This window comes from Panicum virgatum, chromosome 4K (genome assembly GCF_016808335.1).
Source record: "Panicum virgatum strain AP13 chromosome 4K, P.virgatum_v5, whole genome shotgun sequence".
Taxonomy (NCBI): domain Eukaryota; kingdom Viridiplantae; phylum Streptophyta; class Magnoliopsida; order Poales; family Poaceae; genus Panicum; species Panicum virgatum.
In genome coordinates, this window is record NC_053139.1 from 12,648,181 (window position 1) to 12,709,128 (window position 60,948).

Below are 60,948 nucleotides of genomic sequence, written 5' to 3' on the forward strand. Positions count from 1 at the left end.
CCTGCGGAGTAAATGAACTCGCCCGCTTTTCGCTAGCGCACACTGAACCGCCCGCTCTGCTCTCTTTCCTATTTTCTCTCTCATCCACGTAGGAACTCGCCCGCTTCTCGCTCGTTGTAATACTTGCTCTGATACTAGTGGATGGCCAGGTGTTGCTATGGCCTTCGTGCCAGTGTCAGAGAGTACTGCCGCCCTCGTGGGCGCAGTGGCCTGTGCGAACGGTCACCATCACCCTCGTGGGCGGAGTAGTTCCCATGTATGACCTTTTGACTGGTGGGGGGAGGGTCATTTCACTCCGAAACTGGAGAGGATATGTGTTGACACTATTTTTTTTGGCACGTGTCAATTTATTGGGAAGACGGTCGATGAAAAATGGGCTGGTGCTGGATCAAAAAAGAGGAAAGAGCATATCGGGCCTTTGGGCTAGGAAGATGCATTGCAGTTGATGGAGCTATGGAAGGAGCTGGTGAATGGAGTTAGCGAGTTATCTTTTAGATTCGATTTTGTTTAAGTTTGGCAAGTTTGTTTCGTGTGTTTCGAGTTGCGATCTCGCCTTATCGGCAAGGGAGGTTAGAGTTAGGCTATAAATAGCTGACCTCCATCATTTGTAAACTTTGATCAACCACATCCAATATACAAACCTTTACATTCAATGCATCTACTTTTCCACACGGTGGCTTCACCCTAGTTGCAGTAGCTTTTTCCCTTTACAAGTTCTTCTCAGCAAGTATGTTCCATCGCTTATTGAAAATTTTCGAGTAGAGTTGCGTAGATGTGGGTTCAGGTTGACGGCGCATCACTTCTTCCTCCATCTATGGCGCTCAAAGTTATCGAGCATGTCGGATCCGTCCGGTGGTGTGTCTGACTGTTCACCAGTTATCGAGCTCTCCGGATCCGTCCGGTTTGCTCAGCAGTTATCGGTAAAAGTTGGCGATCTATTAGATTAATTTGATCCGATTAGTCTAGCTTGTTGTTGCTTTTACCACCAAGTTATCGATGTATGCTTAGATCTTGCTAGATTGTTTTTTTTAATCTAGTTTGCTTTAAGTTTACATCATATTTATCCAACCTAGATCCGTTCATTATCGGCTATCATCGTGTCAGATTGGACCACAGCCGATCATGATGGGATCTAGGTGTTGTATGCAGGCTGCAACACTATGAGTGCATCCTAAAACCTCACGAATCGGCTGCACAATGGCCGATCCATACATGCCCATTGTTAGCCGATAACCCCCTGGAATTTAACGTCTACCTTCATTGTCAATTGCAGGTCAAATTGACTGGCACGCCTAGTGCACCGTATGCGCGACGGTTGGGTTCAGTACGTCGTAGTGAAGCAGATCTTTCCGGCCCTAGCGTAAGTGGAGCGTGAGAGTCCCCCTAAGGTGGGATTTTTGCGTCAACAGTTGTTTTCATCTTATTTCACTCTTGCTCATCTAAAATGGTCAAACTCAAAAATAACTGTGGAACTAGGTTAGTGATACAAAATATGTGAGTAAGGTTTATAGTTTTCCTTTATTATTGAGTCTAGTTGACGGTCAGATTTTGCACTTAAGGACCGTCAATAGTTAGTGTTCGCTTTTGTGTTTTATTTGAATGGATTTTTCAAATAAAACACCACCCAATTTCTAACAAAACCATTCAAATGAATTTGAAACAAGGTAGAGCAATAAATCCAATAGAAACCAAATATTTCACAGTAGCAATTAGGTCCTTGTATTTAGTTTGGTTTTATTTTATAAGAGTTTGAGAGAGATAGCATTAATACTTAAATATTCTATCCAATTTTACTTTCACACAAAAAGCTTCTGAAAATCCATATTTTTTAAGAATATAACATTCCGTAAAAATAGGAGAGGTTGTACTCATTTTCCCATCAAGTGATAATCAGAGACTCAGGTATACCGTTAGTTTTGCACTTCCACCTTCCTTGTTTTCGCCATCGTCCCATAGTCCACAATCAGCCCTGGTTTCTCCACTGTTTGTTTTCCCCTGTCATATATCCATTGTCTTTGGCCTTTTGCATAATTTAGTTTTAGAGTCCGTGGTGTTGAATTTGTATCCTAGATCGAGTTTCGTTACTAGTTTAGATTAGTTTCATCCTTCAATTCGTTGATCCATACATCCACTACTATCCTATCCATCAAACTCTAACCACAACTCCTCTCGGAATCCTGATTTGACGATCCTTTCATAAAATAGTCATAACTTTTGCATATGGACTCGAAATTGGGAAAACCTTTTTTTCATGGACGTTTACAGAAAATTTTCCATTCTTTGGTGACCAACGCTCTTAGTTTGAAAAAAATAAATTCCTAAATTCGTCCTAGAAGATTGAGTTTTTGAGTAAGCAAGTTCCCGTTCAATTATTGGAGCATCTACTTGTTTTTCTATAGACAAGATCTTACATCTAATTGCTGTAAAACATTTTGTGGTTCATTCTCTTGTGCTCCTAGTTGAAAGAAAAATATTGAAAAAAATAAAAGAAAAAAGTGTGATGAGAAAAAAAAGAATGAATAGGAGCTCATAAAAGAAGATACATAGCAAGCTGAATTGTTCGGTTTCGTTGCAATTGTTTGTGTTGCCGTTTCGTTGCAATTGTTTGTGTTGCCTTCATTTGTTCACTTCCTTTGCAATGATCTGATTTCATCCTAGGAATAAATTTAGGCCATCAACTAGGCAAGTGCTTTGGAAATTTATTCAGCATTACTATATGTTTCAAAATTGTGTTCTACATACATATATATTGTTGCTTTCCCAAGCTCCACATATCTCTCTGGTTTCTGCAAGAATTGAGCTTTGCAATCGTTGTCCCTCTCTCTCAAGGTAAGAACCAGCCATTAGTTGTCTATCATGTGCTTTGCGACAGTAAGAACATTGTAAGAGCTTGGTTAGACGTTTTCTTTTGCTAATTGGAGAGTTTCCGCTACCCACTTTCATAGTAGTTGATAGGGATAATACTTTGTTGTCCTTTCTCCTATTACTAACTTTTTGCAGGACAACATGAGTAATGTAGCCCATCAAGTGCTCAGTTCTCAAATGGAGAAAGCAGAGCAAAACTAGTTCAACAACTTGTTCCAAACATACTTTGTTGTGAAGGAGCAACGCTATCTTGTCATCATCAACGGCGAGAGTTTGCAACAACCTTGCAAGCTTAGAATTGGTTGAGAAGCTTGTCTTGACCACAAGACCACACCCCACATCCATACTACATCCAATGGATAAATTCTTATGATAATATAAAGGTAACTGAAAATGCACGCATTGAAGTTTTCATTGGTTCTAAAGGATAGTGTAGATTTTGATATAGTACCTCTGCAGGAATGTCAATTGTTGCTAGGCAAGCCTCAGATATCCAAAAATAATATTGTGCACAATTCAATTGCTAATAAATATTATTTCAAATACAATGGTAGAAAAATTACTCTTATACCTATGAACGCTACTGAAATTTTACAAGATGATCTTGAAAGGGCTGAGAGAAGAAAGACTGAACCGTCTAGGAGAGAATGGGCTATTTCATATGTTTCAACACTTTCATCTAAATCTGATTTTTTTTACAAAATGAAGATATTGCTTTGTCTTTTGTTGGAACTAATATTTTACGGCATGTATCCAAAAAAGAGGACAAGGTGATAGAGAAAGAATAGGTAATTGTCTCAAGTAAGAGCTCTCTTGATGTGCTGAATTTGTCCACCAATGATGCTAATAAAGGTACACTAGAACCATCTATTGGTTTTCCTTTGTCATACGATGAATGTTTTATTGATCTTTGTGATAAAGAAGAATTTTGTGGTAGTGCTATGATTATTCCCGTGCCACAACTTGTGGAGGAAACTGATTCTTTTAGTTTTTTACCAAAATACTTGTCCTGAAAATAAGAAAATGCTCCCATTGCCTCTGAAAAAGATGAACTGAAATTATTGTCTTCTTTAAATACTCTGAGTTATATTGAATTTGATGTTCTGTGTAATCTAAGTTGTTTAGAGGACATAGTTTTTGCAAATTCTGAATTGCCATGGTTATATAGATGTACATATCACTTTATTGCTAAATATAACTTCAGAGGAGAATATATGGTATACATCAAGTTTATATTTGTTCAAATTTGAAACTTCCTTTAGTTGTGCGATAATGCGATCAAGTAGAGGTATGCAATACCACTAATCCTATCATGTCAAGTTCCTCTAGTTTTGTTTTAAAGAAATAGGATAAGTCACAAGAAGGAGAGCACTATTGGTTACAACCTACTACATTTCCTCCAACTAAGACCAAATCGAGGGCGGTTTGCTGTCAAAAAGTGGAGGATGATAAAGGTATGACACCTTTGGATACAACCATTAATTATAAGGTGAGCTCGTTCCAAATAAATTTATCATGTGGATTTGAGAATAAATTACTACCTAATGATTTAATTATTGTTAGGAACCATGGAAATGATGAGGACGTTGGGCAGGAGCTTGGAGGCATGGTGGACCAGCAAATGGCGTCCAAGTCAAGTTGGAGGCCTAATCCATGTCAAGTTCAAGTCTGCCTCGGAGTCCAGGATCAGTCTACGCTAAAACAAATGCTCAAATCGAATATAGACTCGGTTTTGGACATTCTGCATATGCACGGAAAGCTAATAAGATAAACTTTCCAATGTCACTGGTCTCCTGCAAAAATTAGTCCGGAGTCATCAGGAATAGTTGAAGCAAGTTGACATCCAGAATCTATCTCGGTGCTCCATCGCCGTCTTTTGGGCTATTGGGCCGGTATTGTTTTGTGTCCATTAGGGACGTGACCAGGGGGTTGAGGTCGTTCCCAACCCTTTATATTCATTAGCCGTCACCCTATTTAGGGTTTGGGTTTTGCTTAGATCTGTCAAGAACAGTTTCGCCATTCATCGGTTTATAAGACCCCAACTTCGTAAGTTAATCCAAGGATTTCTGCAATTGAGTTGTGTTCTTCGTTGCTTTTGGTTGTGTCCTTCGATTCGTAGGTAAGGATTAGCCTTCGTGGCGAGGTTAGCTGGGCAGCACACGGCTGATAACTAAGAGACGACATAGTGCTTCGATTGCGGGCTTGGGTCTTGTTGATCGGAAGCTGGATCGCTTGTGTCATTTTGTCAACAAATCGATAGTTATCCTCTTGACGGAAGATTGGGCACCCTCACGTTCCCATCATGAAACGGCGTTACCAGTAGCTACAACGTATCTGGGGGTGTTGTTCTAGAGACAAACCCCCAGCCGCCTCCTCACATTCACATAGACTTCGGGCTTTGTTCCGCGAGCATCTGTCCTCTTAGCAGCATTTGCACGGCATACAATGATTGATCATAAAAGAATGCCGCCGAGGACTTAAGCATCACATTTCCTAGTACAACGAATCACATTTCCTAGTATAACGAATAATAGCCATCCATACACTATTCCTTTATACCAGTGGCGGAGCTGGGATTCAAAGTGAGGGGGGCTCATTTTCCTTTCTTCTTCCTCCCTCCTTTTTTCTTATTCTTCTTCCTTCTTTCTTCTTCCTCTTCTTCACTCATGCTTGAAAAATGTTGGGGGGGCTTTGGGGAGGATCCATGGGTTGTGAGGGGGTAGGGGGGCTTGATCCCCCCCTGCACCCCCTGGATCCGCCCCTGCTTTATACATCACACAAATATACTCAAATAGTGTTATCGGTTTGCACATCATTCACTGCTAGTACAGACATATATATAGTACTACTGTATGTTTCTTGAAATCTATACTAGTCACAAGCACCCAACACGGTACGACTCCAACGAGGCAATGTGAAGTAAACAGTTACATATAGGAGTATAGAGTACATATATATACTATGTAGCTGCTCTCAATATAGGAGTATGGAGTACATGGTAGGTAGCTGCGCTCTGCAATGACTTTTATCATGATCCGATAATGGATGGTCTATCTGCTGAGTCTCACACGTCCAAGATAACGGTCTGGCAGTGCGGGCACCGTGGATCCACCCGAAGTGCTCCCTTGATGCACTTGGGGAGGAAGAGGTGGCCGCAGGGCAGCCTCGCTACCCGCTCTCCCCCAGTGAACTCAGTCAGGCAAACCGCACACGAAGCGTATGCGGACTCCGGCTCATATGCTGCCCCCTCTGGTGGGTCTCGACCATATCAAGCACCAGATAGTGGACAGCAATGAGTAACCGAATCCTGCGATAGACCTTGCAAAGCATGAACACAACGAGAGCCAGAACGAGTACACCTGTTATGCCTCCCATCACGATCGAGAAAATAGCTGTCGCTGACAACGGACGGCTGAAGAAACCACCACCCAGCCTGCTAGCAGTGTCGGGACGCTGCTGCGTATCCATCCTGACTGCGGGAAAAAAAACGTTAGATGCAGTTAGGAATATTTAATATGCTGATGATAAAACACATAAAATTATTACATTAATAAGGTCGTATGCCGTATAATTCAAAAAAAATAAATTGAATCACTCAGTTTGATCTCATGACTCTGTTTTTTTTTTCTGAGGGATCTCATGACTCTGTTAAGTAGTAACGCAAATCTCTATCTTTACTACTAAAAAGAGGATAAGGGTCACTTTTTTTTCCTTCGTCATCCCTTTGGTACGTCGTACGTCGCCCCGTCCTCGCTGGTCGTCCGTATTCAAGTCTATCCGCATCTACGGTTGTTGTTTGAATCCCCTCACCCCTCTCTCCCAATTAGTTCGAGATTGCCGGAAATCATGGAAGCCTTCCATATTCCCTTCACGGGACACGGGAGTAAACACTATTTTCTTTTAGCGACCCCTCACAAGATAGGGTAAAATTGATAACTGGTGAATACCGTAGATCGAGACAGAAGCAATGCGCCATTAGTCGAAGATCCAAGGTAATTGACAACTGGTGGATGCGAACTAGATTCAACGACTGTGATGTGCCCGGAATTTGGAATCTAGGATACCCAGTGACGGAAACTTGCAGCTTGCTAGAGGTTGGTGTCCATGCAGCCCAGCTCACCAGAAGGAAACTCGTCGAGAAGCTACATTACTCCTACTCCACTACCAGAAAATGGAATTGACTTGGCGGCCAGAAACCGCCAAGTAATATAGGAAAACCGCCAAGGTAATTGTCATTGGCAGCTAACCGCCAAGCAAAACCCGCAAAGAGTAGAGAGCCAAGGAAACTCGATATCCTAGGGCAAAAAGGTATGTGCATTAAAGTAAATGCGTAAAGGTAAATGGGTTTGATTGATCTAGAGGTGATAAAATCTTTTACGGAGGCTGTACATATTTATACCCTGGACTAACTAGTTTGACAAGAAAAATCTAAACTAAAAGGAAATACTAAGATACATGGACTCTAACTTCCCTTACATAGAATCCTTGCTAATTAAGCTTCCTCAGTTCTGTCTTGAAAGATCGATCTGCATGTATGACCGGACTCCTTCCTCGTGATGTACTTGTGACGTACGTGTGGCAAGCCAACGCCCACAACCTTGCCTTCCTTAATTTAATCATCTTTGCCTGCATGTGTGGTCTTCTCTCTTAATGCCAGCTTTGCCTTTCTTTATTTACTTTAGCTTGCTAAAGCTGTTGAGAATTTTGAAGACAAATGTCTCATGACATTCAGTATGGTCAGCAGACAGTTTTCCCACACCGCGCCATATCACCATCATATCACTGAGGATAATGTCAAGTTCCAGGATATGTTCGACATGGCCATGCATCATGCATTGATCAATCAATCTCAAATCATGTCAAACTCAGTCCACAATGCAATCTACAAGACGATGAAGAATAGCTGGACTCCTGGATACACAGGGCCGTGTTACTCCCAACCAGAGTCATCGGTCACCATAGCAATAAGAGCAGCGGCATCGGCTATAGCGGGCAGCAGCTCCCAGCCGATGGCACCCAGCGCGACATAGGAAGGCATCGGGTCTACTCCTATGCCCGCACAGTTTTATCAGCCGGCGGTGTTCCAATCAGTTGGAACTCTTGTGCAATCGGCTCCGACATATGCCACAGCATCACCGACGATCACATCGGCATCAAAAAATCAATTTAGCACATCGCCTGGATACGTGCCAACTTCTTCCTTTGGGATGCCCCCAAAGATGATGGCAGGCATGTGGCCGCAGGCTCCAAATTCTGCCGGCCAGATAGGATTCAACCATGGTGCTTCACCATCGCCTCAAAGATCATTGCTGCTGGTAAAGCACTCGCACGCTTCACCATCAGCTCCGCAGCTGATAGAACCACGCCCAAAATATGATCCGTATACTATCTGAGCAACAATGAATGCTATGGCGGACATGATGAACGAGCAAGCTCGGGGGGGGGGGGGGGGCAACGCATCTACAACAATTTGTCCCTGAATACCAACAACAAGCACCGACAGAGCAGCATCAAGTACCAGTTCAGACTTCTGCATCTCCAACTCCGCAACCGACGCAACATGTGCATACCTAGGTACCGCAGCCATTTGTTTCTCAACAAATTTCTACACCTCAAACTGTTGACTGGTCAGCACAGATAGTCGATATGATGAAAAATCAATTCAGTTTGAAGCCTAAAGAGCAATCTTTCATGTACCGTAAGACTTACCCTGAGGCTTATGATCATATTGTTTTACCATCACGGTATAGAGTTCCAAATTTTACCAAGTTCTCTGGATAGGACAACATGACCACCGTGAACACATCAGCTGGTTCCTGATCTAGTGTGGGGATGCTTCCGCAGTTGATGCGCTCAAGATTCGACTATTCCCACTATCCAGCTCTAGATCGGCCTTTGCGCTGTTTACTTCGCTACCACCTAACTCCATCATTACATGGGCCGATCTGGAGAAGCAGTTCCACAAGTACTTCTTCACAGGATTACATGAGATGAAGATCACCGACCTGACGGCGATCAAGCAAAGGAATGATGAACCTATAACCAATTATATTCAGAGGTTCAAAGACATCAGGAGCAGATGCTTCAGCTTGTCTCCCAGTGATAGCCAATTAGCTTAATTGGCTTTTTAGGGATTGCTGCCTCTCATCAAAGAGCAGTTCTCCTCACATGAATTTGAGAGTCTGAGTCATCTCGCTCAAAGGCTGGCATGTGTTGACGTCAGAACTCCGGTCCATACACGGGCCACGTTCCAGAAAAGAGTCAACTTCGCAGGAGATTCCTCTGACTCCAAAACGAAGCATAGATTGGCTTAGCCGAGTGGACCAAGAAGAAACAGCCTGTTTTGTGCCCGTTTGCAAAAAAAAAGGAAAAGGAGAAGTTTAGGTTCGACGTCACAAAGGCCGACCGGATCTTTGATCTATTACTACAAGAGGGACAGATCAAATTATTCGCAAATCATACAATTCGTCGGCTGCTGAATTAAGAAATCACAAGTACTGCAAGTGGCACAACGCCATTTCGCATAGTACTAGCGAGTGTAGAGTGTTCTGCAAGGAGATTCAGTCGGCAGTCGAAGCAGGAAAGATCAAGTTCGAAGCGCCAGAAAAGCCGATGAAGATCAATGGGCATCCCTTCCCTACCAATATAGTAGAGGTAGTGGATCATGATTCCAACATGGGGCCAAAGTTATTGACTTCTTAGCGAGCCAAGCGTTCGGGAGCTGTTGACCCCAAGGCACGAGTATCGGCCAGCCAGCTCGAGGGGGGGGGGGCAGGGCTGATATGAGCATAGAAAAGAAGCAAAGAAGCCTCACCGATGCGTGACATCCTAGATAATTATCAAAAAGTATCGCCGTCAGCAAGAGAGGGAGGAACACTGTCGGTAGAAACGAGCTCAGTGGGAAGAGGATCACTTACGATGTCCATTCTTCACATATTGTTGGAATGTAGGTCTGTGTATGTCGTCAGTTGATGACTGCACGTGGTGCCATAGAGAGCAAGGAAAGCGGCCCCTCTGTGATAGGCAGCTGGATGGCGAACGTGACCAACGACCGATTCATGTGGATAGGACAGAAAAGAGGCACACTTCTGTCCATGATCGGCTGGAAAAAGGAGCAAAGGATCAAAGAGAATCAGAAGTATGTGATAAACAGGCTAAACATCCAAGATCATTGGTCTAGCGATGCATACAAGAAAAGCCGATCCAAGCAGTCGGCTCTGAGGAGAAGTTACCTTAATGGATGACTTTTTGCTTGATGATGAAGGAAAGTTAGGACATGGGTTTACGTCGGCTAACAAACTTGAAGAAATAGATATTGGTGATGGTGACAAGCCTAGGCGAACGTATATAAGTTCCAAACTAAATCTAGAATTTAAAGAAGAGTTGATTTCTTTGCTAAAAGAATTCAAAGACTGCTTCGCCTAGGAATATTACGAAATGTCAGGTCTAGAGCGATCGATTGTTGAACATCAGTTACCAGTCAAGCCAGGATATCGGCCTTATCAGCAGGGTTCCAGGAGATGCAAGCCGGAAACATTGCCTGACATCAAAGCTGAGATTACATGTATGATTGAAGAAAAATTCATCTAACAATGCCGATATACTGAATCGATTTCTAATGTGGTTCCTGTGTACAAAAAGAATGGCAAATTATGATTTTGTATTGATTTCAGGGATCTAATTAAGGCTATGCTGATGGATGGATATCCTATGCCGGCAGCTGATCTTTTAGTTGATGCTGCCTCCGGCCATAAGATCATCAGTTTCATGGATGAGAATGCTAGGTACAATCAGATTTTCATGCCTGAAGAAGATATTCTGAAAACTGCGTTCAGGTGCCCAGGACACATTGATTTGTATGAATGGGTAGTGATGACTTACAGCTTAAAGAATGCTAGTGCTACGTATCAATGAACAATGAATTATATCTTCCATGAAATCATTGGCAAAATCGTGGAAATATATATTGATGATGTGGTGGTTAAATCGAAAGGTCTTCAAGATCATCTAGCTGATCTGCACAAAACATTGGAGTGCACTAGAAAACATGGGCTCAAGATGAATCTATGTAAGTAAGATTTTGGAGTATCACCAGGGCAGTTCCTGGGTTTCATGGTTCATGAGAGAGGCATCGAAGTTGGGCAGAAAAGCATTACAACGATCAAACAAGTGGTTGCCCCAATAAACAAGACAGAGCTTCAATCTTTGATGGGTAAGATTAACTTTATTTGCAGATTTATATCAAACCTGTCTGGAAAGGTGCAACCTTTCAATCCGTTGTTGAAGCTTAAGGCCGATCAGGAGTTCGTTTGGGGGGAAAGCAGCAGGAAGCTCTTGGAAATATAAAATAGTATTTGGTATCTCCACCAGTATAGGTTCCTCCCCAAAAAGATAAGTCGTTTAAGTTGCACTTATCGGCTGTCGAACGTGCTATTGGATCGGCCCTTATTCAAGAGTTTGAAGGAAAGGAACGCGTGAGTTATTACCTCAGTAGAAGACTCTTGGATGCAGAGACCAGGTATTCTCCCATAGAACGATTGTGTTTATGCTTGTATTTTTCATGTACCAAGCTTAGACATTATTTATTATCGGCTAAGTGCATTGTTGACTGCAAAGACGATGTGGTGAAGTATATGTTATCATTGCCGAAATTAAATGGGAGAATTGGTAAATGGATTCTGGCATTATTAGAATTCGATCTGTGTTTTGAATCGGCTAGAGCTGTTAAAGGGCAAGCCAAGGCCGATTTTGTTACTCAGCATTGTGGTCCAAAAATATCTATCGTGGAACCAGCTCCCTGGACATTATTTTTCAATGGATCATCTTGCGGAAAAGGGTATGGCATCGGTGTTGTTCTCATCTCACCTCAGGGGGTATGCTTTGATTTTTCATTGCTGATTTCTAGTACATCAACTAATAATCAGGCAGAATATGAAGCTATGCTTAAAGGACTCTGTCGAGGGATGTTAGTGCTGATGCTGTTGAGATCTTCAGAGATTCTATGCTGGTTGTCAATCAGATAATCAAAATATATGATTGCAATGTTGACATTTTGAGAATCTATCATGAAGAATGTCTTGAACTACTGAGAAAATCCAAGATGGTTTCTATAGAGCATATTCCGAAGATTCAGAACGAAGAACCCAATAAATTGGCTCAGAATGCCTCTAGTTATCGGCCAATTCATGAGATAACCACTTTGGAATTAGTGGCTGATGATTGGATGAGAGATATCATTGATTATCTAAAGAATCCGTCTCAGAAGGTTTCCAGGCAGTTGAGGTATAAAGAAACTAAGTTTGTTGTGCTGGAAGAAGATTTGCATTATTGGACGATTGAGGGCGTGTTGCTCAGATGTATTGGCAATAAAGAATCGAAAGTACTAAGGGGACAAATACATGAAGGAGTATGTGGAGTGCATCAATTGGCCTATAAGATGAAGTGTTGAATATTACAAAGGTTGCCAAGACTGTCAGAAATTTGGTAATATTCAAAGGGTACCTGCATCGGCAAAGAATCCTATCATTAAGTCATGGCCTTTCAGAGGATGAGGGATTGATCTTATTGGACAAATATATCCATCATTTAGTAAGGGACATAAGTTCGTGTCGGTGGCGACAGATTACTTCACCAAATGGGTCGAGGCAATTCCTTTGAGGGAAGTGAAATCGCGAAATATGATTGATTTTGTACAAGAACATATTATCAGTTTGGTATTCCTCAGACCATTATGACCGATCAAGGAACTATGTTCACTTTAGGGGAATTTGAAGAATTTACTACTGGCATGGGGATCAAGTTGTTAAATTTTTCGCCTCATTATGCCAAAGCAAAAGAGCAGGAAGAGACATCTAACAAAGGAATTATTAAACTGATCAAAAGGAAGATTGACGAATGTCCAAAGAAGTGGCACCTAGTCCTTCATGAAGCATTATGGGCTCATCGCATGGCTTGCCACGGTTCTACTGAGGTATCTCCATATCAGTTGGTCTATGGGCATGATGTTGTCCTTTGTGCGAAATGACAACTGGATCTAGACGTATTACTCTGCAAGATGAATTAACGGCCGGTGAGTATTCAAAATTAATGAAAGATGAGTTAGAAGATTTGGCTGCTCATCGGCTGAGAGCTTTGATCAATGTGGAGGCAAACAAAGCACGGGTTGCCAGATGGTACGATAAAAAAATGAAGGCCAAGGAGTTCGCCCAAGGAGACTTGATCTGGAAGTCGATATTGTAGATAGGAACCAAGGATCAGTAATATGGTAAATGATCGCCAACGTGGGAAGGGCCCTATCTGATAGTCCAATGTATTCCTGGTAATGCTTACATCTTGCAAACACTGGAAGGGGAAAGGTTTTCTCATGCCCTACAGGGGAAATTCTTGAAGAAATATTACCCAAATATATGGGTGGATACGTGAGCCGATTTTGTAAGAAATAGATCAGCTATGTCACGGTTGATACAACATGTATCGCCCTTAGTGCAAAAAATTACAAAAAATAGAAATTGCTGAGGGAAAAGTAAATCGAGCCAATTCATTGATATTGGAGCATTACAAAAATTGATATTACAATGGATTTGGTTATCTATTCGTCGGTGCTTAAGGTCGTCATGCTTCGTATGTTGACAGATTCTTCAATTTGTTTCTCGAGTCGGGAACTAAATGCAAGCACCGGTGGAGAAGGATGAAGAAGCCCTCTATCTAGAAGAGCCCTATGGGGAAAGCCCTGCATCCAAATGAAGATCCCTTTCTGTAATGTTGCTTCTGATGCTCGATGTGGGTATAGGGAGGGCCCATCTTCTAGGATCCTTGTCTGGGATCTTATAGTTGAAAGGATAAGGAGTCAGAATAGTTGTGGTATGATGTCAGGATCTTGGGATGCAGATTGAGAAGTGCTTACACCTCCCTACTGAGTGGGGACCCCATGTTTGGTTGCCTACCCTACTCGGCTACCCTGCTCAGACTATCCAGTGGACAGGTACTCGGCTGGATGACGGAAGGGTCCTCTACGGATCAGGATGAAGGCTCGGCCTAGATACCCAAATTATTAGGGATCTTAACTGACCTGCTTCCTTGTAAACAACCTGAGTAGATCTCATTCCTTACTTGTAACCCACGGCTCCAAGGCTATATAAAGGGGCTCGTGGGGGTACCCATTGATATTCATTCATCCACCAAAAGCCCTATTATACAATCAACATAGGACATAGGGTATTATGCTCCTGAGCAGCCCGAACCTTTCCAACCATTGCGTCACCACGTAACCATCAGACTCTTGGCTCTGAATCCTCCCTCACCTAAAATCTACCGCCGGGCATACCCCTGGTGGACTTGCCATATTAGCAATCCGATAGGAAGCTCCTATAGCTATTTTCTATCGTATTTTTCAAGTGTGTTGAAGATATGCTCCTTGAGCCCTTGGAGGATCATGTCGTTGGCGTGCTCGACTTGGCCGCTGCACCTAGGGTGCACCACTGAAATGTAGCATAGGTCAATGCACATATCTTGATAATAGTCCCATAATTCATCACTAGTGAATGAGTTTCAAGGTCCGTGATTATTTTGATTGGAACACCGGACCTGCGGCTGATTTTCTCTATGAATTTGACTGCTTTGGATGCTGGTGATTGGCTTGACCTCGTCCACTTAGTGAATTTGTCGATGGCGACAAAGGTGAGTGTAACCACTTAGGGCTGTCTTGAAGGGTCCAACCAAGTCCAATCACTAGCAAGCAAAAGGCCAGGATGGTCGTATAGTCCCTCAAGGCTTGTGCCATGATGTGTTGTTGTTTGGGGAAAGAACATGCATCCGCTATGGCCATCAGCAACGGCCATAGGCCAGTAAAACCAAAATTGAAAGCTTTACCCTTGAGGGTTGATGACACTGTGGGGTTTCCATAGACACCAGAATGGATTTCGTGAAGAAGGGCCACACCATTGTCCCCAGGATGCACTTGACTAGGGTCCCAGAGGACACCGAGTGCTTGAGGAGTTTGTTGCCATTGACCACATAATTGGAGGCTCACCTGGATAGCCTCTCATGAACATTCTTGTTGGGGTAGGATTTGTGGTTGATGATGAAGTCTATGATCAAGGCTCTCCAGTCCAGCTCGATGACTAGGATCTCCTGCCCATCTGCAGGGATCGGGTCGGGCTTGGTTGGTAGATCCTCCCCAAACTTCACCATGGGATTTTGGAGTGCTTCAACGAATATCCCAACCGGGACTAGAGCATGCTAGGACCAAGCTTGGAGAGAACATTCGCAACCACATTGTAGTCCTGGGGGATGTAGTGGAATTCAAGGGCATAGAATTTAGATTCCAACTTAGATACCTCCGAGCAGCAGGTGTTCATCGTTTCTTTGAAGTGATCCACTCTTTGTTAACTTGGTTTATCCCAACCTTGGAGTCGTCATAGGCGAGCAAACATTTGATGCCAAGGGAAGCAGTGATGCAGAGATAATGGATGAGAGCATTCAGTGGCATTGTTTGTAGCCTTATACATTAGATGGAGGACGTACTTGAGTTGTTATCATTTGGGGGAGCTGGGCAGGATGCCTACCACGTGTTCAATGTTGAGGGCGTCAATGAAGCACACTTTACAGTGTTTGGGGTCATTTTTTCAGAGGTGGGTCTTGTATATCCATCCATTCGGCAATGAAGTCAACCAGGTCCTGGAACTTGATCATCGATCAGGGAATGATGTCAGTGGTGAGAGTGCTAAGCTCTATTAACCATTTGAAAACCCGGCTGTTGGCATCTCGGTTGTGGAGGATGTTACCGAGTAGGAAGGAAGAGACGACCTTGACATGGTATGCTTGAAAGTAATGGTGAAGCTTTCGAGATGTGATGAGTAGTGCATAGATCAATTTTGGACATGTGGATAGTGTATGTTCGAGTCGCTGAGTACTTCGCTAATGAAGTAGACTGGTCTTTGTACCTTTGTAGACATGATGTGGTTCATCATGTTTAGTGGCAAGGATTGTGCTGACCACGTGGGTGGTAGCAGTGATGTACATCAATAGGGTTCCTTCTCAACTGGCGCTAAGAAGGGGAGTTATTAAGAAATCTTTCAAGTTCCAGAATGGCATGTAGGAGCCATCATTCCATTCAAACTTGCCCGTCTTCCTTAAGAGTTTGAAGAAAGGTAAGCCTTTGTTGCCAAGTCGGCTGATGAATCTGCTTAGGGCAGCCATGCAGTTGGTAAGATTCATGAGATCCTTCTTGTTGCGAGGAAGCTTCATCTTCTTGATGGCCATGATCTGGCGGGGTTAGCCTCAATAAAAGGATTGCTCATAAAGCTGAGTAGTTTTTCAAAGGGTAAGCTGAAGATGCACTTGGCTGGGTTGAGCTTCTAGTAGAAGCGTCAAAGGTTGTCAAATGTCTTGAAGAGGTTTGTGATGAACTAGTCATCAGACTTGTCCTCGGACCACCACATCGTCAACATATGCTTCGATGTTGCATCCGACTTGCCCCTAGAGGCATCTCGAAATTGCCTTCTGGTAGTAGGTGGCTGCAACATTTTTTAGTTCAAACGGTCATGGTGGTATAGCATTAAGTTGTAAAGGGTCTAATAAAATATGATTTCTCTTTACCTAATTGCTTAAGAGTGATATGATGGTATCCAGAGTAGCAGTTGATGAAAGAAATGAGAACACACCCAGCTGTAGTCAATGGCCTGGTCGATGTGTGGAAGAGGGATGGAGTTTTTAGGGCAGTACTTGTTGAGATCGATGTAGTTGATATGCTTTCTCGGTTTACTATTTCTTTTTTTTTTGCAAGGATTGGGTTTGCCAGCCAATCTAGATGTGTGACTTCTCAGATGAAACTAGTGGCTAGGGGTCGGGTTACTTCTGCCCTAATGGCCTCTTTGCGATCTTGAGTGAAGCCGCATAGTGGGCAAATAAAATGACCTTACTTGCTGAGAATGATGTTAGAATCATATTGTGGGCACTGCAGAGGTCAACACTATTTCTTTTTAAAAAAAATTATTAGACATATTTGGTACTAATTGATTGTTGCATGCACATGCATGTACTAAAATACCTTCTTTTGTTGATAAATTTGAGCCCAAAAATAACATCATTTGCAAACAGGGGGAGTATATCACAACGTCAGAACATATCATTGCAAACCTCGCATCACTACCAATTTGAAATGAACTGGTGGTCCGTTGGTTCATAATAAGAACTGACAGTGATGCAGTGACTACTCTATTTCCTCATTCTCTCTCTCCCTCTCTCTCTCACTCTCACTTCTCTTAATCTTATCCTCTCTCTCTCTTGCTACCGCCACCTCCCATCCTCCTTTTCCTCCTCCTCTCCCCACCGCCGCTCCCCTCCCTTCCCCCGCTGCCGGCTCTTCTCTCCCCGCCACATCTTCCTCCCCACCACCACATCCCCTCTCCTCATCTTTCTCCTCTCCCCCATCTCCCCGCCCTGCCGCCGGCTCCCCGTCACCACCTCCCTTCCTCCTCCTCCTCCTCCTCCTCCCCGCCGCTGGCTCACCTCCTCGTTCTCACCACCACTCCCATCACTTTCCCACCGCCTACTCTTCTCTCCCTCACCGCCTCCCCTACTCCCTCCCTCCTCTCTCTGCAGCGATGCGCAAGGCCGCCGCGCAACGCAACGACGCGGAAGGGCGCGTGACGCGGGCAGCAATGCGTGGGCGAGGTGGGGCAAACCTTTTTTTTGTAAAAATAGCGTTACCGCTGATTCTAGACCCAGCATTGATGGCCCAAGCCATCACCACCGACTCTAATACAATAGGTTTTCAAACCAGCGGTGATGCCGTGTTTGAACTGATGGTGATAGGGTGTTGTGTACTAGTGTATTCTTGTATTCCGGAATAATCTGCACATGGCAACTTTTCAGCAAGTTTATACAGCCGATAACTTATGTGGCATGGCGTGGCGAAGAAGTGAGGCTAGAGCTATATAATAAATCGCACAGGTACTAGGGTATAGAGTTTCGTGCAGGTTGGATTTGTGGGATAGTAAGCAGATTCTTAGGATTCCCTATTGTACTCTCTCCATTCCAAATTATTAGTTATTTAGGTTTTCTAGATATATAAATTTTGCTATGCAACTAAACATAAGTTCCACATTTTTGTATCACCAAGTATAGTCTAGGTACTTTCTACCTTTACAACCGTACGATTCTATCAGATCGACGGTTCTTATTTTTTTCAATCATTGTAAAAACTAGTAAAGTGCACGTGCGGCACGCGCGTGTTTAGAAAAAAAATTATTGAACAAATATTTTATGTTTGTATATATAAGGTCAGTCTCAATGGGGTTTCATGGAGAGTTTCATGACATGAAATATCATCAATTTTACTGACATGGCAAGAAGAGAGAAGGATGGAGTTTCATGGAATGTGAGGAGAGTTTCATCACCATGAAACTCATCTGACACGGTTATTTAGTTCTCAGTTTAGGTATCTGTGCTCATGAAACTACCACTGAAACTGACCTAATATAATATACACAATACATATCAAAATAGAAGTTAAGTTTTGCAATATTTTTATCTCTTTGACCTTCAACTTTTTCTGCCTACGCTGTCTAGACAAAGACAGGATCAATTTTGGGTAGGCTCGCCAACCGCATAACATAAATCACAAAAAAATATAAACTTTAAAGAGAATAATAACGTTTCAAAATTAGAACTTTCTGATTGGGGTTAACTGGGGTTTGCATCACTTTGAGAACTCATTTGCTACAATGTCTGCAAAAAAAATGAACTTTCTGACTGGGGTTAACTGGGATTCTGACGGCAGCAACTTGATTTTGGCGATTCGCAGCACCACACAGTAAAGTCTCCATTCTGACGAATGAATTGCTCACGCGGGGGAGTGAATCTATCGCTCACGCAGCAAAAACTCGCCAGGAAAGCTCGTCTCGAAGGGGAACTACAATGCAACAACAAGCTCCGTCTTGCTGCCATCGGTGTTGGATTGTGCGTCGGACTCGAGCAAGGTGTTGGAATATAATGGTTTTTTAGCCCAATTATTAAATAATTCAATGGAAAAGAATTTAACCTCACTACTAATGCTAGGAGTCACGAGAATGTTAATACCATATTGGTAATTGAGGAGAGTAATGGCTGGGTTGTAAATAGTGATTAAAATAGAGGAATGATGACCGGTTAATGGTGCAAATTAATGACCATTGTTACACCTAGAGGTGTTCAGGTTCATCCCCCTTCCTCTAGGATCAATTATAAAAGGAGACCAACTCCCTCTCATTCTAACACAACACTCTCAAGCTCTCAGGTACTCCTACTTAGGAGACATCTCCCTTCTCCCTCGGTTGCTTTCTGCATTCCCATCGCTAGCATTGCGCGCACAGTTCTGGCGAAAGCAGGCCTCCGGAACCTCAGCAACGCTGAGATCCTGCTTGGGATAGCGGGGCAATCAGGTTTTTGGGGAGCGTCTTGACACGACTGCTCGCTCCCCGAACGTCTACGTCCACTACTTTGTGGTGGCCGAACGTCTACGTCCTCTGCCTACTTCCTGTGGCCGAACGTCTACGTCCTCTACATCCCGGTGGTCGTACCTATGTTCCCCAAGTGAACATCAAGATCATCTCGACTACTTCCCGACGGCCATCTGCACTACAACAACTAAGGTTGGCTATATCGAATAACCCTGACCAACACAATGTCTAGTCATGGGAACGACGCACCCGGTGCCTCCAGCACTAGTCCCGCCTTGGGGTACATTCTACACCAATTTTGGTTTATTATTTTGTTCATGTTTTTTTTGTGAGAATAACATGAACATGAGAACATATTTTGTTATCACAATATCACTCATTTATGCCATGAAATTGATAATAACATTTGGAATTAAAATATACCGAAAAATGCCTATATTTCTAACAATCCAAAAACTTGATTTTGTTAATAGGCTTTCGGTAGCTAGCTTTGCATCATCGATCAAACCAACACCTTTTACTGGTTCCAATTACAATAGTTGGCGTGAAGGGGCTATATTGTGGTTTACGGCAATGCGCGTGATGTATGTGACAAAGAGAAAGCCAAGTCAGTACACTCCAGAGGAGGAGAGTGCTTTCGAAGCTTCTGATAACCTCTTCCGAGGCTGTCTCATAAGCGTGCTTGCTGAAATCTTGTGGACACATATATCTGTCTCACGACTGGTAAACAAATGTGGGATGCTCTTGAGGTTCAATATGCAGTTTCTAATGCCGGCAGTGAGTTGTACATCATGGAGTAGTTTCTAGACTATGGGATGGTTGAAGACCGTTCTGTGGTAGAACAAGCTCATGAGATACATATGCTGGCAAAAGATCTCAAAAATTGCAGCAAAGATGCTCCATGTCTACTTTCAGATAAGTTTGTGGCTGGAGGTATCATCTCTAAGATGCCACCTTCTTGGAAGGATTTTGCTACTTCTCTAAAACAGAAGAGGCAAGAGTTCACCATATATGGACTCATTGGGACTCTTGATGTTGAAGAGAAGGCGAGAGCAAAAGATGCATGTGGAAAAGGAATAGTTGGAACTTCAAGTGCCAACTTTGTTCAGAAGAACAATTCCCACAAGAACAAGAAGAAGCCACTGTAGAACCAAACAAAGACTAAGCAGACAACCACGTTCAAGAAGAAGAAGGGAGCTTGCTTTGTGTGTGACAGTCGGACCACTTTGCTGCAAAGTGTCCGAATCGCAAAGGCAAGAAATCTGCCAACATGGTCATTAGCGAGGCTGGAGGAACATCGGGGTACGGTAATTTATTACCTACAGTTCTTTCAGTATTCTACTCACTCGAGTGGTGGGTGGATACTGGGGCTAATATTCATGTGTGTGCTGATGCTTCTTTGTTTTCTTCTTACCAGGTCGGAGGGACTGCCTCCTTGTTGATGGGGAGCAGATCACATGCGCGTGTTCTTGGTATTGGGACGGTAAATCTGAAGTTTACTTCGGGAAAGACCGTGCAGTTGAAGAACGTGCGGTATGTTCCCACCATCAAGAAGAATCTAGTCAGCGGCTCTCTACTGTGTAGAAATGGTTTTAAGTTAGTCTTTGAGTCCAATAACTGTGTCTTGTCTAAATTTCATACTTTTATTGGAAAAGGTTATAATAGAGGAGGCTTGTTCCGCTTGTCTTTGTCAGATGATTGTAATAAAGTTGTGAACAAAGTTATTAATGTTGATGAATCAAATATTTGGCATTCGAGGCTTTGTCACATTAATTGTGGTTATATGATGCAATTAGATATTTTGAGTTTAATTCCAAAATTTACCTTTGTCAAAAATTCTAAGTGCCATGTATGTGTTGAATCAAAATAAACACGCAAGCCACACAAGGCTGCCGAGACGAGAGACTTGGCACCTCTTGAATTAATTCATTTCGATCTGTGCGAAATGAATGGCGTGTTGACAAAAGGTGATAAAAAATATTTCATGACTTTAATCGACGATTGCACTAGATATTGTTACATCTATTTCTTTAAGTCAAAAGATGAAGCTTTGCACTACTTTAAAATCTATAAAGCTGAAGTAGAAAATCAACTTGAGAGAAAGATTAAAAGAGTTAGGTCGGATCGTGGTGGCGAGTACTTCTCAAATAATTTCACTTCATTCTGCGAGGAACATGGTATTATTCATGAGAGGACGCCTCCCTATTCACCTCAGTCAAATGGGGTTGCCGAAAGAAAGAACCGCACTCTAACGGATTTGGTTAACGCCATGTTAGATGCTGCGGAACTTTCTAAGGAATGGTGGGTGAGGCTATATTGACTGCATGTCATATCCTAAATCGTGTTCTTACAAAGAATAAAGAAATAACACCATTCGAGGAATGGGAGAAGAAAAGGACAGCACTTTCATACTTACGTACATGGGGTTGTTTGGCCAAGGTCGGTGTGCCAATAACCAAGAAACGTAAGTTTAGACTTAAAACTGTGGATTGTGTCTTTCTAAGTTATGCTATTCACAGTGTTGGTTATAGATTTTTAATAGTAAAATCTGGAGTACCTGACATGCATATTGGTACTATTATGGAGTCCAGAGATATTACATTTTTTAAAACATTTTTCCAAGAGATGAAACAAGTTCATCTAGGCAAGAGTTTATCGAGAATGATAACTTTACTGAACCGATAGAACACAGTGAACCTACACTTGTGGATAATTCTGAGGAGGATAATAATGAAACTCTTAGAAAGAGTAAGAGACAAACTACTGCAAAGTCTTTTGGTAATGACTTCATTGTATACCTCGTGGATGATACACCCAGAACCATTGAAGAGACATATCCATCTCTTGATGCTGACTTTTGGAAGGAAGCAGTGAGGAGTGAGATGGATTCTATTATGTTTAATGGTACATGGGAAGTTGCTGAATGTCTTTATGGGTGCAAACCTGTAGGATGCAAGTGGGTGTTCAAGAAAAAGCTCAGGCCAGATGGTACTATTGAGAAGTACAAGGCTAGCCTTGTGGCCAAGGGTTATATCCAGAAAGAAGGAGAAGATTTCTTTGATACTTATTCACCTGTTGCCCGATTGACCACAATTCAAGTGTTACTTTCTTTGGCAGCCTCTCATGGTCTTCTCATTAATCAGATGGACATTAAGACAACTTTTCTTAATAGAGAGTTGGAGGAGGAGATCTATATGGATCAGCCAGATGGATTTGTATCAAAAGGTCTAGAAGGAATGGTGTGTAAGCTACTGAAATCTTTATATGGTCTCAAGCAAGCGCCTAAACAGTGTCATGAGAAGTTCCACAGAACTTTAACATCTGCGGGCTTTGTTATAAACGAAGCTGATAGATGTGTGTATTAACGTTTTGGTGGGGCTGAAGGAGTGATTCTGTGCTTGTATGTGGGTGACATACTAATCTTTGGGACAAGCCTTAATGTGATTAAGGAAGTCAAAGATTTTTTATCTCAGAGTTTAGAGATGAAGGATCTGGGAGAAGCTGATGTTATTCTTAATACAAAACTGGTAAAAGAAAGTAATGGTGGGGTGACTCTTACAAAGTTTCACTATGTGGAGAAGGTTTTAAGTCGCCTTGGTTATAGTGACTATAAACCTGTCTCAACACCTTACGATGCCAGTGTGGTTCTGAGGAAGAACAAAAGGATAATGAAAGACCAGCTGAGTTATTCTCAGATTATTGGTTCATTGATGTATTTAGCTAATGCAACAAGGCCTGACGTCTCGTTTGCTGTGAGCAAATTGAGCCAGTTTGTTTCAAACCCGGGAGATGATCGTTGGAAGGCTCTTGAAAGAGTTATGCACTATCTAAAAGGTACAATGGACTACAGAACTCACTACAACGGGTACCCTAGGGTACTAGAAGGGCATAGTGATTCAAACTGGATTTCTGATGCTGATGAAATAAAAGCCACAAGTGGATATGTGTTCACACTTGGAGGTGGCGCTGTTTCTTAGAAGTCTTGCAAGCAGACCATCTTAACGAGGTCAACAATGGAAGCAGAACTCAGAGCATTAGATACCGCCACTATTGAGGCTGAATGGCTTCGAGAGCTCCCAATGGATCTGCCGATAGTTGAAAAACCAATACCGCCTATCCAAATGGACTGTGATAATCAAACTGTGATTGTCAAGGTGAACAGTTCTAAGGACAATATGAAGTCTTCTAGTCATATAAAAAGACGGTTGAAATCTGTCAGGAAATTGAAAAACTTCGGAGTTATTGCCTTGGGCTATATTCAACTGGTGAAGAACCTGGCAGATCAATTCACAAAGGGTCTTTCACGAAATGCGATAGACAATGCATCCTTGGAATTGGGCATGAGACCCACGTGAGTCATTCTATAGTGGTAACCTGTTTCATGTGATCGGAGATCCCGTGAAGTAGAATGGTGAAACAAACTATAGTCTGACTGAGAGAAGAGAACCTTTGTAAAAGGCTCGTTCCATGTGAAAGGTGTATTTCTCTTCTTATCTGTATGACAGGTCGGTCTATACCTTAATGTGTTCCAGGTGATTTCTTTAAAACAAGTGAGTTGTTTTCTTGAAACAAAGATGTTGTCCTACAAAACATCTGTAAGGAATACACCTATATGAGTCTGACTATTGGTCATAGTCTATGAGAAGTGGGTAATTTCTAGAAACTCATGAAAGGCAGGGAGTATGACTTATAAGCTCCAAACCGTGGGGATGCTTATACAGCCTAGTACCAGTGTAGGGCTCTGGTCAAACTTGTTTGCACAAGACTGGCAATTCAAGGCATAGTCCATTGTACAGTTGTGAATAAGTGTAGCATTTGTCCTAGATGGAAGTTCAACTTAACAGTCTCTATCAAATACTGGTATATCAAAGAGAGATTGAGAGCATTTTTAGTGAGGCTTGAAATTCGTGGTGGGGATTGTTGGAATATAATGGCTTTTTAGCTCAATTATTCAATAATTTAATGGAAAAGAATTTAAGATCACTACTAATGCTAGGGAGTCATGAGAATGTTAATACCATATTGGTAATTGAGGAGAGTAATGGCTGGGTTGTAAATAGTGATTTAAATAGAGGAATGATGACTTGTTAAAAATAGTTTTGTATCCAACTTATATGCGTACAGTTTTGTTAAAAATAAAATAAATATTGTATGTTTACGAGCATATTTAAGAGACAGTACATTTATATTCAATATTAGTCAATTTCATATACCAACTATCAATATAGGGAAAGTACAATTTATTACACCATTGAATTATTATAAAAATTTCAACCTATAACTATAAAAAGGGTTAATGAAGACTACGCAACCATTGAAACCAAGCAAATTTAGACTGTTTAGTGGGTTTAAAGGTGTTTTTTATTTTTATATAAATTAAAAATATTCAAGTTTAAACTAAAATACTCATAAGTAATTTACTTTAAACTAAAAAATATATAAAATAGGGGCCAATTTTTTATAAGACTATAATCTATTTGTTGATACTCTACTTATCAGTTATTCTAATCCATATTTTCTTATTTCTAGCATTTATTTTCTTATAGTTATGTTTATTATATTTGAATAAATAAGGTTCAATTAGAGCGTTGATAGATGTATATTTTTAGAAAAAACTTTGTACTAATTTCATATTTTTCTAGTTTAAAATGAATTAGTTTTGATTCTTTTAGTTCTAACAAAAAAAATTTAATTTTCAAAAAACATGCAGAACTATTTAAAGGGCTAAATGCTTAGTTTCGACAGTTGGATGGTCTCGCTTTCTGATTTCATAGTTAAAGGTTGGAGATCAAATTTCTAGCTATAATAATTCGAGGCTGTATTGCATCAAAAAAAATCGAGGCTGTATATTGAATTTTTCCATCAATATATCTTAAGGTATAGTTAGAGGTCTAGCTGCGTGTGATTATTCTAGAATCACATGCCAATTTCAGCAAAAACTATGGCTTGTTGAAGCAGTCGGCGTGACCTTTGACTATCGACGGCGTGGTCAAATCCTGCCAAGTCATTGGAGACTGAAAGGCAAAATTGAGCTAAATTTTGAACTGAACATTTTTTTTTCAAAAAAATATCATCATGGGACCATAGTCCACAGGTTCTTTTTGTCGGAATAGCTTATTCCCTTATATTTTGGTGGTGTTTGATACACAAACGCAAATGGAAACAAAATCGAACGGAAGAAGGGGATTGATACCGTAGGCTTTACACAGGCCGGTAACAAAAAAAGAGCGAAATAGCTCAATAAAAAAATCAGTAGCGCATGGTTGGTACTAAAGGTAGCCTTTTATAAGTGTGATATGATGTCTGATTAAAACATTTTTATATGTGAAAAATTTCTAACATTTCTACACCTCCATACATTTTCTCTGGAAAATCTATTCGTCGTCGCCGCGCTCCTATTCGTCTTCTTCGCGACGGCGAGGGCTGGAGTTCGGGCCCTTCAGGGTGGCGGTTGCTGGGTCCTGTGGCCAGGTGGGGGGGTACCGAAGCCCCGCGGCGGAGGCGGGTTGTGAGGCGGCCAGAGGTTGGAGATAACTGGCGGGTCAGAATTAGGGCAGGGAGCTCAACGTCGCTAGGCGAGGGTGGGTGTCGGAGACGGCGACACCCAAGATGGTGGCCGGAGGGTGGGGCGCGATGCTTCAATTGGATGAGTTCCAGCCGTAGCTGCGGTGAATAGACGCTCCGCATTTGCTCTCCACCTATATGATTTGTAGTTGATGATTTCCCTTGTTGCATTTATATTTCCTATAGACGTTTGCCATTATACTTTTTGCAAGTTGCTGAGCTAGAAACCAGAACTCTTGTTTACTATATTGGACAGTGCAATCGGGGAAATTTGTAGGTTGTTTTGTTTGGTTATTTGTTTGCTTTGATGAATGGAGTGAGGTGACCCATCCTCACAAATCACTAGTTATCCAGTAACGAAAAATGACCACATCTCACAAAAAAAATTCAAAAGATAAATTAATCCCATGACGGATCATTCTGTTCCAATCCCAAACCAGAGAACCAGCCATGGTCATGCACATCGGCAGGCACAACTGCAAAAGTGCGTTACCACAAGTCCACAAGTCAACTGACACCAGAAGCAACTGATTGTATTCTACTCCCTCTATTTTAAATTATAAGACATCCTAAAAATTTTAGAGAGTCAAAGCAATCTCAAGTTTGACCAAAATTATAGAAAAAAATATAAAGGTTTATGATATCAAATTGATGCACTATGAAAATATAACTAATAAAAAATCTAATGGTAATTTATTTATATAATAAATGTTATTATTTTATTATATAAATTTGGTTAAATATAAAAAACTTTGACTCTCCAAGATGGTTGGAATGTCTTATAATTTGGAAGGGAGGGAGTAGTATATTAAGCAAGGACACTATGAGAAATGTTTATACTCATGCAGAGTGTTCATGTTGGGAGACTGGGACTATAAAAATTAAATAGTCCCGTATGGCCGCCTATTACGCCACAGGCGCGCGTGTGCAGAGAAAGCCCGTCGACAGCTGCGGATGCTACTTCCTATCACCACCCATGCTTACGCACTCCCGCGCCGCCCTCGTCCGAGCGGTCGCTGCGTGCGCCGGCTGCCGGGAAGCGCAGGCCCTCCACTCCCTGGCCTGGAAGCTGGGCCTCGCCTCCGACGTGGTGCTGGCCACCGCCTTGCTGATCCGCTACGCGAAGCGGGGTCTCCTGGCCACCGCCCAGAGGCTGTTCGACGAAATGCCGCGCAGGGACGTGGTCGCCTGCAACGCCATTCTCGCCGCGCTCGGCTCCGCCGGCGGGAGGGCCGCCGGCGCCCGTGCACTGTTCGAGCGAATGGCGGACAGGACCCCCGCCACGTGGAACGCCATGGTCACGTGCTACTGCAGGGCCGACGACCTCGGCTCGGCTCGGCTGGTCTTTGAGGCGAGCCTCCGCGCGGGGAGCAGCAGCGTCGTGTCGTGGAACGCGATGATCAACGGGTACTGCAAGGCCGGGCGGATGGACGCCGCGCGGGACCTGTTCGACCTTATGGGCCGCACGTTGCCGGACGTCGTGACGTGGAACACGATAATGGCCGGGTACCTGCACCGAGGGGAACCCGCCACCGTCATTGCCATGTTCCACCGTCTGGTGCACATTCATCAGCAACAGCAGCAGCATGAGGAGGAACACAAGCTGAGGCCCACCACGGTGACCATGGCCACCGTGGTGACGGCGTGCACCCAGGTGGGGGATTCCGCCCTGGGCCGGCAGATCCATCTCCAGATCCGGCAGCAGGGGACACGGGTCGACGCCGTGCTGAGCAACGCCCTCATGGACATGTACTTCAAGTGCGGGAGCGCGGACTGCGCGCTCGACATCTTCCGCACCATGCCTTGCCGCCCCAACCTCTTCTGCTGGAACACGGTGATCGCGGGGCTCGGCATGAACGGCCGCGGCGAGGACGCCGTCACCGCGTTCCGCGACATGGTCGAGGGGGGGCGGAAGCACGAGGTCAAGCCGGACGCGGTGACGTTCGTGGCGCTCCTGTCGGCGTGCAGCCACTCGGGGCTGGTGGCCGCGGGCCGGAAGCTCTTCGCCGACATGCTGCCGGTGCACGGCGTGCCGCCCCAGACGGAGCACTACGGGTGCGTGGTCGACCTCCTGTGCCGCGCGGGCCGCGTCGACGAGGCCGCGCGGCTCGTGCGGGCGATGCCCGGCCGGCCCAACGCCAAGTTGCTCGGAAGCCTCCTCCTGCTCGACGCCCGCGCCCCGGAGCGGCAGGAGGACGGCGTCAGGCTGAGCGAGTGGGCGGCGCGGCGGATCTCGGAGATGGACCTCGGGGACGGCGCCGCGTACGGCCTGTCCAACGTGTACGCGTCCCTGCAGCGGTGGGAACGCGTCGAGGAGCACAGAAAGGGGGTGCGCGCGGCCGCGGGACACGGCAAGGGCACGCGCCGCAAGCAGCCCGGGCGTGCTCGCTATGACCTGGCCAGCTCCTGCGCAAATTGAACAACGCGACGGCTGCAGCAGGGCCAGGGAATGCGAGGTACTCCGTTCGCCGTAGTTCACATCCTCTTCAAGGAATCAAGTTGTACAGGATTCACGATTCAGTCGAGTACCCTCAAAGTCAAAGCTGACTAGGATGCCGGAAACCTGCTCATCGTCTCGACAGATGTCATTGATGATAAATAAATAGAAATATCGAGAATTTACATTGTACTACACTTTTAGCTAACCTAGAGATCGTACTTATGCAAAAATCGATATCAGTGAAGTAATCCTAGAAATCTAGGAATCATGAGGAATTTCTTCCATTTTATTCAAAATCACGAATATAGTGAAGGTAGAGGGGCAGGGGGCCTTTCATAACATTCCTTTGAATGGAATTGTTCGTTAGGTTTGACTTGCTATTAAAAAATCAAAAGAAGTCTCTTGTATGTTATTGTAAGGAGTGGTGTTGCAGGCGGAAAGTTCACAAAATGAAAAACCATCTTTGAAACCATCCAAAGAGCCAAATATGTCTGGTTTTCGACAGTTTGATAGCCTCTATTATCTTGATTTGCAATTGCAAGTTGAAAATTGGACTTTTGTGATTGCTTAAAAGTGTAAATTGGACTTGGCATCATCTCCTTTTGACACCATGGCTTAAAAGTTTAAAAGTTAAAAATTGGATTTTTATGAAACAATCTTCCTCCATCATCTCCTTTGACCCTTTCTTCTGTATTTCATTTTCTTCTCCCGTCTTCCTCCCCTTAATTTCCATTGACACTATGGCTCAAGGGGGCTGGATCTCCCCTGCCCTGCCCTGCACCGCACTCCCCTTGATCCGCCCTGTTCCCACTCGAGGCTAGGATGCATATCGTCGTGCTGTTACTGCACACACACACAGGTGACAGATCCTCCGGAGGACAGCAGGCCTGCCTGGATTGCAGCAAGCACACGGCATAGCTAAATGAGCGTGCATATGTTGACCAGATCAGCGTGTAGAATCGGCTCAATGTGATGGTTTTGGATGGTGTTTGTGCCTTGCCAGTATATCCAAAAACCAAAATGCCGCCACTGGCTGGCCGGATCACACGAGTAAGCCGGGAAAGAGATCCCCTGTCGTGCATTGTAAAGCCGCGTGTTCCCTCCTGCACGTGTGCCACGGTCAGATAGAATAGCAGGCAGCCCGCCGGCCGGCGTGCCTTGCGTATTGCACACTTGATACTCCCAGTCCCCCTATAGGATAATACTAGTAGTTGGAGAAGAAAATGCCGACTCGGATCAAAAGAAGCTAGCATATCTTGACTCAGTTGACTGGCATTTCTGGTTACATCATTGACTGTGTGCATAAACGCCCAAAGGGTCTAGGCAAGGCATAGGCAGGCAGGTGAGCTAGATAATATAGTATCCGTTGGCTCTGTTTGGATCCGGAGAGTTAAAAAATAGCTCTCTAATTTATTCATAGAAGTATTAAACACATATTACTGATAATACTCATTTCATAACCTCTAGATTATTTTGCGAGACGAATTTAATGAACCTAATAAATTCATGATTTGTTACCGTGATGCTACAATAATCATCAACTAATTATGAATTAATATACCTCGTTAGATTCGTCTTGCGAAATAGCCCAAAGATTCTGCAAATAGTTTTGTACAAAGATTTTATTAAATACTTCGAAATAATAAAATTTTCTAGTACTATTTTTTAGCTCTTTGGAACCAAACAAGCCGGTTGTCTCACTTCGTCGCGTTTGGCTGGCTGTGACGTGAACTGTGATGGGTCGTTGGACCACGGCCGGGGAGAGATGGAAGCAACCGTAGTCCGTAGCAACAGAACTAGTGTACCACGGCGTCAGGTTTCAACAGCTCGCTTTCCCTTCTCCCCTTCCCCCTTGCTTTGCCCTTTCCCCTTCTCTCTGCTACAGTCGAGAGCGGCGAAAGGAGATCCCCCTTGGCCCGGTCTCGATCTGTCCACTTCCCCCTCCTCTCCAGTGGCCTCGTCGGCGCCGGAGAGGGCGGGGAAGCCGGATCTGCCCGCGTGCTGTACATTAGCCCTAGCTAGGTTAGTAGATCTAGGTAGTTAGGTGTTAGGTTGTGCCGGTGGTGCGGGCGGCGGCGTCGCTTCTGGCCGTTCGTGGCGGTGGTGACGGCGCCCCTGGTCCCATGGCAGCGTCTTTTGCTCCTGTGCTGCGGTGGATTGGGGGACGAAGCCGAAGGTGATGGGTCCAGGCTTCGGTTTGCGAGGGACTTCTTCGGCTTCTTCTTCCCCAGTTTCGTTGGCGGCACCATAAGCCAGGTTGTCCTCTGTTGCTTCGTCTCCGGTGAGCGATGCCATGGTTGCGGTGAGGGCGGCGTGCCATCCCCGTTCAACGATGGCGGCTTCCCGTCTCTACGGCCGACGACAGCATGAGGTACTTCTTCCAACCTTGCGAAAGGGTGGAAATCCTCTGCATCCCCTGCGGTGCTAGCTTTGTCTGTGTTGCGGCGGTGGGCAGCGATGCTGGACTTCGATGGCCGTCGACGGCAGTGTTGCCGGCGGCGGAAATCTTCTCCCCTTCTTCTCTGTGCGGGCCGACGGCCGATTTCCTTTCAACGTTTATGATACGTGCTGGAGGTGGTGCCAGGCGTTGGCTTATGCGGCAGATCCAAGGTTTGGAGTCGTCCGCAGAGGTGGAGGGTGGAGCTTCTTCGGCTCCGGCGAGGCTCGCCGGTCGTCGGACTCGACGCGGGGGATTGTGTGCTGTAATTTCCAGTACTTCTAGAGTGTTTTCTGTAAAATTCCATAGTTGTACTGTTCCTTATGATTAATATAGTTCCCCTTTCGCAAAAAAAAAAAAAGGTTTCAACAGCTCGCGACGCTACCCAACCCAACGAGTCTGAACTGAGAACTGCGAAGGGCTCGTGCGCTCTCTCTCCCGTTGTCCTGTCTCCTTCCCCACACTGCAAAACCAGGCAGCCGGGGACGGTCGCGCCGTGTGGCTAACCCACATGCTTAGCGTCAGCGGGTACTAGCAGCCTTCCCGACATCCCAGCGGGTACTAGCCAGCACAGCAAAGCAAGCACGCGCCTCGCGATTTCGGCTTTTCAGGGGGGGATATGCTCTGCGCTGGCGCGGTCGCAACCCGCAGCCGGAGCTGAACGCGGTCGCAGCCGCAGCGGCCGATGTGCAAGCCCAGGCCCGGCTCCGGCGCGGCGGCGTCGCGGCCCGCGGCGGCCCCCTCGTCCCGCCGCTCCCCCTCCAACTCGTCCTCCGCCAAGCGCCGCCTCGCCGCGGCCGGCGACTCCTCCGCCACCGCCTTCACGTCCTCCTACTCGGGGGCGGCGCCCTCCGGCGCGGGGACGGGCAGCGGGCCGCGGCGCGGCGCCACCTCGTCGTCCTCGGCCTCGTCCGCGTCCTCCGGCCGGGCCTCCCTCGCCGCGGCGCGCGCCTCGCTCCCGGACCCGCCCGTACTCTACCCGTTCCAGGAGCTCGCCGCCGCCACCAACAGCTTCCTCGCCAAGCGCGCCGGGGGCGGCGCCTACTGGCTCTGCTCCCTCCGCGGCCGCGACGCGGCGCTCGTCCAGCTCCCGCGCCGCCCCGGCGCCGCCGTGGACGCCGCCGCGCTCGCCCGGGTCGGCCGGTACCACCACACCAGCCTGGCGCGGCTGCTGGGCGCGTGCCCCGCGGGCGCGCACCTCTACCTCGCCTACGAGCTCCCGCCGGGCGCCGCCACGCTGGCGGCGTGCCTGCGCGGCCCGCGGAACCCCGGCTTCACCGCGCTCCGCACCTGGGTCTCCCGCGTCCAGGTCGCCGCCGACGTCGCCCAGGGGCTCGAGTACGTCCACCACCACGCGGGCGCCGTCCACGGCCGCGTCTCGCCCTCCGCCGTGGTCGTGTCCGACCCGGGCCTCCGCGCGCGGTTCACCCACTTGGGCGCGGCCGAGTTCGCGGCCCCTGCCGACGCCCGGGAGGCCGGCGAGTCCCCCTACGCGGCGCCGGGCTCGGGCGAGCCGTCGCGGGAGGCGGACGTGTACGCCTTCGGGGTGCTGCTGCTGGAGTTGCTCTCCGGGGAGGAGCCGGCGAGGTACCGCTTCGACAGGGGCAGCAAGGAGTTCCTGCGGGTGTCGGTGCTCGAGACGGCCGCGGCGGCGGTGGCTGGCGGGAGCGTGAGGGGCTGGGTCGACAGGAGGCTGGGGGATTCGTTCCCCGTGGCGGCAGCGGAGAGGCTGGTGGAGGTGGCGCTCCGGTGCGCGTCGGCGGAGAACCGGCCGGACATGACCTGGGTCGCGGGGAAGGTGTCCAAGGTTTACCTCGAGTCCCGGGCGTGGGAGCAGAAGGTCCAAGTGCCCACCGAGTTCTCCGTCTCGGTGGCGCCGCGGTGAACCAAGCCAGCGCGACCACGCGCCGACATCGCCGGCGGCGAACCGATTGCCCTTTTCAGCTGGGGTGCGGCTTTGTGGCTCGACCGTGGGTGGACTCGTGGTAGTGGGGTTGGGGAATGTAGGCAAACCGAAATCCATAGGAAATTTATTGAAGTCCTTCTGAAATTTCAAATCTAAAAAATGATATATATATATATATATATATATATATATATATATATATCCTGATTCTGCTGTAGGCCATTAACATCGGCGCCCATGATTGCTTGCTGAGATTTTGGGCAAGGTTCTTTCCACCTTGTAGGTCAGATGAGAGTCCACGGGGAAAGATTTGTGTGCACGTGCGCCAGCCCTACTCGGCTACTCGTACAGAGGATTGATCGATTGTAAAAGCATGTGCGGTTGCCAGCACATCACGCATCACGGTAGGTTGTTTGTGTCACAGGCCCGCGTCGCCCTTCCGGGCGGCTCGGGCGGAAACTCTAGCCGCCGCCGGCAGTCCCTCTCTTCCTCCTCCTCTCACCCTCGCTGCCACCGTCCGAGCGTGCTGATGGAAGTTCAGGGCACACGAGGAAGGCGGCGGCGGGGCTCGCTCCCTCTCCGGTTGCCCTTCTCCGTCCCATCGTGACCTCTTGTCGGCGGCGGTCGGTCGGCTTCGGGCTGCAGATCCGGCCCCTTTTGGTGTGCCCATGGCCGGCTCTAGTCGCCGAGGGTCCGCTTCTGGGGTCAGCGCGCGGCTTGCGTCGGGGCGGCACGGTCGATGGCCGGCTGTGGCGGGCTCGTGGGTGACGTGGCGCCGCGGCTGGCGGCAGGTGCGTGGGCATTGTCGGCTCTTGGTGGAGTCGTGGCCGGTCCCCGGGTCTGCGGCGGTCTCATTGTCGCCACCCCTTCCCTCTAACGTGCTGGCGGTGGGCGTTTGCGCGTTGGCTGCCTACGGGTCTCGCTAGTTTACGCTCCACCGTAGGACCGTCGATCTCCCAACCATTTTTTCCCTTTTTTAATATTTTTTTGTGGTTTTGTGATAAAAAAGGTTTAGAAAAAAAATTAAAAAACATTTTCGGAAAGATAGAAAAAGTTTCAAGGGGAATTTTAGGAGAGAAAAATTTTAGATAGATAAAAAATTTTAAGAAAAAAATTGAGAGATGGAAAAAATTCTGAAGAGATAGGAAAAAAATTAACGAGAAAAAATTTGTGCAAAAATCAATTGAAAAAAATTACATCAAAAAAAACTGAAGGTAGAAATTTTTTTATTCAGATTATAAAAAATAAAGCAAAAAAGAAAAAGAAAACAACCCGGTGGCGGGCAGCGGCGCCTCCTCCCCACCACTGGCTTGCTACGCCGCCTCCGCTCCTCGCCGCCACCGCCGTCGCCGGCCCGCTGCGCCGGTCGCCCTGGGGCGGAGCTCCCCAACGCCGCCGCCGCGCCACTCGCCCTGGGGCTGCAGCTCCCCAGTGCTGTCGCCGTGCCGCGTGCCCCTGGAGCGGAGCTTCCATCTAGATCTGTCGAGAGGAAAAAAGGAAGCCGGAAAAAAAGGAAGCCGCTGGTCAGGATCCCGCTAGATCTATCGAGAGGAAAGGGTGGGGAGAGGAAGGGGGAACGGGGGGAGGGGGAGGCTGCGGGGATGGTGTGCTCAGCGAGAGGAAAAGGGACGAAATGAGAAGAGGAAGGAGGAACGCAGAAAGGGGTAGACAGGGATGGCGTGCTCAGTCGACCGTAAGTTGCTGAGTCTGCGGTCAACCGTAGACTCAGCATTGCGCCTGCCTCTTCGGGTCATTGCGCCCCCACCTCGGTGGCGGCGACGCCGGAATCATGGCCGGTGGGGTCGGTTTCGGCCAGGGCCGGCTCTCACTGTTTGGGGGCCCGGTGCCGAATAAAAAATCAAGACCCCATCAACATAAAATGCAAAATACTCCCTCCTTCAATTATAATAGCTATATTTCCAAAATTAAAATTGATTTCTATATTAAGTTTTTGCCTCGAAAGTCTGCAAGTAGTCCGTTTGGTATCCCCGCAGTAACTTCAGCGCCAGCATGCATGCCCTAGGAAGGAAAAAACTAGATTTATTGGTTTTTGATATGGACCGCGGCAATTAATAATCATAGGAAATGAGGAGTCTCGTCAAGAAGAAATTGTAGAAATAAGAAGAGGATGGTTAACATGATTAATGAATTGATAAGCATATCTGGTGCCTTTGATCACTATGTCATGTGCAAATATAGCTATCATAACTGAATGGAGGGAGTAATATTGAAAACTCATTGTCATCAGTGAATTGGGCTATGTAGCTGGGTTATGTAGCTGCATGCACTAAGATTTGTTGGCACTTGTAACTTGACAACTCTATTAGCATTGCAATTTGACAACTCTATTAGCATAGCAATTTTTGGAGGCCTCACGTTTTTTGAGGCACGGTGCGGTCACACCGTTGGCGCTGCCTCAGGGCCGGCCTTGGTTTCGGCTTCGTCCCTGCGGCCGGCGGTGGCAGCCTGGTGGGAGGTGGGCTGCTCAGCTGCGGCTTCGAGCCGACAGCCGACTTGGGGCCGGTGGCTAGCAGGGCGTCGGCTCTGGCGATGACCGATCTTTTATGTTGGCGCGCGGATCTTGCTCGGTGAACACAGTGAGAAATCTCAGTCGCGTCATGCCGGCCGGCAATGACACTGCTTGTTGTAGAGTTTTTCTCGCTGGAGGCTTTGTCGATGTGCTAACCTACTTGCAGATCCGTGAATGTCGGGTGATACAGGAAACCGTTTGAGGATATTTTGTCCGATGTAGCGCTGACGTCGACATTGGTGATACCATTTGATGTCAGTCCCTCCTTGAAGGAGATGTTGATATATCCTCCTACCCTTGCGCCAAGTAAAGTTTATGTGAAGAGGGCAAGCTACAGACCATCCAGATATCAAGCTTATAAGAAGGCGAGTGATGTGATGGATTGGTACGCGTGATTATAGTGCAAGATTGAAGCGGGAATGAAGAAGAAGTTTGAAGCTTAGTTTTCTAAGTTTCTTTCTTTGTTTTATTGTTTTTTTATTGTGTTTGTGAAATTTTTCATTTGAGGCTTAGAATCTAATAATTTTTATAATTTTTTTAGCTTACGAATGATCAAGACCGGAACTTTTTTCATAATTGAAAAACGGTAGGTCGTGTTTGCACCCTTTGCACACCAATTGATAAATGTGTGTGAAAGAAAAGAGTCCGGTTCTTTTCACAAAGCAATTGTTCTTTGGAACTTGTTTTTTCCTCTTTTGGGCCCAGAGGCTCGAGCCCGGAGCTGCGTTTCCATTTGTTCTGGATCAGAACAGGAGCCCAGAACGAAGGTTGAGGTTTCGAGCTGGGCTGATTGTGATAGCCCATGATCGCGTCGCATCTTCTCGAAGCGTTTTTTTCTTCTCTTTCTAGTAGTAGCACGTGGCCCGTAGTGGAACCCGATTCCACAGCCAATTCTATATATCTTCCGGAAGATTTTTTCTCTCCATCTTTCACTATTTGAGATTCGTGCAATAATCTATATTCATTGGATCTACCCAGTCCAACCCTAACCCTCCCGTGCACCCGCCGCCACAGGGGACCGCGCCGCTGCCTGCACCCGCCTTCGCGGCCTTCCTGCGCGCCGCCGCCGCCACCTGCAACCGCCCCGCCGCTCCTGCGCGCCGTCGCCGCCTGCAATCGCCGCTGCCGCTCCTGCGCATCGCAAGCTCCAGGTGCCGCTACCGCGCCCCGCCGCCGGCCACCGCCGTCGCCGCTCCTGCGTGCTGCCTGCTCCACGCCGCTGGCCCGCTGCCTTGCCCCGCCGCCGGCCACCACCGCCGGAGAAGAAAGTGGTGGCCCGCTGCCTTGCCCCGCCGCCGGCCACCACCGCCGGAGAAGAAAGTGGTAATGTTGAGTTCCAACATTTTCAAAATACCGTTTCAACATTTTCAAAATACTAATTTAATATTTTTAAAATATTAGTCCAATATTTTTAAAATACTAGTTTAATATTAATTGGGTCTTAATGGGCTTTATAGATGATTTGTTTAATCATCTTTCACAAGATATATAGCAGCCCGCTGTTCCACTGTATGCTCTGACGTCTGCAGGACGTAAACACGTACCGCAGCCGTAAGCAACGGACCGCATTGGCGTCACTGCTTTCGATCGCGCAGATGCGTGCGCTACGCTGCGTGTGCCCGATGCGTCAACGCCCCGTGGGAAAATTTGTTGGCGCCGGAAGTGCAGGGTCGTTATCCCCAGCACCTGCACACCGGTCCGGACTTGGAGAACTCGAGGTTGGTTTTCTTTGTGTTGGGAAAAATAGTTACAGTACAATCTGGGACAACGAAATTCTATTCGTAATTCGAACTTTTACCCTCGCACGCACATACTGACACACACTTGTAACCTCTGCGACCTTCTACTGTACCACACATCTCAGGTTAATCTGGGAACGAGTTTCTAAATACCTGAATAAGTACATACGACACGTTTACTTTGTGTTACCCAGTGTGAGGTTAATCAATGGATGAGCGCGCTCGATTTTTAAGATATGTGGCTAGTTTCTTAATTTGTTTTTTCTTTTTGCAACGTAACAATGAACACAGTTACACATTGCTGAGGGTGCAGATAACTGGAACACTTTCCGGTCTAAAAAAACTAATCCAATAATCTACTGGAAAAAAATTCCTCACATGATATTGGTTGCACCTTAAATCCCTTGTATGCCACTGTGAGTGACGGTGGGGGAACTTGCGTGTCATAGACACAACGATTATATATGAGGGACTACAATGTATTTTGCTCCCTTGACAATCCAAACATTGTAATCCAGCATGCACAGGCGCAAGACATAGGTGATCAGTCAAGAACATCCCTACTTAAGGGTCTAATTTGTCATCTTCTTATTCGTGTAAATTGGCACTTTAACAAAGAGTCGGGCAGTACGACAGTCTGAAAGCTCACGTGCGGCTGGTTTTGCAGACGAGGCGAAACACGGCTGTATACAATGAACCTGCGTGCGTGAGAAAATAGACCATGGCCGATTGGCCGCTTTTGCCGCACACACACGAGTCAAGGCTGGATGACGAGAAGGGTGACGCCGGGCCAGGGATCGGAACAATCTGGACACTTTGACACTTGAGAAAGGAAACGGCCGGCGAAGAAAAAAAAGGGAAGCCAGTGAGCATCACACCTGGAGCACCTACCCCGACACGTATAAATACGGGCTGCCCTGCTGGAGAGAGGCAGAAGCATCATCAAGCAAGAAGCAGAGCTAGCTAGCGAAGCAAGGTGCAAGCAGAGCCCAGAGCAGAGAGAGAGCCAGCGAGCAGCCGCGGCGTTCCCGTGCGAAGAATCTCCGGCACGCCGGCGACGGAGGCCGATCAGGCAGGCAAGATGGGGCACCAAGAAGCCGCCAAGGAGGTGATCCCGCTGATGACGCCGTACAAGATGGGCCAGTTCCATCTCTCCCACCGGGTGGTGCTCGCGCCGCTCACGCGCTGCCGCTCCTACGGCAACGTGCCGCAGCCGCACGCCGCCGTCTACTACTCGCAGCGCGCCACCAGGGGCGGCCTCCTCATCACCGAGGCCACGGGCGTGTCCGCCACCGCGCAGGGGTACCCGGAGACCCCCGGCATCTGGACGCCGGAGCAGGTCGAGGCCTGGAAGCCCATCGTCGACGCCGTCCACCGCAAGGGCGGCATCTTCTTCTGCCAGATCTGGCACGTCGGCAGAGTCTCCACCAACGGTGAGTTTCCAACTACCATCCTATCATTGATCCTATCCTTGCCAGTGATTGCTTGGTCTGTTGCTGATCGGTTACTGATTTTTTCCTTTCGGCTCAATTGGCAGAGCTCCAGCCTGACGGGCAGGCGCCCATCTCGAGCACGGACAAGCAGATTTCCTACGGCAACGTGCCGCAGCCGCACGCCGCCCTGTACTACTCGAAGCCGCGCCGGCTGGGGACCGAGGAGATCCGGGGGGTCGTCGACGACTTCCGGCGCGCCGCGCGGAACGCCATCGAGGCCGGCTTCGACGGCGTGGAGATCCACGGCGCGCACGGGTACCTCCTCGAGCAGTTCATGAAGGACAGTGCCAACGACCGCGCCGACGAGTACGGCGGGAGCCTCGAGAACCGGTGCCGCTTCGCCGTGGAGGTCATCGACGCCGTCGTCGGCGAGGTGGGCGCGCACCGCGTCGGCATCAGGCTGTCGCCCTCCGCGGACTACATGGACTGCGTGGATTCCGACCCGGTGGCGCTGGGGCACTACATGGTTCAGCAGCTCAACAGGCACGAGGGCTTCCTCTACTGCCACATGGTAGAGCCTCGGATGGCCATCGTCGACGGCCGCAGGCAGATCCCTCACAGGCTCTTGCCGTTCCGGAAGGCGTTCAATGGCACGTTCATAGCAGCCGGCGGGTATGATCGGGAGGAAGGCAACAAGGTTGTGGAGGAAGGCTACACCGATCTCGTTGCTTACGGGAGGCTCTTCTTGGCTAACCCGGACCTTCCCAGGAGGTTCGAGCTGAATGCGCCATTGAACAAATATGACCGCTCCACCTTCTATACGCAAGACCCAGTTATTGGCTACACGGATTACCCTTTTCTTGATGAAGATCACAACAGCAGCAAGTTAAGTACTCAGAAGCTTAACATGTAGTAGTTCATGGAGCGATCAAAACTGATAAGGTGCATGATTCATGCAACATGATTTCATCAATGGTCTCCATCATTCTTCATTGATTTTTGTGGGCATGTGTTAGGGACAGTACATCTATCATCTGTGTTTGTTTCATTCTGTACTTGTGTGAGATGAATCTCCTCAAATTATTAAGAAAATTTCAATCCATGCACAATCACGTTGGTCATCAATTTGAGCAGGATTCTGAATGGCTAGATAATTAAATTCAGTAGGGGCCTTGCCGCTTCCGAAAAATTAAACGTGAGCAGGATAGTAAAATGCATGCAACACGAGTTCTTCATTATTTTTCTTCAATCTTCATGGATTTTGTGGCAGAGGTGATACATATATGTAATAAGTTGTTGTTTCATCTATACTCTATAGTGGTTTCGTTTTAGTTTATCCATTCACATAGTACTACGTTTTGGTCATCCATTGAATATACTCATTTTTGCGGGTATCAATGAAAGGTGAACAGAATATTAATTTGGCCAACAACAACAACAACACAGCTTTTTGTCGCAAGCGAGTTGTGGTAGGTTAGAGATGAAACCTAAAAGACACAAAGGTCACGGTTCAGGCACGTTAATAGCTAGTCTTGAAGCGCTCCTATCCAAAACTACCTCTTTAGAGATATTCCAATCCTTAAAGTCTCTCTTAACCGACTTGTCCCAACTTAGTTTAGGTCTACCTCTACCCCTTTACATTATCGACACGTTTTAGAACCCCACTACGCACCGGCGCCTCAGGAGGCCTCCGTTGGACATGTCCAAACCATCTCAACTAAGTTTCTCCGCAATTGGTGCCACCCCGACCCTATCATGAATAACTTTGTTCCGGACTCTATCCATTCTTGTGTGCCCGCATAACCACCGCAACATCCGCATCTCTGCTACGCTCCGTTGCTGGACATATCGCCTTTTTGTATGCCAACATTCAGCACCGTATAACATCGCCGGGCGAATCATTGTCTTATAGAATTTACCTTTTAGCTTTTGTGGCACCCTCCTGTCACAGAGGATGCTAGAAACTTGATGCCATTTCAACCAGCCAGCTGAAATTCTATACCTAACATCTTCATCAATGTCGCCATCCTTTTATAGCATCGATCCTAAATACCCAAAAGTATCATTCTGGGCCACCACTTGCCCATCGAGACTAACGTCTCCACCCTCATGCCTAGTCGCGCTGAAATCGCACATCATGTACTCGGTCTTGGTCCTACTAAGTCTGAACCCTTTCGACTCTAACGTGCGTCTCCACAGCTCTAACTTCCTATTAACCATTGCCCTACTCTTGTCAACTAGCACCACATCATCAGCAAAGAATACACCAAGGGATATCACCTTGTATGTCCCCTTGTGACCTCATCCATCACCAAAGCAAATAAATAAAGGCTCAATGTTGACCCCCTGATGTAGGCCTATATTAATAGAAAAGTGTGGTGTCACCATCATATGTCCGGACAAACTTCATCACATCCTTGTACATATCCTTGATGAGAGTAATGTATTTAGTTGGGACTTTGTGCTTTTCCAAGGCCCACCACATGACATTTCTCGGTATTTTGTCATACGCCTTCTCGAGGTCAATAAAGACCATGTGCAAGTCCTTCTTCTGCTCCTTATATCTCTCCATCAATTATCGTATTAAGAAAATTGCCTCCATGGTCGACCCTCCAGGCATGAACCCAAATTGATTTTGGGTCACACTTGTCACTCTTCTTAGGCCGTGCTCGATTACCCTCTCCCAGAGTTTCATCGTATGGCTCATCAGCTTAATCCCACGGTAGTCAGTACAACTTTGAACATCTCCCTTTTTTTGAAGATCAGAACTAATATACTTCTCCTCCATTCATCAGCCATCTTGTTTGACCGAAAAATGAGGTTAAAAAGCTTAGTTGACCATACTAGTTTGGCCAGTGAAAAAAATGGTGGATGGAACAGATATTTATTTTGAATCTTTGACTTGAGTACAATTTGGATAAACTTGTGAAATTCAGTTGTTGGTAAATGGCCTTAAAATTTGACTTGAATAATCTAAGAGCTGGGTTCTAATTTTATACAATTTTAAGCTAAGAATATATAAGTGACAAGTTGGATGTGAATAGACCACTAGGACTATCCCTGGTGACTAAACTAGATCAAGCAATGCAACTAGACTAATTTGAACATGAGTCAATTAAAATAACCGTGTGTTGGACTAAGCTTGTTGTGACTTCTTTTATATCTTCAGGTTGTATATAACAAGGAATCTACTCCATAGAGTTTGAAATTGGTCAACCAAAGCAATTTAAAGTTTACACACATACGAACATCAGTACATTTCTCCTAGGAAGTTTGACTGACTAAATCCACACACATTTGTAAACTGCTTCATAAAATTACTGTGGCAAACAAACATGAGAAAGGCAACACTACATAACCCACATTATTTGTCCCTGTACATGATATCTCATTGAAATCTTTTATGAGAAACCAGTGGCGAATCTAGATTGAACAAGTAGAAGGGGCTCATGTTAACTCTCTTCTTCTTTCTCTCATTCTCTTCCTCTTCCTCCCCTCTTTCTCTTCATTGTTTCATCCCAAAAATGATGAGAGGGTTTAGGGGGGTATCCATGTATCTTGAGGAGGTAGGGGGGGGGGGCTTGATCCCCCTAGCCCCCCATGTAGATCCGCCCCTGTGAGAAACCATTAATATAAAAGTCATTCGAAATGAAGGGCGATGCTATTTTCCATACGCCTGAATATAATTGTAATTTCAAGCCACAAACATAATCGATATGTTTCCTCATGCCCACACGCCCATATCCATCTCCGAGTGCTCCGCCAGATTTGCTCCCACTGCCGTGCCGCCCTAGTGCTACTTCATTTTGGTTGCCCTACTGCCAACACCGCTCCACCACCTCCTGCCACTCTATCAGCCTCTCCTACAAGTTTGTTTCTAGCCTAGGACACCAAGAGTCCGGAAACCCCGAGAAACCAACTCTTCTTGAGTAAAGAACCGTCTAATTTGATACCGCTCTGAATAAGTTTCCTTCTTTTTTAGAAAAAAAGTAAAATGTTTTTCACTACTGGTGGAGACAGGAAATCCAATTCCACCATCGCGCGTTAGCAGGCTTCCTAGCGCGCGACGAGAAAGCGATGCAAGCTGCCTGGGCTTAGCGCGAGTGTCGTGTACTCGGTATTTTTACTTTCTATTATGTTATCTCTTGAGAAGTTTTTGTTTTGATAAATATTTCATTGAAATTATGCTAAAAAAGTTTCATGGGAAGTTGGATAGTGAACTTATGCGTAAAAGTTGTGCGAGAAGTTTTCCTAATAATATTATCGCGGAGTTATGCTTAAAAATATCCTCTGATAAGTTTCAAAAAAAAAAGGTATACATGTAAGTTGTATATCGTGAAAAGTTATTTTAAAGAATATCTTCTGAGGAGTTGACTGAAGTTATACGTAAAAGTTTTGTGTATCACGAAAGTTTGCTGAAATATTCCCTAAGCAGTTGTTTGAAAAAAAAATTATATGTAAAATTTTTGTGCATAAATTATAAGTTTCCAAAACTAGAAAGTTGCGGATGAAAAAAATTTCTTGAAAATGAAATTCAGTGGCCTGTCGCCTGTCGGAAATCACGCGCTAGCAGCCTTCCTGGTGCGCGTGCGCTGATTAGAAAAGGAGTCGATTCCCTCTATACCATTGGGAAATATAGCATATCCTCTATGTGCCATTAAAAATTAGCATATCATTTCTATACCATCGTTTATAATTTCTTATCCCCTACATGCCATTGCTGTTAAATTCCACTAACTGAGCTGTTAAAGGGTAGAGTGAAAAGACAATAATGCCCCTAGCTAGGATAAGGCACATATGTGGACTCCATCCCTTCCCTTCGCCCGACTGGGCCCTCAGTGCCCGCGCGTGGGGCGCACGGCTCGCTCCCGCCGCGGCCCTCGCTCCCCGCCTGTTGCCGCGGCCCTTGGCGCCCTCGGTCCTCGTCGGCTGCCGCGGCCCTTGCTCCTCCCCGGCCACCATGGATGTGCTGTTGAGGATGTAGCATGGCGAGCCCGCTGCCGCCCCGATCCGGGTTCTGCTCCCCGGGAGTTGTTCACGCTAGGGCCCTCAGCGGCGGCGCAAGTCCACGCGCTCGCCGCACGGAGCCGCAGCGGGGCGCGCGCTGCGCGGGGCCGCAGCTGGCCGCAACGGCGTGAGCCAGCGCCACAGCATGCAGGAGGGACGCGAGGCGCGCAGCAGACCGGCGGGAGGAGGCGGGGGGTTGGGGGCGCAGCAGGCCGGCGGGAGGGGGGTGGGCGGGTGGGGGCGCAGTAGGGGCACAGCACGATCTGGGATGGGGCGTCGCGGAAGGGTTGGAGTGGCCGGGTGGGATTTTTTTTTAATAGATCTGGTGCCCATGCGATAGATACATGGGTTAAAATGTCCCAGCACAAAAGATTTGACGCCGTTAATATCAGATTTTGACGGTAATGACACATAGGGAATGAGAAATTATAAAGTATGGCATAGAAGGGATGTACTAATTTTTAATGGCATATAGAGGATGAGTTATATTTTCCAATGGTATGAGGGAATTAACTCACTGAGCCTCAGCGTCCGTCACCAACAGTTCCACGTCATGACCCGCAAGTAGGATTTCTATGGCCACGATTTTTCACGTACTAGTGACGTCACCTCTCGCTCATGACGAGTGTCGACTGGCACCAAATTTAGCAGCCCGCCCGCCTCAAACGCGCGGTTTGTATGCATGCATACGGTGTCCCTTCCCTTCAGAGGCAAAGCTAACGTCATTGTGTCGTCGGCGTGAGAAGGAAAAAAAGGGCATCGTGTGGCTGCTAAGCTCCACATCGGAGACCAAGCGGATGACGGAGATGGTGACGGCTAAGCAGGGGGAGGGGAACCAACCAATCAACCGAATGTGGCAAAGTCAAAGGAAACGGCATCAGGTCTCGAGAGGGAAGATGCAAAGCCGTGACGCCGGCAGGGTCCACCCCAACGCGTATAAATACTCGAGCACCCCGGCCCGGTTGGAGATACCAAACACAAAGCATAGCAAACGAGCAAAGCGAAGCACCGAAGCAGAGCGGAGCAGAGCTTGATCCGAGAGCAAAGCTTGTTCCATTCCTCCCAACTCACCACTCGCATCAGCTAGCAGCGTCGCCGCGGTCCTCGTCGACCTCCGACCGGCGGGGAGAAGCTCATCACACGAGATGGCGCGTCAGGAGGCGATGCCGCTGCTGACGCCGTTCAAGGCGGGGCGGCTCGAGCTCGCCCACCGGGTGGTGCTCGCGCCGCTGACCCGGTGCCGCTCCTATGGCAACGTGCCGCAGCCGCACGCCGCCGTGTACTACTCGCAGCGCGCCACCAGGGGCGGCCTCCTCATCACGGAGGCCACGGGCGTGTCCACCACCGCGCAGGGGTACCCGGAGACCCCCGGCATCTGGACGCCGGAGCAGGTCGAGGCGTGGAAGCCCATCGTCGACGCCGTCCACCGCAAGGGCGCCCTCTTCTTCTGTCAGATGTGGCACGTCGGCAGGGTCTCCACCAACGGTGAGTTCCATGCTCATCACGAACACAAATAATGGAACTATTACTGGTCCTGAGTTTCTGAACTTTTTTTTATAAATTGTGAACCGGACGGCAGATTTTCAGCCTGACGGACAGGCGCCCATCTCGAGTACGGACAAGCAAATCTCCCCGGACGCCGAGCCCGGCATGGTGTACTCCAAGCCGCGGCGGCTGCGGGCAGACGAGATCCCCGGAATCGTCGACGACTTCCGGCGCGCCGCGAGGAACGCCGTCGAGGCCGGGTTCGACGGCGTGGAGATCCACGGCGCCAACGGGTACCTCCTCGAGCAGTTCATGAAGGACGGCGCCAACGACCGCGACGACGAGTACGGCGGCAGCCTGGAGAACCGGTGCCGCTTCGCCGTCGAAGTCGTCGACGCCGTCGTCGGCGAGGTGGGCGCGCACCGCGTGGGCATCAGGCTGTCGCCGTTCCTCGACTACATGGACTGCGCCGACTCCGACCCGGCGGCGCTCGCCGGCTACATGGTGCGGCAGCTCAACAAGCACGATGGCTTCCTCTACTGCCACATGGTGGAGCCCCGGATGGCCGTCGTCGATGGCCGCAGGCAGATCCCGCACCGGCTGCTGCCGTTCCGGAAGGCGTTCAATGGCACGTTCATCGCCGCCGGCGGGTATGATCGGGAGGAAGGCAACAAAGTTGTGGCTGAGGGCTACACCGACCTTGTCGCCTATGGGAGGCTCTTCTTGGCCAATCCGGACCTACCCAAGAGGTTTGAGCTTGGCGCACCGCTGAACAAGTATGATCGTTCCACCTTCTACACGCAGGATCCTGTTGTTGGCTACACGGACTACCCGTTCCTTGACGAGGAGAACAATGGGCCAGCTGCAAATGATGCTTAATCATCCAATTATTCGATTGTACTTAATAAAGTGTTTCGTTCTTGAGATCGAGGCACAAATTTAATTTGTTTTCGCTGTTCCTCCTAATTGTTGGTTTTCGTCGTATCCAGAATAAAATGTCAACTCGGTTTGACCATGTAGCCCTTACATTATCTTGTTCTTTAATTTCACCGTTAACAAATATGGTTGCTTCTTATTAGGTCCAGCTTTTCAGTTTGTTGTTGTCCTACATTAGGGAAATAATGGTTGGTTCACGAAGCGTACTGGACAAGTCTGATATGTTCCTGAAAATGAAGTAGCAAGAGATGAAATTTAAAAAGGAATGGAGAGAATTTTCCAGGCAATGAAGAAACATCCGAACGTTAGCTTTTGTGTCACTTCGCCCTTACAACATTACACTCGATCTGGGGCGGATCCACCAGTATGGCAAAGTCTGGCGCCCGCCATACTAGCTGCTGGTGAATACGTGAAACAGACCGGGTTCCCGAAAGGTGAACCCGACTCTCTGTATCGTTGTGATAGTCTCTGGATCAGTAGCTATCACATACAGAACCCATTTCAATCGAATATCACAGACATATCTCACGTTTACAACATCACATGGGTTTGTTTATTACATAATCCAAAAGATTGTATTACGAATCTCAGAATACAAGCCCCTTGGGCTAAAAGAAAACAAACAGAAAGCGGAAACGATATCTAGTCTTCTGGGCAAACTTCGTCTTCACGAATCTTCTCGATCCTTCTCCACAAGCAGCTCGGAGTGTAGCTCGAGCCATCCTTAACTCCTTCCACGTTTGTCATCCTGTCGACTCCTTCTCTCGGATCCTGCATCTATCAGGCTATCCCCAAGGATGGGATAGGTTCACATCACCATCCATATGCAAGCTTTATGTGGATGCATACGGTATAAAAGTAATGCCAAGGATAGGCTATGTCTTCCTATGCAAGCAGTATATGTATAAGTCATCCAAACACCTTTCAACACGGGCAGCTCCGGCAACCCGGACTCCTGGTCTCCTATCTTCCACTACAACTGTCTCAACCCTGTTTCGGTGCGGGAACTCCCTCTTCCCACACCTCAGCTGCTATCCAAGCAGGAAAAGTAGACTAGAGGGAGGTAGAAAAGTATATGAGGATCTACCTACAGTGTGGTGCCAGATCCAGAGTTGTACATGACCGAGTACGCGGCTATACGTATAGTTTTCACCCTGCAGGGGTTGTACACCTGTACCCACTCGCCACAAATCCGGCCGGGAGCGACCCGATCTTCTCCGAGGCACCAGTTAACGAAACTAACGGCTACAGCACCATCCTACTCCCGGTCTGGGGCGCGTCCTCCCGCAGTAGGTCGCCCGGGGATGTGAAGCTATCTAGAATGGAATCTCCATGGATCCTGCGATCGGGGGCGATAGGGTCCTGCCCTCTCCCCTGACACTGAAACACTATCCTCCTGCAGTAATGGTGCCGTGCATAGCTAGCTCGGGCTGGGTCCCCCCTCATAAAGGATAAGTGGTGTGCACGTTTGACATAGTTCCGTCACTAGGGCCACAAAGTCAAGTCCTTCATCCAGCTGAGGCGAGCGTCTTCATCCAAGTTAGCATTCCGTCAACACGGTCTGCAATCGATACCCATTACAAGTATCTCCTCCATAACTACACCACTACTAAAGTTCCCACCAGAACAGTCCAGCACCCGCCACAGGTGCCCGTCACCCATTACAGGTGCTCACAAGATCGTGCCCAACACACAATCCCCGGCTCCCGATCCGAAGATCAGGAAAAGGGTCCGCTCACCCCCGCTGTAACCTAATCACCAACTCCCATATATGTGGAGGCAACTTCCAGCAAGCAAGGACTATCATATCATATATTCCTATGCCCCAAATCTCACTCATAGTAGCAATAGCATGTATCAATCAAAGCTAAGTATGGGAAACAAGGAATACGGAAAGTAAATGGCCATGCAAGCTCATCTCATCACACTCAATTTGGGAGCGTAGCGTATCTAGCAAGCAATGCCTAATAGGAATTCCATCGCGGACGGGCGTGAACCTGATAGGTTTTCGTAGTCTTCCTGGTCCTCCGGGGCTTTTGGTCTCCGGGTATGTCCTTCTGGGTCCTTCGGGTGTCGGGGTAGTCCTTCTGGATCCTCTGGTCGTCCGGGACGTCGGTCAACTCCTCCAGGTCAGGACCTAATTGTAATTACGTATAAATACAGGGGCCAAAGTGCAAGAATGCACAAAACAGGCTCAAATAAGATCCAACTCACACCAAACCTATTCTAACGCGTAGGTCATGATTTTAGAACAATTATGAAACTGGTTTCATATTTTTCGGAGCTCCGGTTGAATTACTACGATTTTTCTAAGATTAAAATATTTTTTGGAATTTATAAATGATTATCGAAAATGGAAAAACACAATGGTGACACGTGGCAGCACCAGAGCGTGCCACGTGGCACGATGATGTCAGCAAGACGTCATCATGACGTCACCTGGGGGTCAGCACTGCTAATGTCAACAGTGGGCCCTGCTGACATCAGTGTTGACAAAGTCAATGTTGACCGTTGACTGGTCAACCGGGTCAGTGGGGTCCGCAAGTCAGTGGGTCCCACTGGTCAGTCTCGCATCAAACGCTTACAAGTGGGGCCCGCGTGTCAGGTTAAAGCCAAAAGGAAAAAGAAAAAGGTTGCAAGGGCTAACGGGCCGAAAGCAAGCTGACGGCCCATCAAGGCTCGGTTCACACGAGTGGGCGGCTCGGCCTGCGGCTTGCAGGCCGGCCCGGGTGGATGGCTCGCAGGCCGGCTCAGCCTGCGGTTCACAGGCCGACTTGGCCCGCGGCTCGGGGGAAAGGGGCCGACTCAGGCTTTGGCATATTTGGGCCGGAAGCGGCCCGTGGCGCACATGGGCTTCCCCTCCTCTCTCTCCTCTGCTTTCCTCCCCTTCGGCGTGGCGGCAGGGGCTTGGCGGCAGCAGACGGCGACGACGGCGAGGGTCCCTTCAGCGACGGCGGTCGAGACAGTCCACAGGGCTCTCCTCCCTAGGCGGCAGCGGCTCCTCCCATGGCAGCTCGGCGGATACAAGGGGGCGCGGGGCTAGGTCACGGCGGGGCTGTAGAGGGCTCGTGCGGGCGGCGGCGAAGCTTGACGGCGGAGCAGAGGTGCGGCGTGACGGCGGGGTTCGGCAGCGCATCTAGGGTTTCCTCCTCCTCTGGGCGACGACGGCTTCTCGGCAGCGTGGCGGAGTCGAGGCAAGGCGGCGACGGGGCTTCCTTGACGAGACTAGGATAGGCGGCCAAGGGCGAGGCTCACGGCACGGTGTGGAGCGCGAGCGGCGAGGTGGCTTGGCCGTGCGCGCTTGTGGGTGCTCGAAAAGCCGAGTCCGCAGCGTGGCCGCTACGCGGCGTTCCGGCGAGACCGAACTGCGACGGTGGCGAGGCTAAGGCGACTGGGCAGGACAGGGTCGTGCGCGGGCGCGCTGGACAAGGCGTGCGTGCGGTAGCGAGGCAAAGGTGTGTGCGCGGCCGGTTCTGGTTTGTGCGCACGCAGGCAAGGCCCGCGGCGGGTTGTGTGTGTGCGTGGCCACCGCGCGATGCAGGGCCGTAGCGAGGCCGAACAGGGGAGTGGGCAAGCATGCGAGCACCCAGCTTGCCGGGGCCGCGGCGGCGTGGTTACGACGGCTCGGTTCGGCGTCAAGGCAAGGCAACGGCCTGTACCTAGGTGCTAACGCACGCGCGCACGCACGCGACACACGTATGGCGTGGCCGCGGCGGCGGCGAACAGAAACGGCGGCGGGGCTACGGCGAGCCGTGCTCAGCCTTGCCAAGGCATGGCTCTGGACATGGCTGGCCTGGGTTTTGGGTGCGCGCGCATGTGAACACCCGGGAAGCCAGGGTCACGGCGGCGTCCCAACTGGGCGACGGCGGCTGCGGGGTTTGGGTGCAGCGGCGCGTCGGGCTCCTGCACAAACGCATCACACAAAGGGCAGGGGAGCTCCTAGGGGCTGGCTACGGCTCGTCGGCGGCGAGGTGGTGCGGGTGCCTACCGTGCGGCTCGGAGAAGATAGGGGTGGCGCCGTGACGAGTCGAGGCAACGGCGAGTCGGAGCTGAGCAGTGCCAAGCAGGGGCGTTGGCGTTGTCGATCGGGGCGCTGGCTCGACGGCGTGCACCAGCGGCGGCGTCCTCCTCCTCGCGGTGCTCCTCTCCCTCGGCTCCTTCTTCTTCCTCCAGCTTCTCCCTCCCCTCCTCTTGGCCTACTCCTCCTCAGCTCTCTTCTTTCCTCTACTCAGATTGCGGCGGCGGCAAAGGGGAGAAAAATTTCCCGCGGCTAGGGTTTAGGGGTACGTCACTGGGGTTTTATAGGCTGGCGCCAAGGCTTGGCTTGGTCCTCACGGCGGCACGGACGCCGAGGATTACCCCACGGGTGGCGGTTCGCGGACGGAGCTACGTGGCGCGCATCGCGCGGCTGTGCGGCGCGGGGCTAGGGTTCAGGAGCGCGCACAGGCGGCCGGCCAAGGGTGAGGTGGAAAGTGGGGGCGAGAGCGGCGTGGGGTTCGTGACGTCGGAGGGGCTCTTTTCCTCCTCCGCTGTCGTGAAGCGAAGCCGGCGGATCCAAGGCGGCGAGCGGGCAGCGTCGCGAGGGAGAAAGGGGAATAGTCCCCTGGCAGGTGGGGCCAGGATGGCAGCGGCACAGGGCGAGGTGGAGGGCGAGCGGGCTGGCTGGGCGTGCGTCCGCGCGCGAGCGCGCGCGTGCGGACTGGGCTGAGGGACGGTGGTTGGGCCGGTTGGGATGTGCGGGTAGAGGGAAAAGGGCCAGCTGGGCCGGTCCAGGTTGGATTGGGTTAACAGGCCAGATGGCTAGCTGAGGTTCAACTGGGTTTAGGTGGGTTTCGGGTTCAGGCCGGACTGGACCAGGGTTTGGACCGGGTAACGGGCTCGGGTTAGAGCTCGGGTTTGGTCACGGGTTTGGACCGAGTTAGGGGTTAGGACAGGTTTGGACTTGTTAGAGGTTTGGCTTTAATTTGAATGGCTCAATTCAAATTAAGGCACACACAAGGGTCAGCTTCTTGAAATTAAATTGAGGGGCACTTCCACACAATAAAATAAATCTAAATCGAATTCGAATTAAACAAGGTAGAGCCTAATAAATCCAATAACTCCAAATATTCTCACACTAGCAAATATTATCCTTAATTCTATACAAAATTTTCAATTACTAGGATTTTGGGGAGGCAGTAATCTTACTTAAGTTGATATTTACAGCATTGCCACGAAAAATTTTGGAATTCAATTTTTTTTGACTTTATAACATTCCGGAAAAATCCGGGATGTTACAATACGCCCCTTGCCGGCTGCTGGCCATGGCGCAAGGATGGAGAGGCAGCCTGAATGTTTTTTTTATGCAAAGCACAACTACGTCAGACACTATTAGGAAAATCGCCCAAAACAAGGTCCTTTACATAGTCTGGGGCTTGGCTCATAAACACTTCAGAACCAGAGGACAACACAAACGCTCCATGGAAAGCTAAGCAATCTGCCACATTATTACAACTTTGATTACACATGGAGACGGTACAAAAAGAGAACTCTACATGCATAAAGGCATGTACAACCGTACAGACAGCTGCTGTTTTTTTTGTCACAAATAGACAGCTGAACAGACAGCTTGTATAATGAGCTGTCTATTTAGCTGTCTGCAGGGTGATTAATTCATCATTCGTTATACAAACTCATGGTGATCTAGTGTATAATTGATCTTTGTAGCCATTTTATTGTATACATGAAAAAAATACACAATGCATTCAAATAATTCATATGACTCTTAAAATAAGCATGTATATATACACATGAATACACGAATGAATGAAAATACATTCAGTTGGTGGCATTCAAATAAGCAATAGATGGCAGTTCAGTTGTCTATATATCTTTGCCCTTCTCAAAACTTGGCATTGATGTCCAGCTGCAGTTGTGCTTCCTCCCTGTTTTTCCTTGATCTGAAAAAAGAAATAAGTCCCTGTTAGTATGTGGTAAAGCAATACTGAGATCCTTGGCAAATTTATGGTAAAGCAATACTGCCTAGAAATAAGCATACTGAGATCCTTGGCAATCTATTATCTGCAAAATATCCATAGTTGCATATGAGAATGCTTAATCTAATGACGACGAGTTCAAAACATAAAAACAACACAATCAGTCGGCTTGCAATCCTAGAGAAACAAAAGTAAGATGGAGAGGACAATCAATTGAATAGCATCATCTGATTAAGCCTCTAAAACAAACAGCAACTTAATCGAAGGACAATCAATTGAATAGCATCATCTGATTAAGCCTCAAAAACAAACAGCAACCTAAATCGAAGCTTTGTCCAATGGTTCTTACGAGCAATATTGACCAACAAAATTAGCACAACCCATTCTAATTTACAATTGACAGTAACATAAAGTCTATATTAGCTAGCCCATAGCACAAGCAAACATCACATAGCTCAATTAGTAAACAAAACCGAGACACAAATCACAGAGACACAAACATATGATGGTATGAGTTGATTTTAAATGGCATAGCAGAGCCACGCACAAGTACTCAAGCAAGCACATGCAAGCAGGCACAGAGGAGCTAGCCGGAGCCATCAGCCAACACAAGCTTGCACAAGCAAGCACGGAGGTGCAGAGGAGCCGGAGCCATCGGCCAGCACAAGATAGAGCAAGCAAGCAAGGCGCCGCCGCCGCTCCCCCGCCGCCTTCCGCTTCTGCTTCGACGCCACAGCAGCACCCCAGTGGGCTTCCGCTTCTGCGCCGCCGCCTTGGCCCTCCGCTCCCGCTGCGCCTTCGCCTTGAGCAGCTCCTGCACTGCCGCCGCCGCCCGCTTCTGTTCCTAGCTTCCTGCTGCAAGGTGTGGCCGCCGCCGCCGCCGCCGCCGCCGCTCGCTTCTCTTGCTGCTAGGGTTGGCCGACGGGGGATTTGGGGGAGGATTTCAATAGTGCTTGCCTGCTTGGAGGGGGATTTGGCGTGAGATTTGCCGCACAGGCAGCAAAAATCGCCCACACTCGCATCGGATCCGCGACGCCGACCACGAACGGGAGCGGGTTGTACAACGGGGGCGCGGAGTCGTCGATTCGCGTCAGAGCACGGGCCGCTACCATAGACGAACGAGACGACGGCCGGGCTCTCTCTCCTCGCTGCCAGTTTTTTTTTTTTTTTTGCAAAAAATAGCCGCATGTCGACGGGTCTCGACCAGGGTTGGCCGGTTTGTCAACCGGCCGGTATCAAACCGGCCATAATTTAAAATTCAAATTTAAATTTAAAAAATGAAAAAATTTCAGATAATTCCTAAAAATACTAAACGGTGCGAAGAATCTAATGATGTAAAATTTTCTCAAAAATTCGTTCATTTAGCATAGTTTAGGAAATTTTGAAGTAAATTCAAAAAAGAAAAAGAAAAAACATGAAGGCCCATTAAGGACCATGGTGATCTGCATGCTTAGATAGGGTTCGGTGTCACCCGGGGGGTCGCGCCCCACATTCGCTCCATATCCGCTCGCAGGCGCTCTTTGTCCGCCACCCCGCCGTCCCCAGGAGGCGACCGGCGCCCGCGGCCGGTTAGCCGTGCGCCGCGCTCGGTTGGTCGCCCGGTTTGGCCGGCTTACCGGCGCCCCCCGGATCCGGCGTGTACCGGTGCGCGTGGCCGGCTTACCGGCCGGGCGGAGCGGTTTACCGGTCGGTGTCGCCGGTTACCGACCCGACCGGGAGAGAAGGTAAGAGCTCAAAATTTTTGAGTAGAATGCTTGGTTAGGGCATATTTAGGTGTATGATTTAGAATATTAGATGATTTGTTTTAGGATTTATGTTACATTTAGGTGTATGGCTGAAAAGTTATAGGTTTTAGGTAAGATTTAGGTGTAGGATTTAGGATTCTATTTATCTGATTGAGATGTTTTTGTTGTCCATTTATGTAGGTAGAAAATGTCTGGGAGAGATAGAGATGTTGTATGGGAACATGGTGAAAATCTTTATCCCGGATGGCGATGCAACTATTGTCGTACGCAGAAAGCAGGAGGTGGTGCAACAAGATTGAAGCAACATTTAGCTCACCGCGGGGCGGAGGTGGTCCATTGCAGGAATGTGCCACCTGATGTGCGGGACTTCTTTCAGCGTGAGTTGGATAGGGCAAAGAAGGCAACTGGTGATGAAGAAGATGAGGAGGCTCAGGTGCAGCGTGTCATGGATCTATCGAGAGCGGAAGCAGAGTTCCGACGGGGGGTTGAACATAGAGGAGGTGCATATGAGCGTGGAGGGGGTAGTGGTTCGACGAGGGGGAATGTTATGCAGAGGATGTTTGGAAGGTACACTTCGCAGAGGGAGAGTCCTGTGGTGGAGGACTATAACTTGGCAGCTGGTGGGTGAAGAGGAATGACGCAACCAAGGATTGATACAGGCTCCTGGACACAGAAGGGTAAGAACGCAAAGGAAGCTATTGGTAAAGCTTGGTCAAAGTTTTTCCATATTGCAGGAGTACCTGGAAGACAGGCTGACAGTCCATATTTTATCAGCGCGGTCAGGGAGACACAGTAGTGGGGTAAGTTTTCTTTCATTGCAATGATACATATGAGCTTACATTCTTGTATCTCATGATTTTCATATGGTTGCAGGTGAAGGTATCGCATCACCCACTGGACGGGATATTGATGGCAAGTACCTTGACCAGAATGAGCAAGACTTGAAGATGAGGTACGTAAAGTTTCAGAAAGATTGGCCCTTATTTGGCATCACGTTGATGTGTGATTCATGGACTGGTCCGACGAGGATGAGTGTCATCAACTTTTTGATATATTGCAATGGGGTCATGTGGTTCCATAAGTCTATTGATTTGACTGGAAGAATTCAAGATGCTGCATATTTGTTCAAGGTAGTCCCTAAACATGTTCCATTCACATTGTGTATGTTTTGTCATGTCACTTACTAAACAATCTGTCTTCCATTGCAGGAGATTCGAAAGGTGATGGAAGAGATTGGACCGGAGAATGTCGTGCACGTAGTCACCGACAACGGCTCGAACTACAAAAAAGCATGCAAGGAACTACTAAGTGACGTGTATGACCACATAGCTTGGACACCATGTCTAGCACACACCGTCAATTTGATGTTGAAGGATATAGCTCGAAGGCCTGACATACTATTGTATTTGTATGCATGATTATATATTATTGCTTTGGTAGGGTCATTTACATTAAAATGTGCATAGCTAATGCCGAAATTTTCTTTTATTTCACACCGGGGATCCATTTTTTATGCTTCGGAAAACTCCTCGAAACCACCGGTATACCGGCCAAACCGGCCGGTAAACCGGTCTAACCGGCCGGTATACCGGTTAGAACCGTTTCAACGGGGAAATTTGAATTCAAATTTGGGTTTGTCCGGTATAGACCGGTTACCGGTCCAACCGGTCCGATAAACCGGAACCGGTGGCCGGCGGTTTGGGTCAACCGGTCGGGAAAAAAAACCTTGGTCTCGACAGCCCGTTGTACATGCCCTAATGTCTCATATCTTACGCACCAAACCACCAGTAGCACTCTGATCAATGCAGCTTGATTCGAGAACAGAAGCAAGGACTGTAGCATCCATCTCCAAGATTATTCGTGTCATACCAAGATGTGCTGCCTGAAGGATCCTCTTATAAGTTGCAATAGCTTCATCTTGCAAGGATGGTACTGCATAGGTGATATTACACGCCCCTGCAACTAGAACTGTTGGAATTGATCTCTTGGCCCAATCCAACGATTAGGCTAAACCCGTTATGGCTGGTGAGCCCCCATCGCCAGCGCTATAAAGAAGAGGAGTGGGGCACGAGGCGCGGCACCCAAAGTTCACCGCAGCCAGAACCCACTCCCACAGTCCCTACCGATCTAGGGTTAGCGCGAGGTCGACAGGAAGCTCCGCCGCTGCCACCACGACGTTCTCCTCCGCCACTCCCGTCGTCGGTCCGTGCCGGTGGAGGCCTGAAGGGCACCGGGATCTGCGCCGTCCACCGCCGCCGCTGTATGATTGCTTATCCGGCAAGTCCACCAGGGGTATGCCCGGCGGTAGATTTGTAGGTGAAGGGGGGATTCCAGAGCCAAGAGCTAGATGGTTGTGAGATGATGCTAGGGTATAGACAGGTTCGGGCCACTCGGGAGCGTAATACCCTACGTCCTGTGTTGTGTGTATTGTATGAGCTTGACGATGAAAGAGATGAATATGTTCTATGGGTCTCCTCACGGCGCCTTTATAGGTCAGGTGCCGTGGGTTACAAGTAAGGGAGGATATCTACTCGGGTTGTTACATGGAATCAGGTCGGTGGAGATCCCTAGATATCCGGAATCCATATCCGCGCCTTGATCCTGATCCTCGGAAGAACCTTCCGACGTCCAGCCGAGTGCCTTTTCGCCGGGTAGTCGTGTAGAGTGGTCCTGGCCGAGTAGGTACCCAGTCGGGAGATAACTACTCGGCTGGGAGGTACCCGAATGTACCTCAGTCAGCCGCCGGATCCGCTCACCACCAACCCAGACTTCCTCGCTGCCGTCGACTACATGGCGAACCAGAGTTCCTCCTCCACTGCGCCGCCGTCGGCCGATGGTCTGCACTTCTCTACACGCCTCTCTCTCTCTCTCTCGTTCTTTGTACTAGATTTGGTATGAACAACTTGTATCTCTACTGAGAATGTTACCCCAATACCCGATTTGTACATCTAGTATGATCTGCTCAGAAACACAGACACTTTGAATCTAACAAGAACCTCACCGCTATTGTCCCTTACAACAAAACCCCAACCAATCTGTTACTCGGATGGAAAGACCCATCAGAATTAATTTTGTAAATGTCTGTAGGGGTGGTTTCCAACTATTCCAGGCCACAACCGTTTCCTTCATCGCATTCCTCTCCAATTTTTCAAACTCCATCAGGAAATAACATACAACTATAAATCTCATTCGCACTCTGCATCCTCTCACCTTCGTTGGCCTTGTTTCTTGCTGACATGGCGAAAGGGTGTCTAGCTGGACTGGTTAGGTGGCCTCAATAGCACTCCTCAGGTCCTGGGTTCGACTCCTGGTGGGAGCGAATTTCAGACTGGGGTTAAAAAATCCCCTCGTCTGCCGCCATGCCAAAGCACATAAGGAAGGTACCGGTCCGCACTCACACGAGTAACGACACCCCCGTGTAAGGGTGGGGCAGAAGTTTGGGGGTTTTCTCAGCCTGCGTGAGAGGTCTTCTCTTATGTAATGTCGGGGGTTTCTTCCGCCTGTAGGCCGAGTTTTTTTTGCTGACCACCATCTCCAAAGAAACACAACTACTTTCAGCTGTATGTTCTTATCCAATCCCCAAATCTTATTAATTGTTTTCACTCCTGATTGACAATTCACCAATTCAGCTCTAATTTCTTCCATATTCATGAGGCGCCAACATAGCTCTGGGGTTAAAAAATCCCCTCGTCTGCCGCCATGCCAAAGCACGTAAGGAAGGTACCGGTCCGCACTCACACGAGTAACGACACCCCCGTGTAAGGGTAGGGCAGAAGTTTGGGGGTTTTCTCAGCCTGCGTGAGAGGTCTTCTCTTATGTAATGTCGGGGGTTTCTTCCGCCTGTAGGCCGAGTTTTTTTTGCTGACCACCATCTCCAAAGAAACACAACTACTATCAGCTGTATGTTCTTATCCAATCCCCAAATCTTATTAATTGTTTTCACTCCTGATTGACAATTCACCAATTCAGCTCTAATTTCTTCCATATTCATGAGGCGCCAACATAGCTTAGCATACTTTTGAAGAATAGATGTCCACAATCTTCATCAAACCTTCTACAAACTGGGCATATAGTATCAATATTGATACCTCGGTTAGCCACATTTCTTCTTACTGGTAGGATGTTATGTGTTAATCGCCACACAAACGTCTTCACTTTATTGGGGACTTTGAGTTGACATATTATGTGTCATTTAAATTCACCCCCAACCCCATTTGCATTTCCAGAAGTGGATCCATCCCTGCCTGTAAGAGCGTCCCTTCTTGCCACTATCACTTTATAAGCTGATTTAACTGAAAATAATCCCGTTGGGTCAAAGTACCATGCAGGTTAGTCGTCCATATGTACGTCAATTGGAATCCTTAAGATCTCAGCCGCATCCTCTGGCAAAAAATTATCACAAATTAGCTGCTCATCCCATTCACCCGTAACTGGATCAATAAGTTCATTAACTCTTGTCAACAAGCATTATCTTCTAGGAGTGACCGGTTTTCTTGTAGAACCTTTGGGCAGCCATGGGTCCTCCCATATCTTCACATTTTCACCATTATCAGTTCGCGATATAATACTTTCCTTCGGCAGTTCCACTCCTCTTAGAATGCTTCTCCAGGTGTATGAAATGCCAACACGGGGATGACAGTATCCGAATTTGGGAAATATATTGCCTTCAGTACCTGCCCAAATAATATGTTAGGACTGGTCAGCAGCCTCCATGCTTGCCTACTCAACATCGCCAAATTAAACAAGTGCAAATTCTGAAATCCTAAACCGCCCTTTTTCTTTGATCTTGTAAGTTTTTCCCAACTAAGCCAATGAATTTTATTTCTTTTGTCTTGCTGACTCCACCAGTATCTAGCAATAATCATATTTAGCTCATTGCATATGCCTTTTGTAAGATCAAAACACGACATAGCATAGATTAAAGAATATCTTACCAGATATTATCTCTCCTTCTCAAACTGCTTTGTTACCAGGGAGGTGAATTACAGATAATGTCCTATTGGCTTATGAGTTAACACATTATTTGAATAGTAAAAGAAAGGGCATAAAAGGGCTAGTTGCAATTAAACTAGACATGAGCAAAGCTTTATGACAGGGTGGAATGGATTTTCTTAGAGAAGATAATGTTACGGATGGGTTTTCATGAGAGGTGGGTGCAACTTATCATGAAATGTGTTACCTCGGTTTCCTATAAAATAAAGGTTAATGGATCTTAGAGAATTATACCTCAAAGACGCTTAAGACAGGGTGATCCCCTTTCACCTTATCAAAACAAGGAAAAAGTCTACATCACCCCTCACCTATGGGGGGTGGACTACATAACCCCCCAAACTATGAAACGGTCTATATCATCCCCCTGAACTTTCCAAAACCGGTCCAATTGCCCCCTAAAGCAATTTTAAAAAATTATAGTAAATCACAAAAAAAATCATAAAATAGAAAATCCAATTGTGTTAGACTCCAAATGAGTAGATCTACACAGTGAACATATAATATGATATGCTTTAGTATATTTTTTTGCTGTAGCTTTAGATCTATACTTTTCTTCATAGCTGTAAAAAAATGTATTAAAGCATATCATATTATATGTTCACAGTGTAGATCTACTCATTTGGAGTCCAACACAATTGAATTTTTCATTTTATGATTTTTTTGTGATTTACTATGATTTTTCGAAACTGATTTAAGGGGTAATTTGACCGGTTTTGAAAAATTCAAGGGGTGATATAGACTGTTTCATAGGTTGGGGGTTATGTATTCCAACCCCCATAGGTTGAGGGGTGATATAGACTTTTTCATATCAACAATGCTGTAAAAAGCTGAGTGTGATGGCAGAATTGAAGGCATCAAGATTTCGCGAGGTGCACCAAGAGTAAACCACCTATTCTTTGCTGATGATTCTTTGATATTGATGAGGGCTACAGTAAGGGATGCACAAGAACTCAAGCGTATTTTGGAGGTATATGAAGGATCTTCTAGATAGGTTATTAATAGGGACAAATCATCTATAATGTTCAGCCCAAATACAAGCCATCAAGTTAGAAATTCGGTGGATTCAGACCTTTCTATTGGGTTCGAAGCAAGGAGTGAACGATATTTGGGGCTACCTCTTCTATTGGGTTCGAAGCAAGGAGTGAATGATATTTGGGGCTACCTGTCGCAGTGCGAAAATCAAAGAAGAGAACATTTGAGTATACTATAAAAAGAAGATTTGGATCAGAATTCATGGCTGGCAGGAGAAACTTCTATCTAAGGCTGGTAAGGAAATTCTTATCAAAGCGGCATCCTGAATGCTTGACGCTTCAACGACGAAGTTTGCAACGCCCGTGTATCTGTTAGGCTCTGGGCTGGGCTTGATGGTCTGGCCCACCGCGGCTTCAAGCATAGCCCAGGAATTCTCCTGTTCCCACCGGGCACAATGCTAAACTAAATTGGTCGAGCGAAAGCTCCTGAGTTCAATTTTCCATGGGAGCGAATTTTTTGGGATTTAACGGCATTGTGCATTCAGTGGTAAGCGACATTCCCGTCAACAGCCCGAATTTTCTAGGAATTAACGGCATTGTGCATTCAGTGGTACGCAACCTTTCCGTCGACAGTCATGCGCCTGTGCTAAGTGTATTCAATTGTTTCATTTGTTGCAAATATTATATCTGGATGTTGTAATTGTTTATATGGATGTTGCAAGTGTTTAATCTGGATGTTGCCTTCAATGAGAGATCTGAACGTCCCATGCAACATGAAACAAATGTTGCGGCGGGATTTTTCCTCGTCATCAATGGATGGCTAACAACTTTTTTTCAATATTTTTTGATGTTGCAAACGATGGTTTTCTATGTTGCAGATGTTTTTCTTCTATGTTGGGAATGTTATTATTTGATGTGGTGTTGGACCGATGGAGCGTCCAATGGGAAAAGTTCCCATCGGATGTCCGGGTGCTAGCAAGCCCAATTTTGTTTAAATACCTTTTTATCTGGGCTCAAGTTTGTAAATAACTTTTAATCTTAACTCACTTCGGCCCACTGCAAAAATCCACAATATCATTTCGTTAGTTGGATGTTTACAATCCACCCTGATCTCTAGTTCTAGAAGTTCTCTCCATTCTCCATGTGTGGTTGCCCGCTAGTCACAGCTCATCAGTGTCTCAGCGTGTCAGGCGGACTAACGTCTCACGATCGGCATCGCGAGAATGCACGACAAACTGCCGATGGCAAGCAGGCAGGCGGCCATAGTTGAAAATCGAGATAGACGGCAATAACAAACCCATCTACTCCACTAATGTGATCGCACATTAGCCATCACAGCCATGAATTTTGTCTATACTTCTCCAATTTAAACCTATATAAATATATTATTGTTGATACGATACCCTTCGTAAACATTGTTGAAATATGCCTGCATTTGTAGTTAAGTGTCTTACTACTATCTTTAACATTCATTTATATACCCG

General features: G+C 47.4%; 4 protein-coding genes and 1 long non-coding RNA gene across 5 annotated transcripts; 4 read left to right on the top strand and 1 right to left on the bottom strand.

The window, feature by feature from the left end:
- Nucleotides 1–26,741: 26,741 nt before the first annotated feature.
- LOC120703172 (pentatricopeptide repeat-containing protein At3g29230-like) lies at nucleotides 26,742–28,497 on the top strand. Its single transcript, XM_039987184.1, has one exon. It carries the CDS (start codon nucleotides 26,764–26,766, stop codon nucleotides 28,285–28,287), a length of 1,524 nt encoding a protein of 507 aa, XP_039843118.1. The 5' UTR covers nucleotides 26,742–26,763; the 3' UTR covers nucleotides 28,288–28,497.
- A 2,738-nt stretch (nucleotides 28,498–31,235) lies between these two features.
- On the top strand, nucleotides 31,236–32,804 carry LOC120703173 (chitin elicitor receptor kinase 1-like). The gene has a single exon (XM_039987185.1). It carries the CDS (start codon nucleotides 31,431–31,433, stop codon nucleotides 32,628–32,630), a length of 1,200 nt encoding a protein of 399 aa, XP_039843119.1. The 5' UTR covers nucleotides 31,236–31,430; the 3' UTR covers nucleotides 32,631–32,804.
- Nucleotides 32,805–37,841: 5,037 nt separating this feature from the next.
- LOC120703174 (12-oxophytodienoate reductase 1-like) lies at nucleotides 37,842–39,455 on the top strand. Its single transcript, XM_039987186.1, has 2 exons — nucleotides 37,842–38,353; nucleotides 38,458–39,455. The coding sequence occupies exons 1-2, from the start codon at nucleotides 38,002–38,004 to the stop codon at nucleotides 39,264–39,266; spliced, it is 1,161 nt and encodes a 386-aa protein (XP_039843120.1). The 5' UTR covers nucleotides 37,842–38,001; the 3' UTR covers nucleotides 39,267–39,455.
- A 4,889-nt stretch (nucleotides 39,456–44,344) lies between these two features.
- On the top strand, nucleotides 44,345–45,871 carry LOC120705067 (putative 12-oxophytodienoate reductase 5). Its single transcript, XM_039989600.1, has 2 exons — nucleotides 44,345–44,845; nucleotides 44,940–45,871. Exons 1-2 carry the CDS (start codon nucleotides 44,506–44,508, stop codon nucleotides 45,722–45,724), a joined length of 1,125 nt encoding a protein of 374 aa, XP_039845534.1. The 5' UTR covers nucleotides 44,345–44,505; the 3' UTR covers nucleotides 45,725–45,871.
- A 5,372-nt stretch (nucleotides 45,872–51,243) lies between these two features.
- LOC120703175 lies at nucleotides 51,244–52,938 on the bottom strand. Its single transcript, XR_005686825.1, has 2 exons — nucleotides 52,304–52,938; nucleotides 51,244–51,720 (listed from the first exon to the last, which is right to left on the bottom strand). It is a non-coding gene; the product is annotated as an uncharacterized LOC120703175 (long non-coding RNA).
- Nucleotides 52,939–60,948: the final 8,010 nt, after the last annotated feature.

Excerpts from the sequence above, each read along its gene's own strand:
- LOC120703174 (XM_039987186.1), top strand. The coding sequence starts at position 38,002 with ATGGGGCACCAAGAAGCCGCCAAGGAGGTGATCCCGCTGATGACGCCG. Across the intron at positions 38,354-38,457 it reads CGGCAGAGTCTCCACCAACG|AGCTCCAGCCTGACGGGCAG; the intron begins GTGAGTTTCCAA and ends CTCAATTGGCAG.
- LOC120703172 (XM_039987184.1), top strand. The coding sequence starts at position 26,764 with ATGGCCGCCTATTACGCCACAGGCGCGCGTGTGCAGAGAAAGCCCGTC.
- LOC120703173 (XM_039987185.1), top strand. The coding sequence starts at position 31,431 with ATGTGCAAGCCCAGGCCCGGCTCCGGCGCGGCGGCGTCGCGGCCCGCG.
- LOC120705067 (XM_039989600.1), top strand. The coding sequence starts at position 44,506 with ATGGCGCGTCAGGAGGCGATGCCGCTGCTGACGCCGTTCAAGGCGGGG. Across the intron at positions 44,846-44,939 it reads CGGCAGGGTCTCCACCAACG|ATTTTCAGCCTGACGGACAG; the intron begins GTGAGTTCCATG and ends ACCGGACGGCAG.